Source organism: Nyctibius grandis, chromosome 8 (assembly GCF_013368605.1).
Source record: "Nyctibius grandis isolate bNycGra1 chromosome 8, bNycGra1.pri, whole genome shotgun sequence".
Classification (NCBI taxonomy): Eukaryota; Metazoa; Chordata; class Aves; order Nyctibiiformes; family Nyctibiidae; genus Nyctibius; species Nyctibius grandis.
Window position 1 is genome coordinate 13593649 of NC_090665.1, and position 60948 is coordinate 13654596.

Here is a 60948-nt window from a genome sequence, read left to right on the forward strand (position 1 = left end):
TAGATGGTGGTGGTGATCTTATCATTCTCCATTTTTTTTTCTATCCTTCTGTATATCTTTCTTGATTTACATAGGAATCTTCAAGGATTGTCATACTAAAGTGTCTCCGGAGAATTTCTTTGAAAACTGTGTTTACGACATATGTTTCACTGGTGGACAGGCAACATCCTTATGCTATGGACTGCAGGCCTATGCTGAGTCATGTATCAATGCTGGGATATGCATAGAGTGGAGGAATGCTACTCTTTGCCGTGAGTGTTGTAACTTATAAATATCTATTCTGGATTTAAGCTTCAAAAGTATGTACATTCTCCTCTGCCTTTTTCATGCATGTTAGTTCACTTTATGTAATGTTTTGACTATAGTTTATCTTTTGTCATGTCTTGAGCCTGCTTCAGTTTCAGTACCATTCCAGTATTTGTATAAAACACTGATTTTTGTGAACATTTGGATACATGTAGGTCTAATCCTAATCCTTAAAGCTTTAATAATTTACTATTAGTTTATCGGAAAAGTTTGATTACATTCAACTGTATCTTATGTGAGCTTCTGCACTGGGGAAATAAGTGTTACTTTTCTCCACTGAAAATCTACCATCCTCAGTGTAAGTGGAGCTGGTAGTCCTCCATACACAAATGCTTATCAATGGCTTTACATTAAAAAAGTAGTTTAATAAGAGACCTCGAGAAATAGCTGTTTCTAGGAAGTTTACAAGTATTTCGCTATAAAGCAAAGAAATTAAGTATTCTCACCTATCTCCCGATTAATTATCTTCAGAATGACCTTATGGGAAATTTCATATAATGAACTCATATTTCTTAGAATAAAGCTTTCCAGGGGTTCCACTGGTGCTGATTTTATGCAGCACTGGGCAGTTTTCTGCTTGCCAGACATCTTCTAAAGGACCTTTATATCCACAAAGTACACACCTGGAGAAAAAAAGAAGTCCTCTTAAACGTCAACCACACTGAAATAAACCATAATTCTTCTCTGTTTTTTTTTGTCTTTTACGCTAATTTTGATTATACCAGTTACCACTGTATTAGCTTCTGCAGATTTTCACATTTTTTTCTTTTCTTTTTTTTTTTTTCCTATGATCAACAATTAGCTCTGCATTGAAACTAAACCATAAAAAAACATTGACAGATTCTGGGAGCTGCTCAGTTCGGAAAAAGAATTACTGTGATTTTAGAATGGCTTTAAAGCACCCAGTAAGTCAGCCCTGGAAGGACAGAGCACAGAGAAATCATACATAAAAAGAAGACAGAGCAAGAAATGAGCTTCTAACCCTCCTAATCATATTAAAGCTATGGACATCCAGACTCCATAGTCTGAGGACAGCCCAGCACCTAAATGTCTATGGCTTGATTACTGTGATGGAGAAAACTCAGTCACATTAAGAGGACTGACTCTCAAGTGCTCCCTCCACCAGTAATTCAAACAAAAACTCAAATTAAGAACCTGACAAAGGGCAGGTACTCTGGCTAGATGACTGGAGATGTTGGCTGTAATTTCCTGACAGGACTAAGAGATCCTGCTGTAGGGACAGAAGTAAATGAGAGTCATATGTAGTGATTTATCACAGAATCTAGCCAGAAACTGTATTTAGGGTTTTTTAGATGACAGAAATGGATAAATGCTTCCTAATTTCTGCAAAATGTAACATCTTCCCTGGGGAGCATGCTTTGAGTGGTAGAAGCTCAATTCTACCATGAGCAGGAGGGGTGTGACAGTATAATATATTTGCCTCAAGGGGTATCAGTGAAAGACAGAGTCTGATTTTTAGTTCTATTTTTAAATATATAGCAGGTATTCAAATAGTAACTACAGTAATGGGGCCATATCAGCTGGTACGTGAAGAGATTCTTCTATTCCCTTAATGGAGTGACTTTGTCTTTAAACCTGCATGAAAAGGTTTACTGAACCAAGCACAATTAGTCCTGTACGATCACATCAGACCTACCCTCAAAGCAAGTCTGCAATGTTTGACTTCCTTTGTGGGGTGAAGTGTAGGGTGGCCACCTGTCTTATCCACCTCTACCAAAAGCCACCCATCTCACACTGCAAGAAAATCCTTTGTACGCTGCACTCTCCAGTGTCAGAATTTCTAACAGCATTTTTTTTATATATTTTCAGGAGCAAACAGTGAAAGCATGAAGAAAACTTTTATCATGATTTTGCCCTTTTGAGTGATCTTATTTTTTCTTTTTCTCTCTAGCAATGTCCTGTCCTGGAGGCAGCATCTACAAGAGCTGTGGTACTAGGTGTCCCTCTACCTGTCTGAACATCTCAGCAGCTGATTCCTGCAGTTCCTTACCAGTGGAAGGTTGCTTCTGTAAGGAAGGCTATGTTTTGAGTGGAGACGAATGTGTACCAGAAAGCAGCTGTGGTTGTGTTGATGAAAAAACCCAGTATCACCAGGCAAGTTACCTCAGACATTTAAAGAAAAAAAAAATAACAGGGGATCTAATTCTTTATCACCGTAAGAGAAAAAAATGTTAATAACTAACACAATTATTATTTACATCATTAATAATAACAAAATAGACTCACTTTGCCAGCCTTCTTGATCTGTGAGCTGTGTGGCTACAATTGCTCAAATAATCATGTATCATGCACATTCAAATAATAGTAATTTGATTGTCCTTTACGGTATTACCTTCCAATTTATCTTATACTATATACTTCTACACTCTTTTTTCCACTCAGCTGGATGAAAGCTGGTTCACCAGTTATCCCTGCACTGAACGCTGCACCTGCAAGGCTAGTAATACCATTGTATGCACATCCTGGGAGTGTGGAGTCCGAGAGGAATGCAGTATTCAGGATGGTGTTCTGGGCTGTCATTCCAATGGTAAGTCCTGCCTGAAAATGGTTCTCAATGTCAATTCCATAGTTAGATCCTTCTCCTCCTTCTAGTTTTATTAGAAATATTTTTTCATATGTGATGGCAAAGAAGTCCCAACTGACTGCTGCCAGTGCTGAGATGAAAAGACATGATGATCTGTCTTGCAAGCACAGATCCCCTTCTGTCGTAGTGGATACCAGCAAAAACTGACGTGGCCCAAAAGCTTGCAAGGTTACTTGAGTTCCTGTTGTCTTGATAATACAAATTCAAGTCCCACATCACCAGTGCTGCAAGCTCTAAATTTGGGAATAATCGAGAACTGCATTTCTGAAAGTGTGGGTGATGGCAAGTGCATTAAGTATCTATGTAGATAGATGCAAATTTATTTACTTTTATATTTACACCTATATTTATACATATAATTATGTATTTTTATATAGCTAAGTAGAAAAGCTCTGTATGACTCTCAACTACCATAAATCATAGCTACAACAGCATATAGAAATGTATAAAGAGGTTCATTTGCTGCCAAGTTGCCCATTTGTACATAATTTGCAAATTAAATTTAGGAGACACTTTCTGGAAATTTCTTATTTCCAAATAAATGTCATTGGCATGAACCTGAGATACCTCTGTGAAGGTTTTCCCACATAATAATGATCAGGATTAGGTTGCTGCACTAATGCAATCAACTTTGGTCAGCTGAGTCCGTGGTGAAATCCAGTCCAAAGTTCTTAGATCATTTTTTCACCTTCAGGCCAAGCAACATGTCAAGTGGCAGGAGATCCCCATTATTTCACTTTTGATGGAATGATGTACACTTTTGTGGGTACCTGCACCTACACCTTGGTTGAGGTTGTCAACACCAACAGTGTCATTCCTATAACCATCCTTGGCAAGAATGAAGACAGAGGACTAAGAGGGGCCACATACCTGAAAGAAGTCTATATAGATGTGTATGGTGTACGAATTACCCTTCAGAAAAGTCAAGGAATTCTGGTAGGTGGTGGTGCTCTTTATTCTGGAAAGAAGTATCTTAAAATTAGCTCACTACAGTAGCTGTAGGAAAAAGGATCTTCATGTTTCCCAAGGAATATGTACACGCATGCTTAATACTTGTCGGCACCTCCATTAACTGAATATCATGGGGAAATATAATTTCTCCCTAGTTCCCAAGGCTTCTGGTTTGAGTTTACTGTTCTATTGGCCCTGTCTTGGAGATGGAGCCCAGAGCCTCCAGATCGGAGAATTCTTGCCTGAATGGGGCTCTCCACTTCAACAGCTGTTGTCAACCCAATCACCTATAGCTAGCTAACAAGAGCAGAGGAAAAGCAAGTCATATTGTATTGGTCTAGAACAGCACGAGGATCCGTGGCAGTACCGGAGGCAAGGAATCCAGCCTTATGGGTGGTTAAAAGCTAGCTCACTACCAGGGATCTTTCCAGCTCCCTGTTAAAGGCACAGGCTATGAGTCCTGCCCAGCTCTCCTCAGCTAAAAGGCTGATTCCTGCAACAGATATTTGGAATATGCAGTGGTGGAAGTGTAAAGGCGCTAAAACTGTCATGGAGAAATCTTCAGCACTGCAAGGAATATAGATTGTGAGCAGAAAAGCTTTCAAGGAAGAATGTCCATACTGACAAATGACATGTCTCTCCAGCTGAACAATGAGAGAGTCTACACTCCAGTAGAGAACCGGTTGCGAGGTGTGTCCATAGGAAGCGTTGGCAGATTTATCGTAGTGGAAACTGAGTTTGGTGTGATAGTGAAATATGATGGCGATCACCATCTGGAAATCACTCTCCCACAGTCTTATTTCTCAAAGGTAAGACTTAGTATGTAAACATTTGGCACTGTTTCAACACCACTGCTTTGTGCATTTACTTTTAATTTCTTTTATTCCTGTGTTTTGCTATTGCATCTTTCTTTGTAGCTGTATTGTAACATGTGTCATTTTTTTTCTTTCTATTTTTTTCTCTTCACAACAATTTCCTTGTGTTCCAAGGGGGTAGTCAGAGAAAATTACCTGGCTAGCGGAATACATCCAGCTTATAGAATTAAATGCCTTGAAGCCTTAGGGAACCATAGATTTACTGCAGTTTCTATTTTATTTCTCCATGGGTGCAGTCAGACACTAGTGACTATGTCTGAAATGTCTGGTACAAGATTAGTTGGTGGTGGTGATTTGGTCACATCATTCCATAGGCAATGAATAAGAAGCTATTGGGGAAGCTGATGCAGAACAGATTGTGCTTAGAATATGGTTCTTGTTCATTTGCAGGTACATGGCATGTGTGGTAACTTCAATGATAATCGTGAAGATGATCTGTCCTTGCCCAATGGTACACTCGTCAGTGTCACACAGTTTGGAAATAGCTGGAAAGTGGAGGAAGACAGTGATGCAGGGTAAATATAACTTCTTTTCATACCTTCAATCTTCCTTTGGGAAACAGTCTCCTTTCAATTGTTTTGACTGTTTGTTACTTTGTAACATAGAAGCAGTGTATATGAGACTTTTCTTCAATCTGAAGCTCAAAAAAAAGCCATCACCACAGGAAACCAGTGCACAGGCCAGAGGGAAGCCACAGCCGTTCTGTTGATCTACATGCACACTAGGAGGATTAGGCTTTGAGGCAGTCCACAGTGTGCCATAGCCTCTGTTTATTATACACTGAAAATATCTAAAGAAGGACAATGGTGCTGGGGAACAGTGAGAGCCAGCTGCTCCCCAAGGGACAGAGAGCCAAGTGTGATAACACAGCCAAGAGAACAGTGGCCTCACCAGACAGGGCCCATCCCACACTACCCAAGCAAGGCTAGCAGGGCAGGCCCAAGGGTGGAAGCCAGGGTCAGACAAGAGTCCAGATGACCACACGAATTTGCAGTGACAAGACAGGTCAAGCTGAGAAGTCAATCCTCTAGTCAGGGTCAAGTTCAGTGAGAGTAACGAGAGTCAGACACAGCATGGTGATTGCCAAGCAGATCTACTTCTGCCTAGTCTTTCACTCATAGACAGAAAGAAGACTGTAGTCTCTAATGTTATTTGTTTAATACCTTTTAGTAGAAACAAACTTTTCAGTTTCAGTCCCTGCTTATATATGCCTTTGAAACTTAAATGCAGCTGTGTCTGTGCTTTTATGCAGTTGTTTATCGGACTTAAGAGAAGATGATGTTCCTCCTTGCACTGCTGAGAACAAACCAGTCATTGAAAGCCAGTGCAATGTCCTCAAATCAGACAAATTCAAAGCATGTCATAATCTAGTCAAGCCTGAAGATTTCATACAGATCTGCATCTATGACATGTGCCAGTATGACGGCATGAAGTCCGCTCTCTGCGACATAGTTGAAGTCTATGTGGATACCTGCAGGAATCATGGAATCACCATTAAATGGAGGAATAGCACATTCTGTCGTAAGTGCACAAGCAAGTGAAAAAACTGAAACTTGGATGGCTGATAGCATGAAAACAAAATAGCAGTATTAGGTGAACAAGTTATGTAAAAGAAAACTAAACCCAAATTTTCACAAAATGCGAATCTATTATTATGTTTTTATGACTCCATTGTTGCACTGAACTATGTTCAGGTTGAGGTAAACCCAGTGATAACTCAGGACTAGACAAGTTATGGATAGTAACGTGGAGTTAGAATGCCTTTAGTAGCCAAATGACTGCCATGAGATATTGCGATGAGCCTAAAAATGGAGAAACAATATAACCAGAAGACTAAAACAAAGTGGGATACTGTGTTAGGAGACAGGGCTCAATGCCACTCACTGTGTTTTGAATGAAAATTGGCAATTTGGCCAATTGCTTATTAAGGGCCATGTTCTCACATTAATTTCCAGTGTATGTGCCTCACTCCACTCATTCAACAAAGCTACAAAAAATTGTGTAAAAATGAGTAAAGATTACATAGCGGGTTCCTTTTTGTTGTTTTTTCACAATGTAGTATTACACTGTGGAATTAATTATCACATAATGTTGTAGAGAAGAAACCAATTAACTGGTTAAAAAACAAGACAGATGAATGTTGAACAGGTCCATCAGAAATTCCTAGTTGCCTCCTTGCCACGAGTGGAGGAAAATACTGGACAAACGAACCGTTTGTCCTGCTACCCTGTTTCTTGAACTGTCCCCTTATGCATCTCTAGTCATTGGCAGAAATAGGTTATAGAGTTAGATGACTCTTCAGTCTGACGACGCATATCTGTTGTTCTCACATGTTTATGTCTGTGGTTAAGCTAGATATACACCTGTTTTGCATCACTGGAGGGTTGAACATTCTAAGGAGTTTGCCCTAAAGATTCTCATTTCTAGTAGTGCCCAAAGAGGCATTTGCAGCTGAACTGGAATACTGAATCTGAAAGATCTAGCACCAGGTGCCACCAGTTCAGGCATACCTGTAATAGAACTGAATCAGCAGCTCCAAAGAGGGTTCTCTGTTTTGTTTCTGTTGTTTTTTTAAATAAAATATAAAAAATAAAAACTGGTTGATGATCAAAATCAGCTATTAAAAGGCGATTCTATACCACCATTTTATAGGCCAAGAGGTAGCTTTCAGGCAGTCACATGTGTTTGCAGTGCACTTTCTAGATGTATTTAATAACGCTGTTTCTATTCTCTTCACCCACACAGCATTGCCCTGTCCATCCGATAGCCATTACACGGACTGTGTCTCCACCTGCCCATCAACATGCAATGACATTTTTGCCTCTTCCCTTTGTGAGAAGACAGAAGAGTGCACAGAGGGCTGTCAGTGTGATGATAGTTATGTGCTCAGTAATGGCAAGTGTGTACCTCTGAGCAACTGTGGCTGCAGGGATGATGACAACAATTACTACAGTGTAAGTAGTTTGTCTGTGGAGCAAATCTCTGGCTGCAAACTTGTAGACAGTTGGTCCCCTGTCCATCTGAATGAGAGAGATATCTTCAGGGTCTACCTCTTAAATACCTTTCATCTGATTAGTAAAAGCTACAGACTCAGGTATTAGGAGGTGCAAGAGCTTGGTACTTTGCACCTGAGGCCAAAAATGAAGCATATTCAAAACTAGTCAATTGATCAGAGTTATTCAGGCAGTCTGTCCTAGTCCTGCTTTGCCTAGTCCTGTGTTCATATTCTCATGCTGAAGACAATAAGATAAATGGACTGGGATCCCCCCTCCCAGGCTCTTGGTGAGACTACACCTGGATTGAGCAGTTGTGGAATCGCCAAGTAGTCAGATTGCAACTAGCCAGCCTCCACACCCTTTGCTATTGAACTTTCATTGCATTGCAAAGCTGGGCACCTTGGTAACATCTTATTAACACAACTTGTGTCCAGGCTGGGGAGACCTGGATAACTCCACACTGCACCAAAAGATGCCAGTGTCAGAAGAACGGTGTCATCCAATGTAAGAGCTATAGCTGTGATTCTAAAGAAACCTGCGTGATCAAAAATGGAAAACACAAGTGCAATCCAACAGGTATGTGCGGGCAGGTCTCAGGTCTTCACATGGTGTTCCATGAGGGCTAGAGAAGGAGGAAGGATGTGGGTGTCCATTCCTTCTTCCATGGCACTTCCAGTCTTTTCCACGGGGAAAGAAGGCAGCTCTGACAGTGCTATTGGCGACACATTATTGAACACTAAAAGGCCTCAGTTCTCAGAATAGAAAGTTCCAGTACAAGACAGAGAATTTGTAGAGGGAAGTGGAACAATAGTTTGAAAGAGTTTACTTACATCTAGAAATTTGACAGTTCAGTCTGACTAGTTTAAATAAAAAAAAGGAAAAAAGATTTGCACTGCATCTACCAAAAACACAACTGAGAGATGTCTGTGAATCCTTTGGCAACGATCCTGTTTTTTCCATTGCATGTTGATTTGAGAACAGAAAAAAATAAAGGCAAAACAGGACAAAGCAGATCTGAACAGATATGTAATAGGCCAGTCAGGTCAGAGAACCTTGGTGCTCTTCATCCAATAGTTGCTTTAGCAAAGCAAAGTTAATCCCACATTCTCTAGGTAAATTGGATTGTTTAGGAGATAACTTGCTGCCTAGTGACTTGACATTTCAATTTTGAAGAATAGTATGGCATAGGTCCTACTGTATTGATGATCAGTACACGAGCACTGAAGAACACTTAAGAATATAAGAATAAATATAAGAATATAAGTATATTATATATAAGTATTCTTATGTAAGTATGTAAGAATACTTAGATGATAGTCGCTGATCTGATTGTTAGTTCTGGTGAACCCAATGATCAATTTAGTAACCTCAGAAGAAATCAGTGTGACAGCAGCAATATAGTCAAAATTAGACACTGCTCTTCATGTTCCAATAATTTTGTAGCAACACGTTGCTGAGGATTATAAGACCGACATCTCTAAGAGCCCACTGCAAGCCACGCTGTGTGGCAGTCATTCCTCTGCAGAGGACCAATGTGCACAGCTTAGTCTCTATAAAGCCTATAAACCCTAATGTTCTGCTTCAGTTCAGTTGGCTTGCACTGGTTGTCAGCAGAGGAATGAGTTTCTCTGGTCATCTCTCCATTTGAGTGCCCATTCACTAGGGTGATGCCTGAGCATCCATCTTTACTTTAAGAGACCTGCATGCTAGCAGCAATCATTTATATCTAACTTATGTTAAAATGATCCATGCTTGGGATCTGGCACACGCACATTCAGACTGGAAAGTAATGAATCTCTTCCCCTTTAGGTTTTGGGAAATGCCAGATCATGGGCGATCCACACTACATCACCTTCGACGGTCTGGTGCACCACTTTCAAGGGAAATACACGTATATTCTGGCTCAGACCATCCCTGACCTACCTGACACTCTGACTCAGTTCAGCATTGAAGGCATGAACTACCCTTTCCGTCGCAGTCGACACATTACTTACCTGAAAGAGATTCTCGTCAATGTTTACAATCACACAGTGCGATTCAGGCAGAACAAGCAGCTAGTGGTAAGTCTCTTGCTGACTGCAGAGCACAGAGAAAGGCTCTCCCTCAGAGTAAAACACCTTTGAGTAATAAATGTCTGTTCTGAAGAATTTAAGTACTAAAGCTAACTGTATTATTGCAGCAGTGCTATGGGGCAACCACAAATGTGATTTTCAGTTGTGTTGAGTCTTTTTTTCTCTATAGCTATGAAGGATATAATTCTACTTCAAACAAATAAATGAATAAATAGAGATTTAGGAATAAAACCCCAAATATCCCAAGACTTACACTAAAGCCATACAAATTTTTATCAGTGGCAGGGAAAAGTGTGAATTATGCTAGGAAAACTTCATTTCCTTCCTCTTTATTGGTGTGTAAGAGTAACATAACTCATACATACATTTTTATCTCAATAATAGAAATCTCTTAGGATGATATGAAAATACTGTGTCCGATCACTTTCCTTAATACATTGTTTTGTTAACTTAAAAAAATTGAATACTGAATTTTCTACATCATTAGATTATCTGATATATTTATCATAAAACCAGAGAAGAGGAGTGTTCATTTGTAGCATTGACCTGTACCGAAGTCAGATTTTAATTTGGCTTGTATATTATGAATTTTAACTTATTCTTTCCCTGTTAGTTGGACGGTGAGAGCGTGAGACCCCCTGCTCATCCTCATGAAGGTATTCGTATATATCAGAGGACAACGAGAATTTACCTGGAGACAGATTTTGGCTTATACCTGAGCTTTGATGGCAATCAAAATGCAGGTAAGTGATACTAAGACAATGTAAAGGAATATTTATGCACTGTCTCAAAAAATGTCCTTATTCCAAAGGAGGTCTAAACCCAAGGTAAAATTGGAAACCTTAACCCTGTGAGCCTGTGGTCCTTTGTGATATGAACTTCCAGAAAATTAAAACAAAAAGTCTTTCCCAGGAACCAGAAAAAAACATAGAACTGGCATTTCTTTATCTAGATCCACCTAACTTAGAAGAAATGAGATGTAGAGTCAGACTGTTCTACTTTTTTTCACGTTAAGTAAGACCTGAGTGATAAAAACGACAGCAAATCACTTAAAATTGCTAATCAGGATGATGGGGTGAAGTCTGGATCTGCCCCTTCGTCATCTTAACCCAGTCAGAAGGCTGAGGTCCTCAAGCTATACAGCTGTGAGTGCATCCTTTTACATGCTTCCTCTCAAGCCTATTCCAGATAATCCCATTCTTTAGTGTTTCTCATCAGGGCTCTCATATCACAACTCACTCATGTAAGTTGAACCCACATTACCTCCTCTGTTCAAAGCAGAGTTACTCCTGATTTACAACAGAATATAGCCATGTTATTTCTGAGTGTATGGTGAAAGTGCCAGGCCATTTATACACATGACCATCATTCCAAACCCTAAAATTCCAACTGCAGAAAGAAAAGGTCTGTTTTATAGGAATTCTGTTTCTCAAAGAGCAAGTGGACTGTAAGTGAAGGTCAAAAAGTGTGTGGTGCATTCAGTATGTTGCAAAGCAGTAAGCAATATGCACTAAGAGCACTCAGGTGGTGATGTCATGTTATATAATACCTTATGGGCCACAAGAAATTATTTTTTTCATGATCCATGTTGCAGAGCACATAAACAGTCCTGTGAATACATGTATGAACATGTATGTTCAGGGCTGTGTTCATATCCTATGTATGAGGCCCATGTCACATGACCAACTCCGATCTGAATCATGAAATATGGTACTTGGCACTGCTTTCCACCTCTTCCATAGACTCAGAATCAAAGATTTCTGTGTAATGGCTTTTTTTTTCCTTCTGAACTTCCCTAGATATAAAGTTGGCCACCACCTACAGAAACAGAGTGGAAGGCTTGTGTGGTGACTTTGATGGGAGATATAGAAATGACTTCACAAATCCAGATGGTGTTTGGGTGAAGAATGTGAATGTATTTGGTGAAAGCTGGAAAGTTCCTCTGAAAAGATCATCTCGTCTCAGGTACTTAATTTTCTGCTTAATATCCATGGAAAGCACAGCCACTGGAAGTGAGTGAATTAAGCCATAGTTAATATCCAGGAATAACTACACTATCTTATTTCTGGTCTTTCTTCTTCCCTTGGTCTGTGTGGAGAGACTTTTCCTGCTCATCACTAAGGTAAACTATCAGTGCCCTTCTATCTATCTAGCCAAAAGAGGCCTGAACTATCACTGCATCACTCCAGTTCAGCATCCCTCTTTGGAGTCACAGCCATTACAACTGCAAGGGCACAGGGATGAATAAGATCTTTGCCAAGCTCATGGTTCCTGCCAAAGATAAATACATCATGTTGTGCTGATGGGCCTGAAGGAGGGAAAATCCTGGTTCAGTGTCATTCCTCCCTCTGGAACATGAAGGTAGCTTTGAAATCCACCTAGATGAAATCACAGTTCCTCCCAGAAGAGGTTCTGGAAGAGTCTGATTTCCTTACTTTCATGGCTATCTAGTGTTTTCTGCCAGTACACAAAAAGTAAGGACATTCTTTTGAGTATAAATGATCGTGATATTTGTGGCCAGGCAAATTCTGTGCTAATTAGTTCATACAGACCATTGAAACAGGTAGGGAAAGAAGTTCCCTTCCTCCCTTTCTCAGTTTCCTTTGAAAGACCTTTGGAGGTTGCTTAGCCACTAACACAGAACTTTTTCAGCAAGTAAGTGGAATTGTATTAGCTGTCAGGATATAATTTGGCTGCAAAAACTTGTCTGCCAGAATAGTAGAAAGCAGTATGTGGGCTAGTGTTGAGCATAAAGGGGCTCTGGAGGCTACAGGAGAATTCCGGCACTTCAGGCATGCAGCCAGTTTTTCAGTGAAATTGAGCATATGTCCAAGAAATAGCAGCCTGTTCCAGCTACATCATTCTGACTAATGTTCAAGTTTCACTGAATAGATTGGATGAAGGAGGCATTGGAGCAAGCCTGTGTCATGCAGAATTTCCAAAGTGATAATTACAGCTATCCGTTTTGATTTAAATACCCATAAATCTCTGAGATGGTAGGAAGTGTTCTAGTACATCTTTGATTTGCTTTATCTATCTCCTTCCTGTTCAGGATAAACCATGAGAGAGAAATAAGCTTATACTTACACCACAAAGCAGAAGTACTTTTGTGGTGTTACTTAGAGAGTAGTACCATGAATGCTAGATATAGAGAGCTGACGGTTTCATAATGACTTCATTTCCAGGCGAGATGTCAATTCAGAAGATGAGTCTGAGGAGGAACCAGATCCAGGGCTCTTCCAAGGCTGCAATGAAAATCAGCTGGCGCAAGAAAACAGAACTTCTACATGTCAAATCCTGATTGACTCGAATGGTCCTTTTGTAAAGTGTCATTCGTCAGTCTCACCAAATTTCTATTTCACGTAAGCATCTACTGCAGACAGTTGTTCTTCCCATTTGCAAAATCATTTTGGCCCTAGTTTCTGACAAGACCTTTGCATCTTCAGTCTTCAGGGTATTAATAGGAGGATAGTAAGTGCCTTTGGAGAACTGGGCCCAGTGATTCCATTACTGATATATTTAAATCCTTTTATTTATTTTAAAATAATTGTGATGATCTGTCTTTCCATCTATTTAGAGTTTAACTTTTCTGTTAGCTCTACAAAGTAGCTTTCCCCTTTTCCTACACAGATAAAGCAGCAGTGTTAAGCATTATACCCATAGGCTGGGATTTCCAGTGTGCTTACAGTTCTTATCCACATTCAGTAAGAATTTGGTACCTGGTGCTATTAGTTTCTTTTTAGCAATTCTAGCTTCATAAAACCTAGCCTTCGTGCTATAGCCATAAAGGCTGAAGCTGTCAGTGACACTTCTTGAATCTTTCATGGAGAAGTGCAAAAAAAAACAGATTAGTGACGAGTAACTAACCTGGTACCTTCAGGAAAGTTCCCCCTGCTGTGTTTCAAGGCTGCTCTGGCCTCCTACATATACAATTCCTACACACATGATTTTAAGCTGTATGAAACCTGTTGATACATCCCCACATTCATCATTCATCCATCATCAGTTAAAAAATTGCCAAGTAGCTGCCAGTTTTCTTTAGTCATATAGTTGTACCTGATGTTTAAAGATAGATGACGCCCACCTCAAAGTCCCTTAGCTGTGAGAAGAATGTGAAGGTATCTTAAGCCTAATAAACTAGACCACTGGCTTTAATGTATATATCCTGATTCTCAACATAAGCCTACTTTTCTCCTCAGTCTAGAATTTGGTTAGGCAGCCCATTCTACCTTCTTAGTGGTTACCTTATTTTTTTGAGGTGCTGCATAATTGCAGATACCATTCATCTCAGATCTCAGTGCCTCTGAAAATCAGGCCATGGATATTCAGATGATGAGCAAAGCTGAGAAGGTAGCACTGGCAAACAAACACTGGGTAAAACAGAATTCTGTGTCAATATTCAAGGGGAGGGCACCCACGTATTGAAAGAAGTGTGTAGTCCAGCTATAAGACTTAGTAGCACTAAAAAGTGCTCTATAAGCAGATGCAGCCATGCTAGCCCAAACCAGAAGCAGATAGCAAAGAATAACTTACTGTGACAAGCAGTCAGGCACCTGTTTATTGCTTGTTCATACATGAATACCTCGCATGTTAGCAGCAGCTGCACAAAAAATGACCTGATCTTCCCAATCATGTGGCTGGGTTTTTTTTTTTTTATTCTTCTGTTTTCCTGTCAGCCAGATACAGGAAAATTGAACTAACTCAGAGTCAGGCAGAAAAGCAGCTGAAAATAAAAAGTAACAAAGGTATTGGGAATGAATACTTTCTCATATTGTACATAGGAGCTGCCTGTTTGATATGTGTGTGGAAGATGAGGATGCTACCTTATGTCGCAGTCTGGAGGAATACGTACTGGCCTGTCAGCAGCAAGGAGTCAGCATGGAAGGCTGGAGGCAACAGACAGCTTGTGGTAAGCGCAGGAAGAACCAGAAAGTACGGTTTCTGCCTAAAATCTGAGATTTGAGGCTTTTCCTAAATGCACCATATATTAAGGCTTCTCGGGGAGTAAAAGCATGTTGATTCATGCTTCAATCACTGTTCACAGTTCAGCAGGCACACTTGCTCTTCTGGCCTCTCTTTGGTGTCCTATGCTGACTTTTGCATTTAGACCCCAGCTTAGAAAGCTACTTAGGAAAGCAGAGCTGTCAGCTCCCCTGTCGTCAGAAGTTTTGTGAGAGAAAAAAATGTCCCCATTCCCAACTTTGCAAAAAAGTTAAATTTTTGGAGACCATCACAAGCCACAAATCTGAAGGAAAAACATTTCATTTCAATCTCTTTTTAGATCTACAAAATATACTAATTCTCTTCTTTGCCTGTGAAATTTCAAGATAAAATGATTCAGCTGAAAAATCAAAATCCTTCAGACTAAAAAATGCTGAAATAAAACTTATAATAATCTCAAACCTTTTTTTCCTAATTTTTTTTTTCAAGTTGGGAGATTCATCAAACCATACTTCCCCTGCATCACCCATGGTTAGATGACTTTGTATTCCTGGTGAAACACAGTTCCCAGAGTTGTGAAACAGCTCTGGTACTTGCAGGGATGGCTACCCTGAATGTGTGAGAAGTTATTTGAGATCAGTGAACACCAGGAATGAGAGCACAGCTTACAAATAGTTTCAGCAATGCATTTCCTGACTTCGGAGTGCTTCAATTACAGCTTCAGTACTATTATATATGTATGCACATCTCTGTGTATCTGTGTTCATCATATTACCTCCAACAAACCAGTAACGTCCTCTGGATCTCAAAGGGCACTGTGTAAGTAAATAATGCACAGCAGCCTGCTGTAACTGGACTCTCCTTATTTTTACAGGTATATCATGTCCTGCCAACAGCAACTACAGCTCATGCATGTCTGCCTGTCCAGCATCCTGCGGTGACCTGACCAGCCCCTCTGAGTGCGAATCACCTTGTGTTGAAGGCTGTGAATGTCTCCCTGGCTATGTTCTTAGTGGTTTTGACTGCGTGCCTTACAAAGAATGTGGCTGCACATACCTTAACAAATATTATGAGGTACAGTCTCTCTGCAGGTCAGACAGCTCCCACAGCACCAAACAGTATTTTCTTCTGCTAATTATTTTGACAATCTCCTCATTCTCCTCAGCATGTAATTTTGCATTAGAAACAAAGAGCAATTGTTTAATAAAATTCTGGTCTCTGGAGGAAGGAAAGAGAGTAGATCACTTGGTCTGCCTCTGAAACTCTGCCAGAATACTCAAGCAGGCACTTGGAGAAAGTATATGATTACACTCTGACCTCCATGTTAATTCTTCACCTTTATTGTGCTAAATAATAGCCTCATAGGATCTAAAGTTTACAACACACCAGTTACAGAGAAATTATGTCAGTCGCTGTGGTCCCTCTCCTGTCAGGGAAGAGCGGTATAGGCAGGGCTGAGTGTCTGTGGAGTTGGCTATGACGTGAAGAGAACCCCAAGCAAGAGTGGATTCTGAGGAATACAGAGAATCCTCCCTTGTTGCTGCAGGATAGAACAGCTTTATAATCTCATAGATTTCTGTTTTACACTAGCGATTTGGTACAGAAAAGGCCTAAGCCAGTAAAGATTGTTTTATGGGAGGAGGGAAACACTATGAACTGGTGGCATTTGCCAGGAAAATGGCACATAGCATTTCCACATTGCCTTGGAGGCATGATGTGATACGCCTGCCACTCTCTCTTATCTCCAGCAACAGTTAGACATTGTTGGTTGCACATGTACCCCACCTGGGGCTAGGATCTGATACCCCAAACTCTTCTTTTGCCTTCTTTCTTGGGCCATCCTTGAGTTTCAAAGAGCTGGATTAGTAAGCCGCTTCCTTTCTTTTTTGTACAAACTACTGGAAAAAAAAACCCAAATCTGCCCTGTTGCCATTCATCAGGAAGGTATCAGAGAGAGTAGCATCGGGCCTCAGTGCTCCATTGATGGTTTTTCTGGCTGATTTTTTTGATAGTTTTTAACATTTAACCGCTGTCTTCCAGATTGGAGAGATATTCACCACTGATGACTGCTCTCAGAGATGCCAGTGCACAGACAGCTCCACTGTCTCCTGCTCTAACATGGAGTGTGGATCTGATGAAATCTGTGGCATCTCAAACTACAGTCGTGGATGCTACAGGAGTGAGTCAACTACTATCACATTGTCTTTGATGCTAAGAAGCCTTGACTTACTGTTTATAGGACATCATTGGGCTGGGGATAGTTGCAACAGAGTGTGTTCAGAAGAAAAGCAGAGCAGGGATCTGATCTTTCATTGTAGAAACAGTGTTTCTTTCCCTTATTCCTGTTGTCAAGTACAAATAATGTGCCTTAAAATACAGGGGATGTCCAGCATTAGGAGTCGGTGTACTCTAAGCAAGAACAGTTCTCTCAGGGTTGGATTATCTGAGAGTCTGAAGTGTTTCTCCTTCCTTCTTGCTAGGTGGCCCATGTATGCCAAATCCTTGTAAGAATGATGGAGTTTGCTCTGAAACTACCAACAGCACCTCTCTCCGCTTCTACTGTGAATGTTCAGAACTGTACACAGGACCAAGCTGCGAGGCTGAAAAGTTGATAGGTAGTAAAACTATTTTGGATTTCACTGTCTGCATTACACACACAGCATTTTCAAAAATGGGTGTCAAGACTGACCTTGCTCTTCATTTCCTTGCTGTAAATTAGTAACCCAGTGGGTGAGAGCCTGTGGTCATCCAAGCAGAAAGAAGGGCTCAGATCCCCCCGTGGAGAGGTGCTAGAAGGCACGACAGCAGGGCTCTGTAGGGCATACAGGACCTGGGTCTGACACCACTCCAGAAAGCCCCATTCATCAGAGAACACGGTATAAACCAAGCAGACAGGCAAGGGCTGAGAAAAAATGTCTGTTCACAGAATGGTTAGCTTTCACTGACAGGGCTGTTATGTCTTCTTCAGCTGACGACCCTCCCACAGAGGATCCTGAGGACCACACAATTGCCATCGTCATTGGAGTTGTGGCAGGCGTAGTTGTTATGGTCATTCTCATCTCCTCTACAGTGTACCTGTACAGGTAAGGCTTTTCCCAGCTTTGCTATGTTCAGCGGAGTCAAGACACATACAACCCTTTTAGCACCTGTACACCTCAAAACTCCCATTAGTCACATACCTGCAGGACCAGAAAGGAACCACAGCATTCAGGTTCTCATTTGAGGAATGTGAGGGAAAACTTGGCTTTTTCTACAGAAGTGAACATACGCCATTTCCTTTACACAGGGCATATGCATCACTATCACAAAACCTGGGCTTCTCCAAAATCTGACTTCATTCATGCTCACACCATTATTTGACCTCTCACTACAGCCAAGAATATAAATTAAAAATGGTTGATTTTTTTTCCTCCGTTGTACAGGAGGAAGAGCAAAATGGATACAGCTGCGATAACACGGGATTCTTCTTTGCAACAGTCAAGGAATGTATTGGATGACAGAGTACATGAGCAAGATTATGGCTGCATTGTGAACACCGCATTTGATCAAAACGAATCCCAAAACACATATCTATAGTTAGCAATATTTTTCCAATTCATTTGTATTACTTTCTGCTCTTGTATTTTAATAGTATTCTAATACTTTGAGAAGAAATAATAATAAATAAATCATTGCATTTGCTGAAAACCTTTGAAATTATTAATCTAAAATATCTCTCAGATCTCAGGTCTACACCCAAACTGAAATATGTCCTAACTCACATAAAAGACTGTTCTCTTCAGAGGCTGTTTGAAAAACACAAAGTCCACACAGAATTTGCCATCACAAGTGTGCTGCACACCATCACCTACACACCTCTGATAGATGTACAAACCGTACACTGATGCAGTCAAAATTAATTATAGCATCCCAGGCAGGTCTTCATGAGATCATCTTACCCAAATCCGTCCAGGGGCAGGGGATTAGCTGACTGAGCTGGACACAGTTCTTACTCCTCTTCTGGCAAGGCATGTCCAACTGGGGAGAGAAATAGATAAGAAGACACTAAGCTCATCTGGTGATAGGTGTAGTAAAAAAGATGGTCCCCATTGTCCCCCTTGGGAGTGCTGGATTGAATGAAGTGACTGTTTGAACGAGAGCTGCCTCCTTGCTGTCAGGGTGGAGTGGACAAGAAGCAGGGTTGCCGTCAGCCCCCTGCCTGTGGGGGCTAAGCAAGAGCATAATTTAACAAAAACTTTCTGAGGAGTGACGTCCTGTCATAAACTCTCCTTGGGGTCTTTGCAAACTCTGCAGCTGCCACAGTGATGAATGTGGGCAGAGATCAGCATCAACTCAGTCCCAGACCATGCTAAGGACCCCCCTACAGCAGAAGACCAAAGGTGTTTGTGGCAAGGAGAGACACCCACCCCGTGACAGACCACTTGCAAGGCTCAGGGGACTGAAGCACTGCCTCAGCCTTGTACAAGCCCTGAACGAATTTCAGGTGCCATAAGAGAAGCTTTGAGACCTAAGAAATGTACCATTAAGGTTTCTCTGATGCTCTTCCAGTTCTTTGCAGGTTCACTTCTGATTACAGTGAGGAACAATGTGGGCTTCCCATTGTTTCTGCCATAATGCTGGTTATTATTTCCTTAACCTTTCTCCTCTCCCTTGTATCCATAAACTCACGTGTGCTGTTAGCCAGAAAAGTATTTGTACCTCCATGAACCGTTTGGTAGATAAAAGGCATTTTATTCTTGTCCATTCAAGAACATGCCAGCTGTCCATACAGGCACAGCACAGCTCTTTTGGAGAGGATGTCAATGGAACGGGGCTTTCAGCCTTGTGACATAATGAAAATGAATCCGCGAGAGACCTATTCGTGCACAAATGAACTGTCAGCCTTATGCTGGAATTTCACCACGATTATAAAAGCATCTTTCCTGACTGTTCAGCGGCAGCTTCCTATTGCGCTCTCACGCTTGCTAACAGTGCGGTTCTGTGAATGCTGAGCGGTGCTGACCACGCTCACCTCCCCGTGCAGGCGGTGCGAGCACAGGCCAGTCCCTACCCCGCAGGATCCCAGACAGGGCTCTCCCAAGGAACAGGGCCCAGCTGTGCCCAGGTAAAGCAGATTTCTGGGTTCCCATAGATACACTTTTTTTTCCAATACCACAAGAATTGCCTTGGCTTTCCACTGCAAAGCTTTGCAAATATTTCAGACTTGAAACAGTGGGTGATACAGAAAGCAGAACTGCAATTCAGTGCTCCACTGAATTAACTATTTCATATCAATAGAAGCCAAAAACATGACAAATCTTCCGCTGCTCTGATCTTTTAAATCAATCGGCTTGCTCACCCGACTTTTGAAACGCTGGGCTTTAAATACACTGCTTAGTTCAACTCACCCAGAGGACAGTGTTGTCATTAGTGAACCCTCCTTTTTAGCACACTGTGCAGGCAACGGCCAAGGAGACAGCCGTACCTGCTCAGCTGTGCTCACCCCCAGCTCAGAGGACTCTTGCTGGGCACAACCATGAGACTCCTCTGATCTCCTGAAGGAAGCTCCTGGGCCACAGCATGAAAAGCCATCCTAGAAACCTCTCTGCCCTCAAATGGCCATTGAGATTTACTCTGAGCTCCACCTCCTTTGCTTCCCTTCACCGGCAAAGAAGTGCAACGGCAGCATCCCCTTTCCCTCCCCAGAGGCTTCCCGGTGAGGGACGCTCACCTACTCCCGGCCCCGCAGGACAGCTGTCCCGGCTCCGCGCACCGAAGCCCACGCCCGCGGCTGGCGGGGCCCCGGGAGCCGTGGCGGAGGCCCCCGGAGAGGCTCCGGCCCAACTTCCCCGGAGGCGGGACGAGCTTTTCCACCCCACGGGCAGTTTTGGCAACACCCTCCGGAGCGGAGCAGAGGTGCTGCCGCTATTCGGCTGGGCCGGCTGGCAGGCAGCTCCCCCGGGACCGTGCAAGCGCCGCCTGCCCGGAACCCGCCCGGCTCCTCGCCATTTATAGCGGCCGGGAGGAGCCAGGACCCGGCCCCGCTTCCGCCGCTGCTCCCCCACCCCCGGGGCAGCAGCCCGGCCTCGGCAGCAGCGGGACGGGCGCTGGGGGTGAGCGGGGTGCTATTGCGGGGGGAGGGTGTGCTCTGGGGGTGGCAGCAGGCGCCTGCCAGCAGGATGCGGCCCTGCAGGGGTGCCGGTGCCGTGCTGCGGGGTGCCGGCGGTGGGCGCGGGTCTGCCGAGCTCCCGGGGGTGCCCCGGAGCGTGGGGACGGGCTCAGCACCCTGGGTGCCCCCCCGGGTAGCTGCGACCCTCCAGCGGAGCTGGGCCGGTACCGGCACAAGCAGAGCCCCGAAAGGAGCAGGGCCGGGCGGGCACCGGCGGTGCGGGGAGCGGTGGGGGCAGCTCAGCCCGCTGGCCCGGGAGGGGCCGTGCGGCGGGGCGAGGCGGAGGCGGGGGCTGCGGGCGGGCTGCCATCCCGTAATGGCTTCACCCTTGGCCTGCAGCGCTTGGCAGGAGGGATGGCCATGCCGTTTCTTACCCTGCGCCAGCGCGTCGGTCGCAGGCGGGACCGGCCGCCCCAGCCAGGGCCTGCGGAGGGAGGACCGCCGCCGCGGAGGCAGGTGCTGCCTGGGGATGCTGCGCCGCGGGGTGAGCGAGCCAGGGCCGGGCCCTAATGGTCTCCCCGTCTGCGCTCCCCCAGCTGATGCCCTGCGCACAGCCCAGACCTCCCCTCTGCACTGTACCTCGCACCGAGCCTGCCCAGCACGAGGGGCATGTCCTGACCTCACGCTCCTGAGATGGCAGCTGTCGAGAGCTTCAGCGCCGCCCGCCTCGGTGACCCCGAGCCCGGGGACCTGATCGAGATCTTCCGGCCAGCTTACCAGCACTGGGCCCTCTACCTGGGGGACGGGTACGTCATCAACGTGACACCCGTAGGTAAGTCCGGCAGGGTGCAGTCCGGCAGGTCTTTGGGGTGACCTGGGAGCCCTGTCTCCCTCCATGGGCTGGTGGTGGACCCTGTGTGCATAGATGGCCTTTCCAGGAGCCAGCCAGAAACCCCTCTGAGGTTTGAGGGGGCCAGAGAGAGCCTGCCTGGCTCATCCCATCCCTGCCTTCCCCAGATGAAGGGCCCCCAGCCACGCTCGCGAGTGCCAAGTCAGTGTTCAGCAGAAAGGCCCGAGTGAGGATGCAGCTCCTGAAGGATGTGGTGGGAAATGACACTTACCACATCAACAACAAGTATGACGGCACCTACGCTCCCCTCCCGGTGGAGGAGATCATCCGGCGTGCTGAGTACCTCATCGACCAGGAGGTGTCCTACGACCTGCTTGGCAATAACTGTGAGCACTTCGTCACGCTGCTCCGCTACGGGGAGGCAGTCTCCGACCAGGTAAGTAAGATGGGGTAAGCCCCTGCATGGCTCACAGTGCACCTCCTTGGTGCTCTGCAGGAGCCCCTGTACTGGGACACAGCCTGCAAACTGCATTGGGACAGCAAAGCCCCAGACATAGGTCCATGGTCTCTGGCCTCAACGGAGACCTTGGAGCAGGAGGCTCACTGTGGTCTGTCTGTACCCTGATAGTGCCCTTTTACTGAATGCCACAGCCCAAGGCTAAAAGCCTGGGTGTTACCCCTTCTGCTTATGGGGCAGGTGTCTCTCATTCATTTAATTGCCTTGATTATCTCTGCCTGCTCTTCATTAGCATGCCTGGGGCTAAAAAAAAAAAAAAACACCTCATGTTTCCAGCCTGTGTTTTATTTCCCCTTTGCAGGCCAAGCGAGCAATTGGTGCTATTGGGTTGGTAACAGCTGCTGCTGGTGCCTTCTCCTTGCTGGGCTTGCTCCGGAGCAGATCCAGAGAGAGACAGTACTGACGGGCTGCCAGGATGAGCTCAGGGCAGGGCAGGAAGCCCCTGGCCAGGAGGGACCCAGGACAGTTTGTGGCTACAGCTGCCACTGTCCCTTACTAACAACTGCGTTGCCCTTGCTAAGAGCAGCACTAGCCTGTTTGCCACATCTACTTTTATTTCATTGCCTGTGATGATTTTTGTGGTAGTCTGGGAGTGCTTGCAAGCAAATTCTCCATCCTCACACCCCCAGTGCTCTGCTGAGGGCTGGCACAGGCTTTCTACACACATCCTGTGGGCTCTTTCTGTGAATAACCTATTTTAACCTTTACATTTTTACTTTTTAATCAAATGTAATGTACAAGTATTGCTGAGGTTTTATTGTGTGTTCGCAGCTGAGGGCCTGTCCAGGTGGAAAGCCCCAGGTTCCCAGGCCTGCGAAAGGGCAGACGAGGCATGTACTGGGTCTCGGAGCCTGTGCCTGTGGTGTCCAAACTGAGCTGCTCCTGCGAGGGTGGGAAGTAGGAAGGAAGGGCAGGTCTTACAGGCTGTATCCCTCACTTTTTTAAATGAGTGCTTTGGTTTTGGCACAAAGGTGTTTTGCTCAGTTTTTCCTCTGCCTGACAAGCATCTGGCTTCTTTCTCTGGCTTCTCTGACTCCCTTTGGGAGCAGCAGACCCCCAGTCTGGGGGGGGAGGGTCTGACAAAAAACCCAGCTAGGTTTTTTCTGGCAGCTGTTTGTTCCAGGTTGGGAGGGACCACTGTGCCACTGAAATTTCCCTCTTCATCCCTGTAAGTGCAGTAATTGTTGGCATTGGACCTGGCCAAGCTTACCAGATGATCTTTAAGGTCCTTTCCAACACAAACCATTCTGAGATTCTACTCCTTGGGCTGCCAAAGCACTGAAGTTTAAAGAAAGACCACCATGGATTGCAAGGGCAGCCAGAAGCTTTTGCCCACTGGAGCTGGGGCCATTGGCTCCTCAGTGACCAGAAGTTGAGTTTAAGCAGTTTGTAGCCTCAGCACAAGTAAGATCTTTCTCCAGCAAGCAGGAAGGCAAAGCTAGAGTCCCTGCAGTGCTGTGGGCAACGTACCTGGAGAATGAGCTGTGCAGCACCTATGCCCCATCTCTACGGGGGCATCCCATCTACGGAACCCCTCTATTTCCTTGTCACAAAGCCGATGTGTGGCTTGTTTTAGAAGAAAACTGTTTTGGAAAAGTGTGATTTATTACTCTTTACCAGGAGTATCTGGCTTGTGTGTTTGGAACAGTGTTATTTGCAGACTGCATGTAAGAAATTAAATCCTGTATTGCTTTCACCACATGCAACTGCCTGGACTGTAAGAAGAGATGAGAACAAAAGAGCTGTCTGTAAGCAGCTTGCTATTTTTGTCTGCTGTTAACATGTATATAACGGGATCAGAAGCTTTTTTTAAACATCATTTGTTTCAGTGTTTGAAATAACAAAGCCAAGACTTCTGGTTGTATTTTGTAGTGCCCTCTGTTATTACATTTAAATAAAGTTCTTTTTTAATATGGGAAAGCATCTAATAAAACTGAACCTAAAAGTCCTTTTTTTGCTTCTTGCAGATGTAATCAAAAGTTCTTTCATGGCTAAACTAATTAGGTGGTTGAACAACTTGAAGATGAAAGAGCAAGTAGAGAGGGGCTCAGCTTATCCCTGTCCAGCAGCCATGCTCCAGAGCACATTAAAACCCCTGCTTCTTGGCATGACCTAGTTAAAGCAAGAAGCCAGGGCTTAGCTCTGCTTTCTGCCATGTGACTCCAACCCTAGGCCAGGACCTGGCAGCAGCAGAGCACAAACTGGGGGTGGGGGTCATGTGTGCGTGTGTGCAGCAGCTGTGCTGCCTTTGCAAGCTTAACTGGGGCACATCCTCACCAGCCTTCCCAGCCTGGTCTTAAGGCAATCTGTGAGCTTTAACCTTTCACTCAGCATTACGTCTGCAAGAACTGGTGAGGGAGAGCTGAGTGAGGGCAGCGTGTGCACCCTCTCACATTTGTAATTCACTCTGGGATGCAAGAAAAGTGGGATTACTTCATCTGGGGAACTTTCTTGTAGTTCTTGGAAGCTGCAGCGTTTTTCATTTAACTTGGGATTTTGCAATTGTACATGTGCTCCTCTGTGTGTTCAAGATTAGGTCACTGATTTTGTATGGCCTTTCCATTAAGCCCGGTGGGTGCGTTGGCAGGATTTGGTGGAGCAGTGGCTGAAACATGGAGTGAAAGCATGACATGGGGCAGCAGAAGCCATCACTTCTCTGTATTCAGTATTTTTGAGCGTTTACGGGAGATGTTGTCAAGGCCCAAGACTTGCTGTTGCCATGGAGTAGAGTCAAAGCTGTTATTTTACCAGCAGCTGAGAGAATAATCTTTGCCTGTGATCTGGGGCACAGCCAGCACGGGCCGAGCCTGCCCCTTAAAGGATGGGTTTGTGCAGGGATTTCAAACATCTGAACCTGGTGTGCACGGAAGGATGAGAACCTGGGCTGTTCAGTGCCAGCTGGGGAAGCTGCCAGCACTGCGCAGCCCCGCTCCCAGCTGCAGGGTCTTGCCTAGTCCCCTTCGCTGCGTTCGTACAAGGGGTTAATGTAAACCTCATCCGTGTTTTTTGCTGCAAAGTCTTTTCTGTTTATGGGAGGCCAGTTGGGATCCCTCTGCAGCATCCTCTGCCACTTTCGGTACTGGCTCTTCGACTGGTACCCAAACCAGGCTTTAAGCAGCAGCCAGAGGTGCTTGTTCTGCAAGATAACGTCCTGCGGAGTGACACGGCGCAGGGTCAGTGCTGCTGCCCTTCACAGCAAGGGAGGACCGCTCAGGGACAGAAGCTACCCCTCGCTACACGTGCAACCCCCTGAGCCCCACAGCGCTGGGCGGCTGCGTGTGCTTCCCTTTGGTAACATGGCTGCCAGATGCCACCTTCATCACAGGAAGGCTCTGCTCAGTTATAGCAGGACAACGCTGATCTTGGTCTGTTTACCTGAAGGGGATAATCAAGGGGCATATTTTTCCTCCTGGGGCTGTGGGATGGCTGGGCACTGCTGCTCCTTGCAGGGGACAATACCTGGTGCTGGACACCACCAACCTTGACCCACAAAACGCTTTAGGGCTTAGCCATTACTGCAATATCCAACGGCACAAGCCAGCGCAGTCTCTGGCCTGGTGATTGTTGGGCAAGAGGGAAGCGGTTGTTATAAAATTGCGGCCAAGGGCCTGACCCGTGCTGCGGTCTGCTCCCCTGCGAGCCAGCGCAGCGGGCTCCTCCCGGGCAGCTGCCCTTCAGCTCGCTCCCTCTCTGAAGGCCTGAGAGATGGGGTCTAAATCATCTCTGGGGCTGCATAAAATGGATTTGACTGACACACATTGAGTCTTAAGCGGCAGGGGGGAAGGTCTGAGGGTTTATGCTTCTGCAGGAGGGCAGTATGGCTGCAAATGAGGGCAGAAAGACCTGACCAGACGCTGCTCCTGTTCACCCTGGGGAACAGGCGGTAAACAAATGCACTTACCTCTGTAAAAAAAGATATGCAAAACGTGACCAAGAGCATCAGTAAGACATAAACTCTCCAGATCACAGGAGTGCAAAGAAACTGTTTGAAAAGACATGAATAGCAATTAGGTTTAAATGCCTTGCCAAGATTTGCATCTGTTCCTAATGATTTAAGAGGCTGACTAACATTTTCCCAGTGGCAAGCATGGAGGAGGCAGTAGGAAGTGACGGTAATTCCTTGTCACAGAGATCTTGAAAGGTTTGGTGCCAGATTCCCCACAACACAGAGCTGCCTATCTTGGCTACTTAAGCTACTGCTGAAACCTGCAGTTCAGGTGCCTGGGGCAGGATCTGGTGCCCAAGTACTTCTGGGGAGCTGCAGCTAACACAACATGAGGCCTCTCTCCCTCTGTGTATGCTCGCCCTAATGACAGGCCTCCACCCAAGTCCATCCCGTACAGGATGACTGGGGATGAGGCGCAGGGCTCGGCCATTCCTGACGTTGGCCAGCACAGCTGGAGGCAGCGGCAGCTGTGCCCTGGCTGAGCGCCCGGGAGGGACGAGGCGAGGAAAGGCAGCAGCAATCCCTGCCCTCTCGCTTCTCCAGCCAACAAACCTCCTCCAACATGCAAAACCACAATCCACCCTATTGTGCTTCTCTGTTAGAAGGAAAAGCTCAGCAAGCTATACGTGCTTTTTCTTCTCCCTGTTGCTGCCCAGTTTTTAGAGAGGAGGACTACTGATTAACCAAGCCCTTTTCAGAAGAATGTTAGAGAAGTTTGAAAGGGTTGCCCAGTCAGCATCAGATCAGCAAATTCATCTCCAAGATGACTGTAGCTGTAGCTTCTGCTCTGTACACTTACGTAAAGGGACAGCAAAATATGTGACATGAAAAGGAAATGCACTTACCTGCATGCCACTGTACACAGCATCAATGTCAGCGAAGAAGAGGAAGAGGCAGATTGCAAGCTGGAGGGCCAGGAGGACTGAAAATACATCTAGGGAAAGAAAAGCATTTGTGGCCCTGGGAGGGAGGGGGGTTGGTGACCAAACTCTGCAAATATGCTGACAGGAGCCCCAAATGCTAATGCTGTAAAATTGCCATCATGTAAAATGCCTTTCTTTTCTCCCCCCCCGCCTAAAAGAAGAGCTGTGGAATTGAAACTAGAGGAGCTACTCCCCAGCAGCCCGTTGGCAAAGCTCACCACCTACGCTGTTTTTTCTTGCACAAGTAATTTGGCATGTTCTGATTCTTACACAACCACAGAAAACTGCCTTGGAGGGGCACTACTGTGAGCCACGCCAGTGTCCCTTCCCCTGCGCTCACTCCTACACGTGCTTAGCCATTCACCTGGACTGCAGGCAGCAGAGGAGGCTGCTGGTTCTTGTGGGCTGCCCTCCCAGGGACGGCCAGGTCCTTCTGCAACCGATGGTGCAAAGGTGGGCTATACCTGTGCCTTCACCAGGAAGAGTTTGTCTGGCTTTACGTCCTCTTCCAAAGGAGCAGGAGGCCACAGAGCGATGGCAAATGGCTCAGACGTCCAGAGGTGCCAAACTCCTGGCAGTTACCAAGAGCTGAGCATCTTAAATCCAGCTGGCAAGTTGGGTCAACAGCTCCCAACCACCTCCTGGCAACCTTCTCACTGCCAGGGAGGAGGGGAGATGGGGCTGACTGGGTGGCAAAAACAAAGGATGTGCGCTTTGCTTCCTCCTAGGGACTGTCCCCAAACAGGGATAAAACACAGAGAAGCATGTGCAGATTTCTCAGCTGACAAAGCCCTCTGTCCCACCTCAGCCTGGCTGATTGCAAGGCAGTTTCTTTCTGGTCTCACCCGTCTTCTGCAGGTGATCAGTGCTCTGTGAAATGGGTTTGGGACCTGCCTTTTAACAAAATACCTAACAAAATGCAGAAGTAGGAGCTCACATACACCAACAATTATTTTACATGCCAGTAACTGGTGTGGGTACAGAAGGGGACCCACAGCATCCCTTCCCTAGCAGCCTCTCCTGCCACGGTTATTTTGGGGCAGGAACAGGAGTCTGTGGAGTACATGTTACTCCAGCTGTACTCACAGTTGGTGTAGATGGGCTTCCGGAAGGGCTTTCCCTTGGAAAAGACGAATGCCACAATGATGTCGTTGATAGAAGACAGTGGCCACAGCGTAGTGTCTTCATAACTTAGGACAGTGCTCTGGGCACTGCTGCTGGTACCATTTCCTGCTGGGCTGCTGGGGGATGCGCTCTGGTTCCCTGGAGAGCAATGTCTGTAAGGTAAGACCCAGCACTTTGTTCCTGCTCTCTCCAGCAACAGTGAGCTGCAAACAGCAGTTCCCTCTCCTTTACAACACAGCCTACTATAATAACCTGGTATCACCTTCAGGAGTGAAAACCATATATTAAGAAACAAACAAACAAAACAAAAAAAAATCAGCTTAATTTTCTGGTCTATGCCAAAATCTTGGCTCTTAGGTGAGCAACAATAGCAGTGTGTGAGAGATACGGCTATGAGGATGCGTGCCCCGGCTGCCTGCACACCACTCCGGCACGCTCACCCTGTGATGCATCCGTGCAGTGGCAGGGAAATGGCCCTGGCTGAGCCCTAGCACCCAGGAGCCTCCCCATTGAAACGCCTCACTGGGCCTCCCACCCTGCCAGTTCAGTTCAGTGTGATGATATGCTGGTTATTAACATATATTACAATATATATAATGTACGTATATAGTACGTAACATGCAGCCACTTAATTTTGTCTTGGCAACACTCTGCTGAGTATGCACACAGCTTGGGGTGGGGGGAATTGTCCTGCTCAGGTCCTGCAGTGTGCTGGGCTGCAGGCCACGGCGAGGCTGGAGTGTCCCCCGCACACACCAGCAACATGATCTGCAAACTGGGGATCAGAGACAAAAAGAGGGACTTACCTCTGGCTGGCCAGCGCTACATACCAGGGCTGCTGCTTCACCAGAAGGAAGCCACAGGTTTGCATGATTATGGTAAAGCACACGTTGAGGATGATGGAGAGCAGCAACGGAGGAGAGATGAGCTGGCTGGGAGGGCGATACGGTGCTAGCTTTGGATAGGCTTCAGTCAAGCTCACTGGAGAGAAACCGGAGGCATTTGCAGACCAGCCCCGCCAGCATCCCTCTGCGTTTGCTGGACAAGCAGAGCCACACACAAACCCCCATCCACTCATCACAGGTGAAAGTTGCAAAGCCTGGTCCTGATAAGCAGGCAAGAAATGGCTTTGATCTCCACTATTTTCCATCTGAACCTCCTCTGAATCCCCCCCCTCAGGAGAGCACACAGAGAAGACAGGGAATATCATCCTCACTTGCAGGCGGGGATCTCCAGTGGAGTCTAAGAGCTGTACTGGGTCTCGTGCCAGGAACACACAGGAGACCAGGAGCTGAAGTTACTCTGTCTGAGCCCCACTAACAGTCAGAAAAGCAACTGCTCCTCTTCCAGTCGAGTCTCACATCCAAATCCTATCGGTTATGTACAGAGTTCTGCAGCCGTGTTCACAAAGGACTACGAGCCAAATCCTGCACTCTGGGCCCTGGGAATTGCTCTAGCATCAATGGTTATGATGTTACTGACAGCAGAACTTGGCTCCTCATTTTAACTTTTATTGGGAAATGAAGTTGACTATTTACACTCAGGCTCTCAAACAGACACAGCTGGCTTCCCCAAGTAGCTTACTTGTTAGGCAAACCAGAAGAGTAATGATGACATCTTGTATCAAATACTGGTAAATCCCAAAGATTTGCAGTTGCTGGAACACAAACAAAAGCAGCACCACCTGACAACCCATGACAACTTTGACGATACAAACTGTAGCATCCGATGCTATTTCAGAGCAATGTCATGCCAGCAACAGCAGCCTCACAGCCCTGATGCAATCCCGTGAGGACTAGCAAGCCCAGCTTGCCAGCTGTCAGCCAGGTCCCGGTGAACCCCTTGCTAATTCATAGCACTTGTGGGTGACCCAACATTTTAATGTGGCATTTGAATGTTTTTCCACCCTTCTTCCAGCAGATACCAATGCCCCTTGGACCACTCAGATCAGGTCACGTGCTCCCAGCCCACAGAGTTTCACTCTGTGCCAGGTTTGAAATGTCTTTGGGTAGTGGGGGCATGGACAAAGTTGGTGCGCCCAAACTCGTGGCTGGGGAAGCTGTCCCCATGTGGTGACCCACCAGCACTCCATTTGCCGCCAAGGCTGGGCCATGCCTTGCAGATTCACAGCAGCTCGCCTTGCTTGCTGCCCGGCACCCTCTGCGGAACTGTGCGCAGATGATGTGCATGAACTGAGGCAGGAGAGGTGGCCAAGAGTGAATCCATACATGAATTTCCTTCACTGTTTTACTTCTCATGGATTAAAATTTTAGAGGATTCATCAGACACTGGAAACATGCCATGGTAATTCTTACTTAACTACCCTCCTTCATCTCCCTGAGACGCTCACTCCTTTTTCAGGCTTTTTCCCAAGCCGAGAGAGGCAGCTGCTCTCCCAAAGCCCCCCGTTTTACAGCAAGTCCTGCTCCTGGGCCTCCACCACCCAGCTAGACAGGACTCACCCACCCCCCTTCTAATTCTCTTTCTTTGTTTGGAAGAGATGAAGTTTTATCACTGGGCTTTTTCCCCAGTTCTGGGGGTCCCTACAACCAATCTACTCCCTGCCAGTAATTACCCAGCTTTTCACATCTTTGTTACTCCTTGAAGCCCTCTATGCCTTTTCTTCCCTGCCGAGTAATACCACTAAAGATAAAAACCTGCGGTGAGCACAGCGTACTGATAAAAGATGGGCATGAAGCACTTACCCAAAACAGCAGAGCGGTCCCAACAAACTGAATCAGGCCATAAAGGGTCAGGTATTTAACCACAGCGAAGGAAGCGACCAGAGCAGCTCGACCTTCCCTGCTCATAACACAGAACAAAGCTAAAAAACCCACTCACAGCTACAGTACCATGGTTTTACTGCTATACACGGTTTCTGCTTTTAGGATCTGTGCTTAGGATCTCCAGGAAGAAGAGAAAACAGTTCCAATTCCATAGACAAATATTTTGGCCTTAAGACAGTGCAGAGCCACTTAACTACCCTTTCTCTGCAGTGTTTTGTTTCTTTGGTTTTATTCTGCAGCTACAATTTTAATACCTGGATTAAGCTGCTGTTGCTTTTTCATTACTAATTTGCTCAACAGTTTTAGGAATCAAGCGCATTTCTACACAAACAGGTAATTGTCTTTGCATACATTTGGTTAAATGGCATTATTACCAGCTGCTCCATGACAGTGTGCAGTGTATGGATATATATTTTTGCAAGTAATGGCAAGAAAATCTATTCTGTGGTCATGGTTATACCTGCCCTTTCATGTGACTCTGCTTCTGCACCTGTTCAAAAAAATATCAGCCACCATGGGCAACACTCTCCTAAAAACACAAAAACCTCCCAGCACTGGAATTTGAGGATCAAAAGCAATTAAAAAACCCTTTTCTATATTTTATATAGTTACTGAGGAATTAAGTTTGGTTTATCAGCATCTTTGATAGTAGCATGCTCCCACTCGTGACTCCACACGCTGAGCTCAGAGCAGGCAGCAGCACCCTGCAGATGCATCAGGATGGCACCCAGCAGACTCACCTGATCAGCTCCGGCACACACTGGATGTTGGGGATTTGGGAGGTGAAAGGCGAGGCCACGGATGCCTCCTGCTCTGACAGTGATATCCCTGCATGGGCCATTTTCAAAGCCTGAAATTCATGGGAGTCAGAAGATGGAGAGATATCCATTCCCCCATCCACCCCTCCCACCCTGCGCAGTATGTTTACTGGTGATTTACAAGTTTTAGAATAGAATTGTTTTGGTTGGAAAGGAACTTTAAGATCATCAAGTCCAACCGTTAACCCAGAGTCATTTTCCTCCAGGCACTTTCCAGCCACTCTTCCCCAAGCCTGTAGTGCTGCATGGGGTTGTTGTGACCCAAGTGCAGGACCCGACACTTGGCCTTGTTGAACCTCATACAGTGGCCTCAGCCCATCGATCCAGCCTGTCCAGACCCCTCTGCAGACCCTTCCTACCCTCAAGCAGATCAACACTTCTGCCCAACTTGGTGTTGTCTGTGAACTTACTGAGGGTGAACTTGATCCCCTGGTCCAGATCATTGATAAAGATATTAAAGAGAAATGGCCCCAGTACTGAGCCCTGGGGAACACCACTTGTGACCGGCTGCCAACTGGATTTAACTCCATTCACCACAACTCTTTGGGCCCAGCCATCCAGCCAGTTTTTTACCCAACTATGCATACACACATCCACGTGTGGCTGCCATGAGCAGCCACTTTCTCCAGGAGAATGTTGTGGGAAACGGTGTCAAAGGCTTTACTAAAGTCTAGGTAGACAGCATCCACAGCCTTTCCCTCATCCACTAAGCGGGTCACCTTGTCATAGAAGGAGATCAGGTTAGGCAAGCAGGACCAACCTGATTTTGCTTCAAGTGTCCTTTTGTAATTGATCTTCCTCTATTCTGTCACCCTGCTGATCTCATTTTCCAGATATCTTCCCTTCCCTGGAGCTTAAATATTTCTTTTGTTCATTTGATCCCATTATACCTATTTGCAATCCTTTGAACTACCCTGTATGCCGTTTCCCACACTGGAGTTTGTGCATACCTCTCCTGTTAAACAGTCTCCTCGACTATTTAAATTAGCATTTTATCCTCTTTCTATTCCTTTCAATCTCCTGCTCGTATTTCTTTTATTGCTCTCTTATGAGGTCCCTGGCCTTGTCACCTCTGGTTTACTGCTCAGATGTAGGTTACGGACAACTTTTACAAAGCAAGCTAATGCATTATTATAAATTATATTATGATAACATATTTATTATAATAATATTATATTATTATAGCGTATTTAATTTACTAGATAGATTATAATATATAATAGATTATAATAATATGATAAGTAATATAATAATTATTTTTATGGCTAAGACCCTCAAATTTACAATTTGTAAGAAATGTGTAAGAAAAAGTCTCTTGCCCCTATTTCTGGGGGGAAAAAAACAAAATGGTAATCCTCTGTTATTGTGTATGTTAGTATAAAAAAAAAACCCAAACACGTGTAGATAGTGTTTTACAGTGATACGCTGACTGAGTTTACTCACGGGCTACCTTGGGAAATGCTGGTGACAAGTGGTGTTGGGCAGCCTCTCGTCACAGCACTCCTTAGGTTGAAAGAGAGGAAATTTAACAAGAACGGAGCTGATCTCCTACGTACCCCGCAGTCATTGGCTCCATCACCACACATACCCACATAGTAACTGATGGAGGAAGCAGAAGGAAAACACATAAACCTCGCACGTAGCTGATCCCGTGGTGGAGCACCTGCTGGCTTAGCACTTGTGGGTACAGCAGAGTAGGGACTCGTGTTGGCCCTGGAGAAGGTGGTGCCTGTTTCCAGAGGGTAAGTTGTATATGGGGAGAGGATGGGGCAGAATGCACCGGGCCAAATTATGATTAAGTTTTGAAAGAAGCTGTAATGGGAAAGGGACCACTGCCACTTTATTCCAGACAGTGTTTCCCCTCTGGTACCAGGAGCCATGGAAAAGAGCAGGGTGTGCATGTTTGCAGCAGCTCCTGCGGCTGCAGCTTGGCTTTTACCGGCATTTTCTCCTCGACGGTCTTTGTAGACCCAAAGACACAGAAACTGCTGAAATAATACAGCAGCTCCCAAACCACCACACGTGAGGTCCCTCCAAGAGGGCAGGGAACTTCATCCCCAGAGGAAGCACCTCATAATCGATAATTAGCTGTTTCTTTTTCAGAAAGGTATCGCATCTTGTTTATGCTTAGCAAGCAATATCCATAGTTAGCGTGAGTCCTGTTTGGGGGAGGAAACATTCCTTTGGGGGACCTGAAGGAGCATCTTTGGGGTCAAACTCTCAACTGCATCAGGTTGTTTTCAGCTTTGCTAAAGCTGCAGCCAGGACAGCACCAGCAGCTGTGCAGGAGTTGCTGCGGGTGGGGGCTATTTGTATACGTGAGGGTCTGCCTCTGTCTGCCTCTGTATTCTTATCATCTCAGCCTCATTTAACGCTGCCTTCTGTACTGCACCGGTGAGAAGCAGTGGCTAAGTCTGGGTAAGGGTTGCAGGTACTCTAGATGCAGAGGGATCCCTGTGCAGGAACTGGAAGGAAGGCAGCCACAAAAGATGCAAACAGGGATCGCGTGTGAAGGGAGGGAGGGTGGGAAAGTTGGGCCTGGAGCAGCACTAGGTGGGACAATTACACTTTAAAGAAAACTTGTTTATTGGTTTGGTTCAAGAAGAAAACAACAGAGAACCTTACTTGAGTTTCTGAAACTCTTCAACGAGGCTGGACTTCTGGCCAGGAGACATCCTAGCAAAGACAGTCGCATTCACCAGTACCTGCAAGAAAGAGCAAGGTGTTGCCTTGGGCAGGCATTTGTGCATCCATTGCTCCACCAAGGCAGGATCAGGCCTCCCTGATGGGTGCCTGACACATTTGTAAAACCCTCTAATCCTGTTTCCCAAACCCTGCCATGGTTTTGCTGCCCTTAGGGTTCGAGTTTTGTCTAACATCAGATTTATCCTGCTCTGTTTCCTGCCTTGCCTGTGCTGTAGGAGGTGCTGGGAAGCCAGCAATCACCAGGTGCTCTGCAGCAGCCCTTAGAGCAGCAAGACATTATGAGTGTTTCCCAAGTGCAGAACAGATGGTTGATGACAGCAGCAATAACACTGCTCAGCCTGAGGTTTCTCTTAGCTGAAAATCTGGCCAGAGAGTATAAAATCTGAAAATCTGTCCCAGCACCGGCTATTTTATCGACTGGGGGACAGAAGCTGAAGATTTCTGCTACTAGATGTGGGTATTTCATGTTCCTGATCCCCTGCTGAGCAGAAGGCACTGTGAGCTATGGTAGTGGTACATGGGAATGGGGTTGATGTTTTTAATTAAACTGAAATTGAGCAGGTGACCACACAGTAACTCCACCGCGCAGCTGCTCACAGCACCACAGCCACCCCTGTCATCTGAGGTCTCAGGAGATGCTGAAAGCAAGCTGTTTGGGTTAAACCTGAGGCATGGTGAGAGGCTGCCCAGAGTTGTCATAACGTGAAGTGACAACCCTACAGCTACCGACAGAAAAACACCTTTCTCCAGCTGGAACACCACTGCCACTTAATAAAACGGGGACGGCAAGTAAGTGCTTTGTTTCCTCTGAACTTACTTTTGGCAGCAACTTGTAGAAGTGCTTTAGAATAACCTGATAGGACTTCCCATTCATTGCAAAATGGTAGTTGCAGGTTTCTCCTTCCAAGGTGATCTTTTCCTCAGTATTAGCACATACCTCCTAGAAATAAGACAGCATTTATTCTCAGACTGAGGTCATAACATGCCATTTCACTTCCACCCCGTCAGCCTCCCACCAGGCAACCAGGGACAGCCTTCTGCAGCATCCTTTTGTAAAACTTTATGCCTGGCGGTACTTGATTTTCTAGCTGTATTACTACGTGTAACTAATCCCTGTTAGCTGCAGGCTGCTAGTTTAGACACCAAGGTTTGGTCCAGCAAATAGTCACACAGACAAGTATGTATAATCACATTAATTCTGCACACTTCAAGCATGACTGAAGTGGCCACTGCACCTGCAAAGCCTTGCCAATTATTTGTGTAGTTATTTCACGTGTTGCCCTGAGCAAAGAGCTGCAGTATTATTTCTCCCTAACAGGTACAGGGTCCGTACCACACCTCCATATACCCTGGGGCAGATACAAAACTAGGCCCCAGGTTTCCTCTATTCCTCAGAGCTAATTCCAAATCCTTACCAAGGAGTGCAGGCCTGAGAAGCCTGGACATTAGACATTAATAATTCCCTCTGGCACCTGAAAGCAACCATCCCTGGCTGTGCTTACACGGGGAGCAGCTGTGTTTGCTTTGCTGTCTTCTGCCAATTGCCAGGCAATGGAAGCTGGAGCGGAGCCCTCCGGTTCACTTGCTTCGATGAGGATGACTTTGCTGCCTGTGTGAATCATACCTGCATTCCTGGCCACCGTGACAGCTGTCTGCAGGTTGTCCCCTGCAAGGATAGTGGAAAGGCAGGCTCCTCACATCTGCCATAGCATGGTGGCAGTCCAGGTAGACACCATGGACATGCAATGGAGGATGCTGCAGGAGTTAATCTCTCTCCAGTGTGCCCTCTGGCAGCCAGCACGGCAGCAGGAGGAGCCTGGGGGGATTTACCTGTGACCATGACATTCCTGATGTGAGCAGCAGCCAGCTCTTGTAGCACAGGCTTCGTCTCCTGCTTCAGGCGGTTCTCCATCACCAGGAGGCCCAGGAACGCCAGCCCAGACTCTGCCTCCTCTCTTGGAGCAAGGACAAAAACACATGTGCTGTTTCCCGGGGACGGCACAGGGAGCAAGGCTCTCCCTGCAGTTTTTGTTCAAGAGGAAAGCCATGCTCAGTGGGAAACATGACTGCTACGAGTTCAAGACAAGCACTGCTCAACCAGCGCCAACATTTCTACAGCTTCAGCCAAGCTGCTGATCTGCTACATTGCTGTCTCGAGGAAGGAGCAATGCAGCAGAGATGTATGTACAGAGAGAGGGACAGGGATTTGCAGGAACTGGCTGGCTGAAACCCACAGATTATGGCATACAAAATTTCCATTGCAGTCCCAATATATTGCCATATAGAAGCACAATAACCAGATTTCATCACCCTTTGATAACAGATTCTGAAATTCAGCTCAGTGAACCTTGCAAGAGCAGTAGTAAAGCAGGCAATTAGCAGTGTAATCAGCATCTGCTGAGAGGAAGGTGTTCTATGGTACAGCTTCCCAATGGCTTCCTTCAGCAGGAGAGGAGGGGAAGGGTTGAGTCAGGGCAGGTCATAACAAGTAGATAGGAAAGCATCCCCACAGCAATACCAGCAGCTATCAGCACACCTTACCTCTCTAGGTTGCTCATGTGTACATCCTTTCCCAGGTTTAGTACTTTATGGGCCAGGGCAATGACTCTGAAGCCTTGGCTTGTGTATGTCTTAAGCTCCTTTAAGAAATCAGCTGGGACTGTTCAGAGGAAAAAAAGTTTCATGGTTAGAATATTCCATCCTTGCTGATTGCTTTTCTAGGGTTAAATGCCTGACTTCTGAACCACTTTATAGCCTTAGTTGCAGCACTGTGGCCTCTCACAGAAGTCAGCTGTTTTGTACCAAGGCTCTGTAACTGACTGTTCATATAAGTGATCTATGCATCTGTTTCATGCTTTTTAAAAGCATGTTAAAGTGCAGGTAGTTAAGATCAATTACTGGGCACAGAACAAATGACTGACTTCATAATTCTGTCCTAAGCTTTACTGCATACATGCCAAGTGACTGAGGAAATTGTTTTTATGTTTATGCCTTAATGTGAGAATTCTCCCAAATCCTAAATCATCAATTCTCTGATCATTCCTGTGACTCTAAAAGCAAAGAGTTCCTTTTAACTCAGCAGTATTCTGTACTCACTACGTACTGCAATCACAACTTTACAGTGCGGTACCTAATTATTCATTAAGCTGTAATCGATATAGAAACAACCAAGACAGGATAAGAGGAGCTATTTGGAAACCTGAGAAAGTGGAACGTAATTTTGAAGACATTTTTCTTGCTCATGTTGACTTGTTTGGAGGTTTGTGTTATTAGATCTTAGGTGGTTCTAAACTAAATCTCTCCATTGTCCTCCAAAACAGTTTTCACCTGTTTTCAGGTCAGTGTCATCTGAAATAACAAATTACAGAGCCACAAACCATTGGTACTGTGTTTGCTCGGCATCCTTTTGAAGTATTCAGTGAACGTGACCTGAGTTTCAAGTTTGCAGACAAATTTGAGTATAAGCCTATAATATTGTTCACATGCAAAAAAGAAAAGCCTGTGTTTACTTGCAGAAAGAGAAGAGAAGTCTTGGCTCAAGTATTAATACCAATTATCATTAATAACAGTAATTTGCACGTCCACAGCAAGTTTCCCATCGCTGAGATTTAAAGCCTTTGCAAGCTGGGTCAGTAACTCAATGCTGAATTTACAGGGCAATAAATTAGCAGGAAATTTAAGAACTTGTACAGCACAACACACTTGCTGTGGCACATGCAATTACCATGATCCTTCATCTTCTCTGGGTATTTTGACATATCAACATTATTTATGTGCTCTATCTTCAGCTGCTGCAAGTCTACTAAGGGATGTACAGAGGCTGAACCTCAGGCTGCGCATCTCACTAGCTGTTGGGCTCTGTGCATCTTTAGCTTACAAACAAGAAATGAAAACTTGTTTGTAGTATTAACTAATGACATTTAACAAGCCCAAGGCTTGCTTGTGGGAAGAGTCATTACACATGCAGTTGCAGTGCGGCCAGTGGGAAGAGTGAGCGCAGAAAACCTTTTAGGATTAGAGCCCCAACATAAACTCTGGTTTGGATTAAGTACAAATAAACACTCTAAAGTTGCCCTTTCCCAATTCTATACCAGTTTCTTGTCTACAAAAGCTGGACACTATTTCTGGTGCTCCTTTCATGTACAGGTCGTACTGTTCCTCTCCAATCTTCTGTGAAACAACAGACATCCTCTGCAGCCCAGAAGAAAATGGGAATTGATGTAGGATTGCTATTCCTTCCACAGGAGCCTGGAGTGGTCAGGAAATTAAGATGTTATTTGAGTCATTGATTACACAAAGTAAATACGTTCTGAACTTCAGCTCATTTGAGGCTTTCTTGCTAAGGTGATTTATTATTAATAGGAGATTATTTCACTTTTGCTGCCTTCTGGATATGGGATCAGATCATTGGTTACAAGTTTAGGAACCACAGTTTCAACAACTCTGTCTTCCCAGTGTACTTCTCAGGAACCTCAATATTTTTCTTTATATTTAACTGGTTTCCCAGGCTTTGTCCCACCCTTTCTCTTAATAACCACATATTAATGTAATATTCCTGCATTTACAGTCCTGGGAACTGAAATGTGATGTGTTACAGTGACATTACCGTGGCAACAGAGCAATCCTAGAAACCAGACTGATTTCCTTGTTGCCACAACACTGTCTCCCTGGTATTTCTAGCAGAAATCATACTCCTTCCAGCAGGAGGATGCTGCCTGGCTTAACATTTGGACTGGAAACATAATTTTCAACTGTCAAAACTTAGAGCTTCCCAAGCGTACTTTTAAGAGGAGGAGTGAAGCAAACAACACCGTGCTTTGGGGTGATGCTGATAAATCTGCTAGAGGGATTGCACGACCATTACCAGCAGGACTCATGGACCCACGTCCATGCTTCTAGCTGTAATGCCTTGCTTGTCCTTGCTCACATTACCTCCTCCTGCAGATGAACTCATGCTTTAGACATTTATTCTGTTTACACGGTTTCTCTGCATTAGTTTCCACTTAAACTGATTGCGTAGTTTCATTTTGCCAGCAGTTTTACGGGGTGCGGGCTCAGAAGTCTGTATCTTTTATTACCACAAATAGTGGAGTTGGAAATGAGGGGCTTTTAAGGCCCAGGAAGTGGTTTAGTCGCCACTTCAGAGCAGCATCTCCACTTCAATCAGAATTTGCTTTTCTGGTCCTATGCTTCCAGGGTATTTTAGGGGAAGATGCAACACAGTACCAAGAGTGGCTGAAAGGCATTTTGCAGCCTCTAGCCCAGGTAAATGAATAGTGTATGTGCTATGAATTCGCACATACTGCAGGTTCAAAATACAGAATATTCATTCTCAGAAATAACTGGACTTACACTGCTGGCTTTTGGTCCCGGTCTAACGATGCAGGTGTCGAGAGCATCAGCCCCAACCTGAGCTGTGCTGGAGTCATCTACCTCCTGTACAAGGAAAAACATTATTTCTGATTTTTTTTTTTAGCTTCACACCTGTCTGTTAAAGCAGGGGCAGCAGCACATGGAAGTGTGTTTCCCCCTTACTGTTGGCACCCAGTTGCAGAAGTGTTTTGCTGTGATCTAATAGGTCTTCCTATCAATCGTCAGTGACAGCCTCCCCGCAGCCTTGTCCTTAGCAGAAGCCTACACGGCCCTGCGTCTTTTTACTGGATGAGAGTAAAAACCTGTGTCAAATTTTGTGGTTTCTCTAAACTCAAAACTTCCACATAAATTTAATGCCGTATCAATGACAAAGGGAAAGAGAAATAATTATCCTTATCTAGCTGGTTTTATCTTCCAGTCTCCTGCTTTTAAAAGACTCTCACTGATGTTCTATGCAGAAACAGGGTGGTAATTTTCAGTGTAGGATGCTTTTAGTCCTCCAGCTCTGTTACTTTATGTGCTGCCAAGGCTCATTCACCCTCATGGTCCCCTTCTGCTGTCATGTGGCTCTGCTGCTGCCTGCTCTTCCACAGGAGCAAGCACCAGCCTGATGCCTTCCTGCAGTGCTGCTGAAAGAGCTGCCATCTGTTTTACTTATTGATTAATCTCTCTTGAGCAAAAAGTTGAAGGAGAAAAGATGACGAGGCAGGCAACTGCAGAGACCCAGAACCCCTCCAGGCTAGGATGTGGCAGGGAGAAGAATTGCCCCTTTCCTTCTCCCTGCCTCTTCCCATCCTGCTCCCACCCAAGCAACTCTCCATCCATGCAGATGAGCCCCCAAGGCTCAGCCTCTCACCTCCTCCCCAGGTCTCTGAGACTTGCTGTTCACTCAGCTGGAGGCTCCAGCCTTGGTTTCTCCATAGGGATGTCCCTTTGCTAATCAGAGATAACAGCCTTTAGCATAAGGGCATAAAAACCTGCCTGTGCATTTCCTTGGCTGACTTGCACTCTCTGCACCACATGGCCAACGGCGTGGTCTGATCATCTGCTTCCAGCAAGCAGCAACCAGGCTCCCCCTCAGCTTCCTTACATTCCAGTGTTTCCAAATCAAATTAAGAGAGCAAATGCAGGCCGTCCCAAGAAAAATGATTGCTGGACTATCAAAAAGCAGCCACAGTACTGCAAATCTGTCACGAGGTTAGTAGAAATAACAGAGCCAGTTCCAGCTGTTATGACCAGGACTGCAAAGGAGTTTCCCCTACAGGCATGTATCTGAGCTTGACTTGTGAGTAAACCCCCATGGGCGGGGTTGGGGGTGTCCGTGCTTTAGATGTGTGCAGAGGATGCAAGTCACATTACCCAGTGTGTGCCTTCAAACATTTTCAGGTCCAGTGGATCTCCCTGAATCTTCTTATCCAAAACAACCAGCAAATGACAGCTCACCATGGCTCCGCACACAGGTCCCCAGGGCAGAGGAGTGCTGGATGGGAACTTACGGATTTTCTGAAACCTGACCAAAAGCAGATGGTTAGTGGGACCGCTTATGAGAGGGATGCAGAGACACAAGTCCTCAGCTACGTCATACAGGTGCTGCTCTGCTGCATTCAGTGGAGCTGAGCCAAATAACTGCAAGCAACACACTGTCCTACCCATCCTTCTGAGTAACAGATCAGATGCATTCAGGAGACCAAAAAGTACCCAATAATTAATTGACATGAGTTCAACTTGATGTGAAGTAACTGAGAGGGTGAAACACTCAGAGGGGCTGGCACAGGAGTCCTGCTTGGCAATTGCTCTTTGGTATTAGACAAAGCAGAGAAGACACTACTGGGGAGGAAACAAATTCCAGCAGGAATCTCACAGAAGTTTGACAATGTGCCCTAGGAGAATATTTGTGAAGCTGCAGTATGGAAAGTGGGGGCATCGACTTGGGTTGGTGCCGTGCACCCACCGGGGTGGATAAGAACCATCAGCCCTCTCTCAGCACCCATGGGAGTGTGGTGGGAGAGCCATGAGGAGCCCAACCTTCACTTCCAGCTATAGTTTTTACATCTGCATAGCCACAGACACCAGATGCTTGTCCCTCACACCTTGGTTTTAAAAATGGGTAAGTTGGTGGTCTCCTATTGAGCTACACCAAAGCACACTGTCAAAGATTCATGCCCCAGTTTCTTTCTGTGGACAGCCTTGATGTTTATTCCCTCCTTGGCACCACAGTGCAGACTGAACACGTGCGAGGCTGGGCTGGGTGAAGGCTCTATAATTTCATCATGGAAGTTATTTCTCAGAGTCCTCTCCTCTCACACACACATTCCCCTCTAAGAAACTGGCTGGCTGACAAGCTGTGTCTGCCAGACCAGAACACAGCCCATTACCATTTAGGCTGGCATATTAAGGAGAAATTTAAATAGATTTTATTTACCTTTGATCACCACTAGCATCCCCTGTTACTAACACAGGCGCAGTGAAAGGAATCTGGAAGCGAGCAGCGTGACAGCTCGCAGAGCTCTATTAAAAGGAACAATGAATTGGGGACCTACTGTCCCTCTAGGCCATCAAAGTCTGTTTTCTTTCCAGCAAATTATACCTTCTTCTCAGCCTGGTCGTAATTGGCTTATTAATTAATTAATACTTGAGAGACACTGTGAAACTGCTAAACATCACAGAAAACCAACAAACTTTTGTATCTTATTAAATGTACAATAGGATATTTTGTAAGTTGAATGAAATTCCTTTATTGTCATTGGCTCGCAGTATTCAGCTTAGCTGACAGCTGGTCTTATAATATGTTTAAAAATGTGAACATTTAAAAAAGACTAATTATGCAAATAGGCTAATGAAATCAATGCAGACAGCAATAGCTCCTCCTTGTGTTTTGGCAAGCCACCAGTACTGGTTCCCAGCTCGGTGCAGACTGGACATGTCTGCAAAGAGAGCTTTACATTTACATTACCTTACAGAGGATTTTTTTATTACATGAATTTATTCCAATATATGGATCCAGTTTTGTTCTGCTCCTTATTTGAGCAGACACTACCTGCAAGGCTACTTTGGTGGAAATCGCTCTGGCACTGCCGCAAGCTGTCTGCCTTTTGGTGGGCTCTAAGCCTGATCAACATGCACCTATTCAGTGTGGTGTCCCTGAGGCACTGGAGGAGGGCCAAGAAGAGATTGTACTATGTGCCTGTGGTTTGGTCCCACTGGAAGAGTATTTTATTGGTTGACACTTATTAATTTCTTCTCATTAATTTGCATCAGATAGTAATTTTCTCTCTGTCCTTTGAGGAATGTGTCCTTTTTCTCCTCTCGCAATGAATTCATCCTTTCATTCATTACGGCATGATTATCTCCATGGTGTTGAAGTATCTGATATATTAACAACTACTAATGAAAACCTGGGAGTAGATATGGGGTGTGTGATTTGTCCTGACCACTGCAAAAGATTAATATTTCAAGTTTAGCATAACAGGCACTGCAGAGCTGAAGTCTGTTATGGTATTATAGTAATATGAATTAAACAGTAGAATTCGGGATACAATCAAGTTTAATGTTTACATAGTGGTTATTTCTTGAGTATTTCAGTGGTCTTTGGGCTTGGAATTGAGATGGAGCCTGCCATGGGTTTAAGGGAGTCCCTAAGGACACCTGAGCTTTGCAGGTCTGCTCTGTGGTCTCACAAATTTTTCCCAGCATTTACAGAAGGTAGCTGAGATTCAACAGGCACCAAAGTCGGCAACACTCAATTTCAACAGAAGGAGCATTACCCTAACATTTAAATGATGAAAGGTTTATTGACTAGATTAAGAATATTTATTGAGCTGCGCTGCGAATGACATAATTGAAAAGCTCTGTGCATATTCTCCATATCCCCTCAGGGTAATTAGAAGCACTCATGCTGCTGCCGACTTCTGTTTGTCTTGAATTAGCAGCAACCTTCATGGCTACACCTGCCACAGCAGTGCCTAAATGCCCTCCTTGGAGGGAAAGACCTGAGCAGGGACACCCATTGCACTCTGTCTCCCCAGGCACACCTGAACATCTCTTGCTGCATGTTATTTGCTGTCTCTCCATATCCTATGCAACTGCCTCCCTCCTAACTAGACATTTGGGCAGTACATTCACACTGGACATTAGTCCTCGCTAAATTAAATCCTTCCTTACCGGCTTCCCTCAGAAGGGATGATGCCCCACAGGTCCAGTCCATCTTCTGTCAGTGTGCCTGTCTAAATTTAAATAAATATCTAGTTATCCTGCTGTTGCCCACCCCTTCCCCCTGCACATCCCCAGAGGTCCTTCCCCAGCTCCCAGGTGGGGTAAGGAAAGCCTCCTGCCCGCAGTGTGACCCTGCTGCATGGCCACCTGTAGAGGATTTTTCCCTGGGGTTACATCAGGGTAGATGGGGTGGGGGAAAACAAAATATCCCATGTTCCTAGCAGCCCCAGCATCTTTCAGTGCCCCAGGAAGCACCTTACTTTGTCAAAGCAAACAAGGTTGATCTGCCCACAGATATTAATCCTCTGTGGGCTAATGCAGAAAATCTTCTTTTTCTTCAGCCTCCTTTGGGCATAAACAGTGCCTGTTGTCAAGGCAGCGGGGATAGCAGGAGGCACAGCCACGGTGAGGAGGAGGAGGGCCATAGCCACCACGTCTGCCACTGGCTTCTGCAAACAGCAAGATCAACAGGGGCAATGGGGTGGGAACAGCCTCCCTGCCTTGGTACTGCCACTCTCAGGGGGTCTGAACCTCCTGCTCAGGAGCAATGCACCCCAAGGTCTGCCCCTGGGGATGACAGATTTATTCTGCTTTGTTCTGTCCATCCCCTGCCCCGCCCCCCACCAATTCTGGCATCTGAAAACTGAATTACAGAAGTGAACAATATTCCAAGGATCTTGAGTGACCAAGGGCTCAGAGCCTGGAGCACAGAGGCATCCCTCGTACTTACCTTGTGGGACACGAACACACACACTGTGTAGATGAGTCCAAACACACCAATGACAGAGAGGCCTACGATGAACTTGAAGGTATCTCCGTAGAGTTTGAAGTTCACTGGCTTGGGGTAGAGGATGGATCTCACCAGGTCACCTTTAGCTGTATTGAACCCTACATGAAGACACAACCCATACATTGCATACGTGACATGGCGGTGTCGTACCGCATCGGTGCTGTTTGAAAGCAGGTAACATTGCACAAGCCTGAGCCATCAGGTGGCAACAAGAACCTCTCGGGGACAGTGGACCTGTGCTGGACTTGAACTACAAAGAGAAACCAGCTCTCCTACCAGCCTCTGGGGCTGTGCTTTCCCTCCGCTGGTTAGAAAATGATAAAGGAAATACCGGTTTGCAGCACGATGGCTCTCGCTGGCTCTCTGCCCGTCGCCTTCGTCTGTATGACTTCTGTCCCACAGAAGAGGACGTGTCTCCGATAGTCCTCCATGCTGTGGGTTTTCCAGGGCATCGGACTCTCCGTGAGGGGCAAGGGGGTTTTAGTAACCGGAATGCTTTCACCTAAGAACAACAGCATGCAACTTCCCTTAAAAGGGATTTAAAAGTCTATCAGATTCTGCATATTAGAAAGTGACAGCACCTTTAGGTGTTCAAGCTTGCCTGACTAATTAGCTTGCTTATGTACTTACACATGTGGATTTATGGTGACAGCTATTACAGTTCTAGTTTCAGAGTACATCAGATCGTTTCTCTAGCATTTTGTATCAAGGAGCTTGTGTCAAATTTTGCCCCTGAACCAAGTTCATGCCTTGTAGTGGCTTGATGTTTAGGTATAACACTGACCCCAGTGCTCATACATTGCCTGCTTGAACAGAACTGCTGCAAGATCAGAATCCAAAAACTCAAAAAATACATATTCACTGTATTAGAGTATTTTCACTTTCTACTCCTGACAGTAGATTAATCCTTCTTGTTTTTAATGCGGATGAGAAATGCATATTACACAATGGCAGTGTTCAAAAGCCCAAGAAAAGTGTGAGTTATTCAAGCCACAGTTTTTCCACCTCCTGCTGCAAACTATTCTAATAAATAGCAAACAATTTGTTGTCAGAACAGATAGAGACATCTCCCTGACAGAGAACCTGCACAGGGCCTTAGCATTTCCAACTCCAAGGCTGCACCTGTGAGCGTCCCTTCATTCACAACACAGCTTCCATCAATCAGGACAGCATCACATGGGAGAGTGAGCTTTTTTCCATCTAAAAGAAACATGTCTCCAGGGACTAAGTAACAAGACTGCACCTCTTTGCAACCTGTAGAACAATAAAAAAAATATGAACTTTACTTGCGCACAAGTTCTGGGCAATTAAAAAAAGTCTCAAGGCACACACAACATCACTAAACTTCTACACTGCATGATTTAAGGCCAGTGCTTCTCAGAAATAACACTGGCTGAAAAGCAACAGCGCAAAGATCCGCCCTCGTCTAAACATTTGTCTCTAAGTGGGTGTCTTCAGTTTCATTTGCTTAGTGTCCGTGAAACACTGACCAAGAAAACCTATCCAAGGCCTTTACATCTCCCATCACCCTAGCAAATGCCCATCTCAACATCTCTAGGAGACAAAAATAGCTATAACCCCTATTTTATGGGCAAGGAACTGAGATGCAGAAAAGAAAGCACACACCTCTTTGAGAGCCACATATCTACACTCCTTGAAAATCGCTCACAAGCCACTTGACAAGACTGTGAAAGAAGCCTATAGCAGAGTGGGGAAGCAGGTCTCGGAAGGCCAGAGTTGTTATCTACTTGCTTGTTTGTGAAATTAAATTTGCCAAGCTGTTCTCAACTCTTAACACAAATTGCTAGGTTCACCTGTATCATTACAGATGCTGCAGATACAGAGATAATAATGATACAGATGCATCATCACCGCACCACATCAGCTGTGCCCACACTTCTCACTGCCCTGCCCGCCTCACCTCCCTCTGCCCCGTTCTCCCTGCAGCTCGTCCTTCATGTTTCAGCAGTAGAAATCAACAGGAGCTGTGCAATTCCAGATACATTTCAACACGTTAGTTAATTATACAGGCTGGTGAGGAAAATAAGATGCAGATGACTCACCTTCGCTCTTTGTGCAGACTGTAACCTGGACTTTGTTATGCTCCTCAACGAGGTCATGCAGCTTGGTAGACTGCTGTTGATGGGAAAGCAATTACAGTGTTGAAACACCAATACTCAAGTGAAGCAGTAGGTTACAATTCAGTGATCATGCTAACATCACAGAAACTGAACTCTGCTGAGTTATCCAGGGGAGGTTTCACATTGCTTGTTAGAAGACAGGATGAGAGTTTGTTGAGTTAACCTAGAACAAGCTGCTGTGGGAACACGGACCTAATTTTCTGTTTGCTCCTAATTCATGCTGCTGTATGTCCCGTGACCTTCAAGGGGCTACTCCTGCTTCGTGCCAGAGTAAGTCTCCTTAGCTGCAACCTTGCTGTCTGCAGCCCTTTAGTAGAGGGTTTCTTTGTGCTCAACAGTTCTATCCTTGCTAGGAGGCTATCAACAGGACAACAAATTTCTAAAGGCTATCATTACAAAACTGCCATTGCAAGAAGAAAAACAGAAATTCTAATTTAGCTGGGTGCTGTGCTTTGCCAGTTTTTGCAATCTAATTCAGACAATTACATATCCTGAGATAACGATGAAGTCAACTGTCATTGCAAGGCCATAATAGAGAATGCCTTATCTAGATTTAAAAGTTGCAATTGCAAAAAACTAATCCCCGAGTGTGGATTTCTTCATTAGCATTGTTCATGTGGAGATGTCAAGCCAGTTTGAAGAATATCTGGAGGCCCCAAACATTGTAATTCTTCCTACGAAAATTATCAATCAATCAGTCACACAATGAAACCGGCCTTGCCAAAGAAAGCTGAACGGACCATATCTGTTCTTCATGCTCTGCAATACCCGGACGGACACCAACAATTTAAGTGCAAATGTGCGCTCAAAGAGATGCGAGTGCTTGTTGAACATGGGAGCGCTAGTCATCCTACAGATGTTAGTCAGAGATATCAAAACGCGATGTGCAGCCAACACACCTGTGCTGGCAAAAGCCCCAGCTATTCACAAAGCCCTCACTGAGATCAGTGCGAGGCAGCGACCAAGGCATGCCCTTGGCAGGGCAGAGGGTGCGCAGGAGTGCCTCGTCAGCACATACTGCCCCAAGTCCCACGAGTCCAGGGGCCTGGGACCTACGCAGGGAACGTGCTGTGTGCCTCTACCAGCCCAGGGAAAAGCAGAGTAGATTCAAACAAAAGTCAGCTCCTGGAAGGGCAAATTATTGCCTCCCCTTGGCCGCACTTCACAGAGAAGTTTGGTATACCACCTTCTGAAGGAGCCTTTCAAAGGGCTGAATCTTGCCCTTCGCCAGTAATTCAGTGCAGAAACAATGATTTCCGCAGTGAATTTGGAGGCAATGTGAGCCGTGCCTGGCTCTGAAGCAGCACATGAGCATGACAGTCAGGTCAGTGCACCCCAGAGCTGCTGCCCCTTCACCCCTGTCACCACCTCTAATCACATCATGCTGTCCGCAGGAACTGTAATTCTCAATGCTGTCCTCTAACCCTTATAGTTTTCCTGAAGATTAAAAAAACATTTACCAGACTCAGGAATCCCCAGTTCATTTTTGCTTTTAAATCTTAACAATACAGAGGAATGTGATACCTAATATCCAGACCTGAGAGACTTAGATGTTGCCTGCCAGCCTCCTGTTCCTATCAGGCTTTCCCATCTGTACTTTCATTCACAGACTTCCTTCTTTTTTCCCTATTATATCTTTTTTCCATGTGATTTTTGCCTTCCCTGTGTATTTAAAGTGGGTTCAGAGATCAAGGAAATGTTTTCCAAATTCCCAGCGAGCGTGTTCTGCAATTCCAGCAGGAAGAACCAGGAACCTCACCTGGCTGCATGAGGATACTCAATGGCAGGCAAACGTTGTGTAAGGCTCAGCTCACTCTATCTGCCTTTGCCACAGAGACTGAAGGTTTCAGGTTTATCACAGGTGAGTGATTTTGGTCAAAATATGAATGAACTGAGACTATTAGAAAATTCTTCCAAGCAGCTGTATCCATGACAGAAGTGTCGAAAAAACTGAGAAATAAGAAGCCATGTTTCTTTTTGCTGTTAAGACCTGTTATTTAGCAAACCTTAAGAGGAGTGAATCCTCCTGAAATAACAGTAGGAACCAGACTCACAGATACAGTGCACCTTCATAAAGTCTTACAAAGCCCAGGTATCAGACTTCAATCTTCTTTCATTCTTGGGAAGTTCAAGACCCCCAGGTATGAGCCTTTTAACTCTTCTAGAGCAATACATCTGTAGTAATACAGCAGAATACACAGCAATAAAAAAATAACCAGAAAGAGCCTATATACATAAAGACACAGCTACTTGTGTCTGTGATAGATGAAACTGCAAGCAGAGTGCGGGATGGGGAGCTGGCACTCACCTGTCTGAGGTCATACACGGTTAAGCCAACAGAAACGATCGACAGGATTATGATGGCCACTGAATATTCAGTGTAACCTTGGATCAGCCACAGCGTGAGGGTGAAGGCTTGGAACACGTAGAAAGGGTTTAAAATCTGCAAACGCAAATGTAACGCATGTCAGGGGATGGACATAACGTCAGGGGAGATCAAGTGTGGGAAGAGGTGAGAACATTTCATTACAGCATCCAGGAGTCTTAAACACCAATTTACAGGGCCGTTTTGCCATCCCAAGGCAGCACCCTTTCATGGCTGTTTTAGAGTGTTAATAGCCTCCAGCTCTGAACTTACCGGCTTACACATAGTTTGTGGTGTTTGTAATTAAAAGCTGTTGCTAACCAGTTACTATGCAGCAGCAACTATGCTGGCAACTTAAAGTCAGACTTAAGGGACTTTAAGTTGGTTGGTTTCCCACTGTAGCCATCTAACAAAGGTGACCTTAACATTTCTGATTCTCAGTAATTGCTACATAGGACACACTACCAAAATGTGGCAAAAAAAAAAAGACTGAATTACTGTAAAAGTCTTTAATACTTTGTGATTTAAGAAAGTAATTGTGAATATGGTATTTATTTAGAAAAAGAAAAATGGTAAAGAAGAACTTATGGTCTGTAGGGCCATCAGTAATCAGTCTTAGACTACTGTTAAAATGAAGGCTTGATTTCCTCATACTTCCATATTTTTAGCTACTCTACATTGTGTCAGCCTTACAATACCAGTCATCACTCACTTTAATGTGTTACGCTAAAACAGGCCACAAGCCCCACTGAAGTCTGAGAATATAATTTTGGTTATTGTGGTATCTAACAACAAAGGAATGAGATTAAGTCTTTCAGAGATTTGCCCACTGCTTGGCTTGTCTGAAGGAGTGACAGACTTTTCTGTAGAACTGGTATAACTAAAATAGCCACTGAAAGAGCTTCCTGCATAAAGATTGGAACTGAAATGAATTATTCATCTGACAAGTTTGGTCCCTCAATGAAAATTTAATACTTTCTTCAACACTCACTAGGACAAAGAGACAGACACTAAATCAGGGTGCCAGCCCGAATTCGGACACTGAAGCTGTATCTGGACTGAAATACCACAAGCTTATGAGGACCAGTCTGCCTCCAGGCACCACCATTAATATTTCAAACATGAAGCTTCAGCCTTGGATGGAAGTGTAAAGTTCAAATTAAACAAACTTTTTAGAGTGCTACACTGGAGTTCTCTTCAAAACCATCTCCAGAGGGCACTGAAAGGTTGGTAACATCAAATTCAACCAATTTCAGCAGCCCTGAAGCTTTTAATGTATTTTGTAGTGTTTCAAACAAATTCCATTTAAAGTTCAGACACGTAGTAACTTGGAGTCCCAGCATTCATAGCTCTTTTCCATTTTAAAGACATTCATGTAGCATCCATAGTCCACTAAAGTGAACACAGATGACATGACAGTAACCTGTATGCAAAGGCTCCGCTTACAGGTTGGTAAAAATATACCTCCAGCATTTCTACATGTAAACTCAGCAAGTAACCATCCATACGTGTCTCTCCTCTTATCCACAAGATCTGTTTGTTTTGTCCTCTGTAGAGGAAGGACAGTCTTGTGTCTGTCATAGGAGAAAAGGAAGTTACTAGGTGAATAAAGCAATTATAAAACAGGAACTTTGCAAACATTTTCCTCCGTTCTAAAGCACACTCATGATTTACACTGCTGTTGAGGCCACAAGCAAACCCAGCAGCAGCATTTCTCTAATGCTTTGTACTACCCTTGGGCTACTAAAATAAGGCTATTAAAGAGGAACAAGTGTGCCTTAGTTGTTGCAATAAAATTTCACTGAAGATGATTATCAAAAGCCTACATGAAAGGACATAGTTACTGATGTGGCTGTGGTCAGCCTTAGCAGTTGCAAAAAGCATGAGCACTCCAGGTGCATGTCACTGCCCAGTCATGAGGCAAGATGACTCAGCTCACAGGACACGTTCAGTCAGGAATAAAGGCCTACAGCAGAGAAGGAGAACATCAGTCTTCCACACTACTGCTCTCCAAGAAGGGACACAGTCATCATAAGGGAAACATTCAGCTCTTATAAGTATGCAGCACCAAACATCCTCTTAGCTTCATAGTCTTCCCTGTAACCTTCTGCCAGGAAGGTGTGCTAATAGCCAAAAAGGAGGTTTACCAACTTTTGTCCATGGCTTATGCCTGTGAAGCACCAATTGCCTCATCTCAGAGTGCCCAGGTGAAGTCTTCATAAAATTTCATACCTGTCCCACCAAGTGCTAGTCTGACTTACTGACCTGTTTAAAAAGTAACTTCCAAATAGGACGAATTTCAACTTCAATGGCATTAGGTCCACACACCAGCTGCCTGTAGGAAGGTAGAGAAGAGTTCCCCATGTTATAGCTTAGTCACATAGGGTAAGACTTCATGTGGAAAACTGTGCACTCAAATAGCATTAACACTTATCTAAAAATTTAAGTCCTGGGGGCATCATATGGCTGAGAGGACAAATACATCTGTCAGGAAGCTATTGTATCTGAGAGGACTTGACACAGAGGCAGAATTTTACTGTTTCCTTGCTGCTAAAGATCATCAGTTTGCTGCTAAACCCTGTGATGAGTTTTCTGGAGGGCTTTTAAGAAGTTGATGGCAAAGGAAGCCAGTCATGTCTTGCTGTGCCCTTAAACCCAGCTGAAACCAGTGCTGTTTTCCCCAGACTTACCCTGGCATCACTCAGAACAGGAAAAGCTCAATAAAGTGTGAGGGATGATGATTTTCCACCTTTCCAAGTGTCACCCATGCAGTTTGCACTGCCTTACTACTAAGGTGAGCAGCAAGAAGCTCACATGAATTTGAAATAAAGAATTAACAGGTCACACTGTCATAATTAGCTCATATGTCTACGCATACATAGTCCGTACCTGATCTTCTGTTCTTCCTTTGTCAGTCCAGCTCCAAACTTCTGGTGTATGCTGTGACATGTGTTGCTGTCTTCTAACGATCTAGAGCAACAGAAGAAAGTTCAGACAAGGGAGTCCCCCACCACAAAGGGTTTTGTAACAGTCTGTTGACACTCACCCAACTTTCTTGAACTCTTTTACAGAAAAGTCCCAAATATAACGAATTTTCTGCACCTGGATACACCTCATCTGCAAGACCAAATAGCAGAAATTCCTTTTGCCATTCAAATAAAACCACCTCACTGCTACAGAAATGCTTCCCCATGTTTTAGGAGAAAATTTGAGCTCATGTAAACAGGATTTGCAGGAAGATGCTGACAGAGCACCCTTGGGAGCCTCCAGGTGCCTTGACTCCTATTTTCACCCACCATCTCCCTGCCATCTTTCTTCTCCATTGTATAGATGGCTTACCTTTAACTGTGGCTTCATTACAGCTCTGTTTATGACAGAGTCTTTATCAGCTACAGGAGGACCATCTGAATTACTACCAAAAGGTAGTGCCAATGTGGACAAATCAACCCAGGTCACCTTCTTCCTGGTATATCTCTGAAAGTCATCCTAGAGAAATCAAGCACAGTTCAGTGACAAGTCCAAAATATTGCCTGTGATAATGTTTTCTGACTCTGGGAAGTATGTATGAGATTCCCAGAGAACTACAGTACTGTGGCATCCTTGCAATCATAGTATATGTAAGCCCATAGTAGCAGGGATGTTGGCATCAGTGTTTTAGCACTAATTAGTAAATCACTTTGAAGGCAATCATCTCACAATTATCTCCACTTGCTTTGATTCATGCTGCAGAGCAATTTCAGAGAAGATTAAACTAAACCAGAAGATGTGCTCCAACAGCTACTGGATGGATATTTAGTCTATGGGATCAGACTAGAGCTAGTTGGAAGTAATAAACTTCTGAAATGCTTCTAGTGTGGACATTGAGTCCTCAGCAGTAGGTACTTTGCTCTACAAAACTCCTACAACACTGTTACTTGTTATACATCCATAGCCAAAAGCAAATCAGCTTTACTGCTACAGATGTGCATGTCAGACTGAATTGTCCTTTAATCAGTTTAGACTAATGTAATTAGTTACAATGAGCAATAGATTGTGGTTTGAGTGCATTTATTTTAGGAATATCATTGCAATGTTGAGCATTAAGTGTCTGAAGCATTTGCTCTGCTAGAATTGTGTTGGGTTTTAATTTACAGTCATGGAGTCTTAGAATATAACTGATGCCTGAAATCTAGCTCTCTAAAACCCATCTCCTCAGCATTCTCCAATAACTTTAAAACAGAAAGGCTACTAACAGCCACAGCTTCTGAAGATGATCCCTCCGCTGAAGCCAGCTGGCTGCACCCCATGCACATAAAGGAAGGGAAGAGGCAGAGCTGTTTTATAGAACATGCTACTGGCAGAGGGCAGCTGCTGGAGCCTCTGGATGGGCAGCAGCAATGCCTGAAGTCTGCTCGGTGCCCAGCCTTCAGGCAGAGTAGCTGTGTAAGCATGGTCTTTTACACAGTATTTCAAACTCTGAAAACAAAAATAGTTGGTCCTCTGAAGCTTGACTCACCCCTGAGTGTGAGTGGAAAGTGCTTTTAACCTGCTGCATCATGCAGACACAAACAGACAAGCTGCCCTATCTGTGAAAACAAGAGGTTCTGCAAATAACTTCACCTACTGTTGTTCTGAGCAGGACAATGTCCGCTTCTTCCAAGCTGCAGCGGATGCAGTTTGCCCACACATCCCACTCTGGCTTCCAGTAGAACAGCAGCAGCAGAGCCCCACAGGACAAGATGTATCCAGCAATGCACAAGGCCCTTCGGCAGCCTTGGGTTTTGTAGCCAAAAATCTCCTGTGCAGCAAAGAGAAAGTGTTCTTTGTTAACAAGTTTGACCTTGGTGTTTGTTCATCAGGATGCCCAAGCTTACTGAAAAGAAAGGCTGGTGATTGAAGCCTTCCCTCATAACCACTTAAGGTCCTTTTTTGAAATGAGAGTTTGCTGATTCATACGACATAGTTAAGAATACAGCAGAGCTGCTGAAAGGAGAATGCTGCTGGGCTGCTCCTGGCAGAGGAGTGGTCTCGTATCAGCTCTCCCAGGACTAATGAAGAATTAACTCCAGTCTGGAGCTTTTACCATCAAGACTGAAGCTGACCCTTCGTGGTAACAGTTCTCTATCTGCAGTGCTGGTGCCAAACAGCCCTGCCTGCCACCGAGGAGGATGTCTCCATGCACGAACTTAGTGCTGGCTGCTGAAATCTACCTTGCAGCAGAGGCACAGAACCTGCCTCAGGGAAAGAAACTGCCAAGCCCAGAGCAACTCCTCTCAGGTACCTGGTACCATACCTGCTGGTGTGTTATCTTCCACCACGTACACCTGAGCTTGATAACAAATATGAAAGGGCTCTTTTTGCTCTATACTCTCTTCCTCCAACTTATTCCCTGGGTCATCTGTCATCTTCCCTACTTGCCCTTGCATTTTGGTAGCCTAATAGTCATCTATTCAGTGATGATCCATTGTCTGTGAAGGAGATTAAGTCCATAGCTTTAGTTTTTCCCCTTGAGAAGAACTGTGGATTTTTGTACCCTTTGGTTTGCTTTAAACCTGCCCACAAGGCTAACAATAACTTTAATGCCTGTAGCATAACTAGATCCTTCTCTACACACTGGTGCTTTCCCAGCCCTCTCAGCACCCTGCAGGGCATGAGGGAAGCGGGGAGACGTTCCGTCCACAGCTGGTGTCTCACAGCACCTGCGGATGCCAACCCTTTGGACATGCCACCCATATCCAGCCTGGCCACAGCTCTCACGGCACTGAGACAGCAGCTGTGGTAGGTACCACCCTGGCCCCATAGCCCTACACCCACCCCCTCAGCAGCCATTTGAGTGTCCCTTTCTGCTTCCCCATGGTCACCAAGGCAGGAACACAGCCAGCCCCCACCACAGGGCTCGCTTTGTGCCACCCATGCTATGGTGGTAGAGTCTATAAAAGTTTATCTGGGAAAATAATTTTGGTTTAAGGCTGAAATGAAAACCTAGAAAAAGAGATTTATTTTTTTGTGTTGCATCCACTGCTGAAAAAAATATACAACCAAAACCACAAACAACTGTTTTCCATCAGGTGTCTCCACTCCTGCAGTGATCCGTTTTTTTCCCTATACAGGGCACTTCCCAGCCACCTCTCGGCTCTCTTCCCCATTCCAAAACGCCCAGCTCCAGGCTATCCCTGCGACTTCCCCCTAGGGCTGATGATGGGGCAGGAGAGCATCCGCACTCAGGAGCAAGCAGAGGAAGCAGGCGAGCAGCTGCAGTGCTGTCCTGCCCATGCCTGGCCCATCGCCCTGGAACCAGAAAGATGCTGCCAGCCGCCCACTGCTCATGGGTGCTGCAGGACAGGCCTGTGCAAGGAGCTGCAGGAGCAATCCTGTGCCATCACCGAGGTGAGATACCTAACCCAGACCACAGATAACAGTTACCCACCCACCCACAAGGCAGCATGAGGCACCTACCCTTGAGGAGGTACCAAGTGACCCTGCGGACACAGGCAGTAAGTAAAAGGAAATGTTCTTGTACGTCTGCTTGTGACTACACTGAATGTTTTTGCAGAATAGCTTGCCAACTCAAGACATGATGTGGTGGGACATGGCTTATGTAGTTGAGAGGAGCGGGGGGAAATGGTGTTTGAAATTATAAAAAAAAAAAAAAAAAAGAATAAAAATGAAGAAGTCTCACATCTGAAATATGTGTCAGAGAAATGCCAGAAGGACAACAAAGCAGAACTCCTTGGAGAGGGCTTCTACACACACTGTACCAGTTCAACTTCAAATATAATTTTCAAGTGATTTAAAGGCAGTGGAGTAAACACCTATTTAAGTTCAAGAGAGCAATTAACTTGATTTATCTGAACTCTGATCATAATCAACATAAACTAATCTGAAATCAATACAGCTCAACAAAAATAAAGATAATCATGCAGCCCTTATACCAGGTTAGCAAAAACCATTTCAAACCAGCTCTGTAGCTTTTAGATTTGCAGCCCTGCTGTATACAAAATATTATCCCTTCAGAGGCCACAGAGGTTTAAATCAATAACTACAAATGGTGCTTTCAGGGTCGAAGGAAAAACCAAAGTGTCCACAACTAAGGAAATTCAAGGAGATTTTCATTTACTTGCCTTTTCATTGCAAGATTTTTATAAATATACTCCAAGGGCAGGCCTGGAAAACAAGGACCCTGTTATGGAAATGGCTGGAATGGCAAGAGGTGGGTAGGACCACAACTCATCCATCACCCCACAGGGACTGGAGTATCACATCTGCAGCCAAAGGTGCAGGGGAGGCTGGGGACGAGCTGTGACGTTAGGGCTGGGTGAGTGCAAGGCTGGGAGTTGCCCGGTGAGAGCATTTGGGGATTTCTCGCACGCGCTGAACACTGGCTGTTACCAGCAAGTGGGGCTCTAGCACACAGCTGCATGCTAAGCACAGCAACAGAGGAACCCAAAAATGCATCAGACATGATGGAAAATAATCAATAGGAGCACACTGTACATGTCTAAAAGGGACAGGTCATGCCAGGTGGCCACCACTGTGCCAGCATGGGGTCAGGTGAGAGCCCAGTCCTGCTGCTACGGGCAGGAGCCCAAGTCCCCCCAGGCAGAGAGGCTGCAGTCTGTCCTGGTCCAGCTGCCACACACGGCCAATCAACTGGATTGCTCTGCACAGGCAGGGTACAAAGGCAGCCTGTGCTGGCAGAAGCCTGTTTTCAGAGAACAGGCACTGGGCATTCACACAGTGCTTTGGAGGAAGCACTGAAGGGCAGAGCTGAGGGAGCCCACGTTCACAGCTGATTTACCCCACTGAGCCTGTCTGCAGCAAGAGTCTTCCAAGAAGGGCAGTACCTGGAGGCAAGGCTGCTCCAGCAAACAGGCCACAGGAAGATGCGTCATGAAAAACACGGCTCAGCCTGACACAGAACGCCTTGCACAAGGCAGGCTGTGTCAGCAGTACCCCGGGCAGAGCCAGGGCCCTTCTCCGCCAGTTGGGTTGCAGCCACAGGCTAGATGGGGCAAGAGAGGTGTCCCCTGGAAGTGGGTGCAGCTCATCTGGGGTGCACAGGCTCACAGCTGAAAGGGTGGCAACAGCCTCACTCCACCCATGCATCCATCCATCCTGGCCTTCCATCCTCAGCAGGGAGTTGGCATCCCCATTGCTTCTTATGCAAGTAGAGGCAGGCATTGAGGGCCACATCCACTCACCAGCTAGTGACCCCCTGAAGAACACTCTCTGTAGCAATCAGCATGACACAGATGACACCTAGCTGACTCCTTACCTGGCTTCCACAGCAGATTTTTCATTTTGTGCCAGAACCAGGCTGCTGCAACTGGCCTGAGCTCCCTAGGCTAAAACAAGCTTACACAAGCAGCAGTCAAATCCCAGCAAGAATTCATTGAAAGCAGGCAGGGAAGCTAAAGCCCCACCACTATTAGTAGCCCTGCAAGCAATCCTGATACAGAGGTGCAGGTGTGCTCTGCAGGGCAGGATCTCTCCCACCTGTGCATGCGCTGAGCACCTGCATCCCCATGATGGAGGCACTTTCTCAGTCTCCGAGGCTGGGCAAACAGTGACACTGGAGATGCTGGGAAGCACCTGCAGCAGCCTCTGCTTGCAGAGGACAGAGACTCCTGTCCTGGGGGAGCATGCTACTGTGCTTCCAGTGCATGCAGCACATATATATCTCTAGCAAATACAGGAATGACAGGACTATATTTTACACCTGTGCAGAGGCATCTACTTCTGTGCCCACTCTGTGCACTGGAAATACCTGGATTCCAGTTGTTCTTTGCACAGAAAGCTGGAGGAGAAAGTCTCACTCCCACCCTCACCAGACTCTGTGTAATCACTCCATGGTAGCAGGTAGAGAAAGAGTTTCCAACTCATTGTGTTTGCAAAGTACTCAGTGCAGCCCTTTCAGGCTGCTGCATATAATCAATAATCAATCACAATCAAAGACAGAAAGTAGATTCAATTAACATTAATAAAAAACCCTTGTAAGGACAGAGCAGCTCCATAAAAGCTGCTGTAAAAGACTGAGAAACAAGGGATTCCTGCCATGAGAGCTATGGCAGACTTTGGTCATCTGCCCAGTCTTCCTAGATCTGGTAAGCAGCAAAGACCCTTACATTTCAGGAGAAGTGATTTAATCACTAATTCAGGCAATTGTCCAGGATAAAACTCTTTTGTAAGCACTTTCTCTATGACTTGCTTTCTGATACGTGATGACGCAGTAAGGGAAAGCTTACCCATTAGTAGAGATCCTCACAATTAGGATGGAAAAGACAATGGAACAGACAGTGGAGAAAGGGACACTGCTCCCTGGCCAGATGAATTCTGGTGGGCAAAGAGGACTCTTCCATGTTTTATGCCTCTGGACTGAAGTAGCGTGTACCTCACTCAGCCCTTACTTTACAAAAGTCAATCTCAAAGTCAGCAAGGACTGATCCAGGGTTTTGCCTTCACCAAGGCTATGGTTGAAGAGACAGTGCCTGGATGGGGAGTGAAGGTGAAGAAGCAGCAAAGGCATGTCCAAAAGGGGCATGTGGGAAAAGAGGTGCACAAGGAAACCAAAACCCAGCACGGTCCTCCACTCCTTACCAGCTCATTTTCTTCATCCTTGTTGAGGAGCACACAATGATCCTTCCAAAGATTTTCCTCCATCTGACCACGTTGTCTTCGGTCCTGGATGTCCTTGTTGGTGGGATCAAGCAATGTTGAACACAGTTACTGACTTGAACTCAGGTCAGTGTTAAAGTCAGCTCTCACCACGGTCCTGCCTGCTGCCTTTGAAAGCCTTACAATGCACACGCTTCTTATTAGGCTCCCAGGAGAGTGTTGGGGTCCATGCAAGGAACAGACTACAGCACACCAATATGATGCTCTAATAGTCCACTTTATTTTGGTTAACACACTCTTTTATAACCTACATACTCTCTTATGTAAAGGTTACACCTTAAGCTATTGGCTACAAGTATTGTACACACTCTGGCTCCATGCCACTTCTACTGTTCTGAGGAAGGAAAATCACCCTCATGTGTAAAGCCCTTAAATGACTGGCTTATGCAAGATGTGTATTTCTGTGCCTCCTGGCTTTGCCTCACTCACTGGGGTGGGACTGGCTGGAGCAGAGCTCTAGTGGCCAAGAGAGGGAGGGCACCTGCGATCCTGTGTGGGCCAGACAGCTCTGTGCAGGGCTTGGAGGGAAATCAGGGCACGTGGCAAGGAGAAGGGTGGGAAAGTGCTGCAGCCCCATGCAGAGCTGACCCCAGAGCAGCCACGTTAGCACCAGGGGCCACCTCCAGCGTGTCAGAGAGAAGCATCTGCTCTGGGGAGATCACAGTGTCCGGGCCTGGGCTTGGTTTCAGCGCAGTGGAGGTGCATGCTGGAGAAGTGGTTTTCAGGTGTGGATTTGGTCTGAACTTCCCCACTAGCTCTGGGCATCGCCTCAAACACGAGCTTTGGTTCAAATTCTGCCTGAGTCACAAGGAACGAGCAACGGGGCTGGATGGCTACTTTGGAGAAGCCCAGCTGGGTGACACAGGACCCTTGAACAGTGTCCAGCGTGAACCCCTTCGAGGCAGGGAGAGATGGGGGCTCCGACCAGTCCCCCTGGCAGGGACAGCAGCAGCAGGCAGGCTTGGGAGCTCCACTGCGCATCTTCCAGTCTGTCATGTCCCAACTCTCAGTGTCGCCAGAGACATTTTTCAGGCATTAACCTGAAATTGCTCTGTCTCCCCCCATTCTCCTTCTGTCACAAAGTCTGAAAACAACCATTTACCCAGGCAGAAAAAATGTGCTGCGTTATTGTCCTGAAGTACATGTTTGTGTGAATATAGACAATGGCTCTGAGCTTGCCTAGACTCTTTTTGGCTCAGCCACAGGGAAGCAATTATCACTGATTGAGACCAGGGCATTTAAACTCCATAAAGAGACACAGTCCTTGCACACAGTGTCTTTCCCCAGTGATGGCAAATCAGGAATTCTTCTAAATTCTCCTTCCCCCGTGTGGGAGAGAGAACGATGCCCAGGGACTGCAGTGCAGCATGTCTGGAGTCCTCTAAGTCTCCCTCAATCTGCAGCTCCATCCTGGAAAGAGCTCCAACAACTGAAAGAAGCACCTTTCACTAGGCAGACTGCTAAGGAAATAAAAGCATTTATCCACGTTTCTTCTCTTGGAAAGAGAGCAAGGAGAGGCTAGGCTGCCTGGCCCTAGGGTGACCAAAGAGCAATTGTCGCTTTGATGCACCCTGAATCTACCTGGGGCTGGCTCTGCATAGCCCAACCAGATCCATCTTTGAGGGGTTGTGCCAGCTGCAGTTGTGTCCATGAAACAGCAAACATGGACCAAACACTGAAGAATCCTGAAAAAAAAGAGGGGTGGTGGAAAAATACATTTTTTTTTCTTTTTTTTTAAGCATTATCATTTTGAACTGTCTAAAGCCTGAATTGAACCAGATTTCAACATAAATAAACAGTCCCCCTTTGTCTCTACCTGTCCTCTGGGAGGGCATCGGTAAGCTCGTCCACCACACTGTTCTGCACATCAGCCGCTGTCAGCCTGGACATGATACACTTTCAGTCATT

At 45.6% G+C, this 60948-nt stretch overlaps 2 protein-coding genes across 3 annotated transcripts; one reads left to right on the forward strand and one right to left on the reverse strand.

The window, feature by feature from the left end:
* The first annotated feature begins 20767 nt into the window (after positions 1–20767).
* Positions 20768–24134, forward strand: PLAAT1 (phospholipase A and acyltransferase 1). 2 transcript variants are annotated; one of them, XM_068406600.1, is made up of 4 exons: positions 20768–20838; positions 21431–21666; positions 21852–22120; positions 22503–24134. In XM_068406600.1, the coding sequence occupies exons 2-4, from the start codon at positions 21528–21530 to the stop codon at positions 22602–22604; spliced, it is 510 nt and encodes a 169-aa protein (XP_068262701.1). In that variant the 5' UTR covers positions 20768–20838; positions 21431–21527; the 3' UTR covers positions 22605–24134. The 2 variants fall into 2 exon arrangements, with proteins under 2 accessions (XP_068262701.1, XP_068262702.1); XM_068406601.1 differs by lacking the exon at positions 20768–20838 and adding an exon at positions 21263–21350.
* A 1017-nt stretch (positions 24135–25151) lies between these two features.
* Positions 25152–59025, reverse strand: ATP13A5 (ATPase 13A5). The gene is made up of 30 exons (XM_068406554.1): positions 58963–59025; positions 53990–54163; positions 52726–52872; positions 52433–52503; positions 52276–52356; positions 51652–51721; positions 49330–49464; positions 46944–47016; positions 46003–46134; positions 45212–45382; positions 44821–44978; positions 44351–44539; positions 44040–44101; positions 41238–41388; positions 39858–39941; positions 38597–38753; positions 37047–37164; positions 36336–36460; positions 36008–36171; positions 35323–35445; positions 34425–34504; positions 33356–33398; positions 31722–31831; positions 30901–30997; positions 29780–29852; positions 29002–29176; positions 28157–28347; positions 26993–27081; positions 26103–26183; positions 25152–25352 (listed from the first exon to the last, which is right to left on the reverse strand). Exons 1-30 carry the CDS (start codon positions 59023–59025, stop codon positions 25152–25154), a joined length of 3588 nt encoding a protein of 1195 aa, XP_068262655.1.
* Between the last annotated feature and the right edge of the window lie 1923 nt (positions 59026–60948).

Coding starts and splice junctions, on each gene's coding strand:
- PLAAT1 (XM_068406600.1), top strand. CDS start 21,528: ATGGCAGCTGTCGAGAGCTTCAGCGCCGCCCGCCTCGGTGACCCCGAG. Junction 21,667..21,851: donor CATCAACGTGACACCCGTAG/GTAAGTCCGGCA, acceptor TGCCTTCCCCAG/ATGAAGGGCCCCCAGCCACG. Junction 22,121..22,502: donor GGGAGGCAGTCTCCGACCAG/GTAAGTAAGATG, acceptor TCCCCTTTGCAG/GCCAAGCGAGCAATTGGTGC.
- ATP13A5 (XM_068406554.1), bottom strand. CDS start 59,025: ATGGAGGAAAATCTTTGGAAGGATCATTGTGTGCTCCTCAACAAGGAT. Junction 52,873..53,989: donor TTGTCCTGCTCAGAACAACA/GTAGGTGAAGTT, acceptor TGATTTCTCTAG/GATGACTTTCAGAGATATAC. Junction 38,754..39,857: donor CGGGACCAAAAGCCAGCAGT/GTAAGTCCAGTT, acceptor TGACCACTCCAG/GCTCCTGTGGAAGGAATAGC.